This window comes from Mobula birostris, chromosome 8 (assembly GCF_030028105.1).
Source record: "Mobula birostris isolate sMobBir1 chromosome 8, sMobBir1.hap1, whole genome shotgun sequence".
In the NCBI taxonomy this organism is placed as follows: Eukaryota; Metazoa; Chordata; class Chondrichthyes; order Myliobatiformes; family Myliobatidae; genus Mobula; species Mobula birostris.
Genome location: NC_092377.1, coordinates 163,798,051 through 163,870,139, shown reverse-complemented (window position 1 = coordinate 163,870,139; position 72,089 = coordinate 163,798,051). Strand labels below are relative to the sequence as shown.

At 45.3% G+C, this 72,089-nt stretch overlaps 1 protein-coding gene and 1 non-coding gene across 7 annotated transcripts; both read right to left on the bottom strand.

Annotated features, from left to right (window-relative positions):
• Positions 1-12,339: 12,339 nt before the first annotated feature.
• LOC140201913 (BTB/POZ domain-containing protein KCTD9-like) lies at positions 12,340-59,038 on the bottom strand. 6 transcript variants are annotated; one of them, XM_072266707.1, is made up of 13 exons: positions 58,877-58,964; positions 57,599-57,996; positions 48,312-48,433; positions 46,910-46,953; positions 43,262-43,358; positions 40,421-40,479; positions 38,613-38,741; positions 32,401-32,468; positions 31,309-31,404; positions 22,193-22,345; positions 19,886-19,991; positions 18,837-18,970; positions 12,340-15,012 (listed from the first exon to the last, which is right to left on the bottom strand). In XM_072266707.1, the coding sequence occupies exons 2-13, from the start codon at positions 57,686-57,688 to the stop codon at positions 14,896-14,898; spliced, it is 1,215 nt and encodes a 404-aa protein (XP_072122808.1). In that variant the 5' UTR covers positions 57,689-57,996; positions 58,877-58,964; the 3' UTR covers positions 12,340-14,895. The 6 variants fall into 6 exon arrangements, with proteins under 6 accessions (XP_072122808.1, XP_072122809.1, XP_072122812.1 ...); XM_072266708.1 differs by having other exon boundaries at positions 22,193-22,342; positions 58,877-58,961; XM_072266705.1 differs by lacking the exon at positions 12,340-15,012 and adding an exon at positions 15,941-16,479 and having other exon boundaries at positions 22,193-22,342; positions 58,877-58,969.
• Positions 39,640-39,712, bottom strand: trnaf-gaa (transfer RNA phenylalanine (anticodon GAA)). The gene has a single exon. It is a non-coding gene; the product is annotated as a tRNA-Phe (tRNA).
• Positions 59,039-72,089: the final 13,051 nt, after the last annotated feature.

Here is a 72,089-nt window from a genome sequence, read left to right as displayed (position 1 = left end):
ATGCTGTCCCAAATAAAGGAAGGGAATTCCTCAATGTTTTATTCTTTAAGAGCTGTCCTGAATAAACAGCTGCCCCAATTAACCAATGGCCCAGTCAACAGGCATCCACTGTACATGTATAGCACCAAACGAAACGATGTTCCTCTGGAACAAGATGCACAACACAGTACATATAACTCATACACATAACACATAAACTCATATTACCACAAATAAATTAAACCTCCACAAGGACAAAAAATTAGTCATTGCGTTTGGAGGCTTGTGTGGAGAGCTCTGTTGGCTGGAAGTAGGGCTTCATGCTTTGGCTCTTGGTAGGGTCACCCATGCCAAACCAGTTGAAGGGTAGAGGCCAGACTAAGAGTGGTCCACCGGTCTTTCAGGTTGGGGGGTTCAGCTCAGGGATAGTAACCCTGACTGGTAAAACAAAATTGTTACAGAAACAGCATTGAAGAATCCTTCTACATCTGAATGTGACGTTATGATGTGACATCTGGCTAACAACGGATGGTGCAATCCGGGGTATATTACAATCGAGGAACGTGTTTGCAGGCCGGATATTGAATTTTTTACTGTTGGACTTCGGCCACATTCCACCGTGATACAACACTGGGCGGCACGGGAGGTTGTTCCTGCCTGCGGCCATCGAACGTGCAGCTCCTCCCGTGGAGGGTCAGACACCCTGAGTCAATAGACTGGTCCTGGACTTATTTTCCATCTGGTATAGTTTTGTATTTTGCTGTTTGATTGTTGGGGTTTTTTGTATTGCTATATTTACACTCTGTTCTTGGTTGGTGCGGCTGTAACAAAACCAAATTTCCCTCGGGATTAATAAAGTATATCTATCTATCTATTCCTGAGTCTCCACCTGGGACTTGCATGCATGACAGTAGGGAAAACCGAGGGGAAGCTACTGATATGATGAAGGAAGCGCTGAACACTGCCAGAAATGGAGGAGCTTCATTGCTGCCCTGACCTCAGTGGTTGGGAAGATGTTAGAGTCATTTGCTAAGGATGAGGCAATGGAGTACTTGGAGACACAGGACAGGATAGTACAAAGTCAGCATAGTTTCCTTCAGGGGAAATCCTGCCTGATGAACCTGTTGGAATTCTTCGAGGAGATAACAAGTAGAATAGATAAAGGGGATTCAGTGGATGTCGTATATTTGGACTTTCAGAAGGCCTTTGACAAGGTGCTACACGTGAGGCTGCTTGCCAAGTTAAGAGCCATTACAGGAAAGTTACTAAGATGGTTAGAGCATTGGCTGATTGGTAGGAGGCAGTGAGTGGGAATAAAAGGATCCTTTTCTGGTTGGCTGCCAGTGACCAGTGGTGTTCTGCAGGGATCAGTGTTGGGACCACTTCTTTTTATGCTGTATAAAAATGATTTAGATGATGGAATAGAAGGCTTGGCTTTGTTGCCAAGTTTGCAGATGATACGAAGATTGGTGGAAGGGCAGGTAGTGTTGAGGAAATAGGTAGGATGCAGAAGGACTTAGACAGATTAGGAGAATGGGCAAGAAAGTGGCAAATGAAATACAATGTTGGAAAATGCATGGTATGCACTTTGGTAGTAGAAATAAATGTGCGGACTATTTTCTAAACGGGAAGAAAGTCCAAAAATCAGAGATTCAAAGGGGCTTGGGAGTTCTTGTGCGGTACACCCGAAACGTTAACTTGCAGGTTGAGTCGGTGGTGAGGAAGGGAAATGCCATGTTAGCATTCATTTCAAGAGTCTAGAATACAAGAGAAAGGATGTAATGCCGAGGCTTTATAAAGCACTGGTGAGGACTCACCTTGAGTATTGTGAACAGTTTTGGGCCTCTCATCATAAAAAAGATGTGCTGGCATTGGAGAGGGTCCAGAGGAGGTTCACAAGGATGATTCCAGGAATGAAAGGGTTATCAAACAAGGAACTTTTGATTGGTCTGGGTCTGTACTTGCTGGAATTCAGAAGGATGAAGGGGGGATCTCATTGAAACCTTTCAAATGTTGAAAGGCCTGGACAGAGTAGATGTGGAAAGAATGTTTTCCATGGTGGGAGAGTCTAGGACAAGAGGGCACAGCCTCAGGATAGAGGGGCACCCTTTCAAAACAGAGATGCGGAAAAATTTCTTTAGCCAAAGGGTGGTGAATTTGTGGAATTTATTGTCACATGCAGCTGTGGAGGCCAGGTCGTTGGATGTATTTAAGGCAGAGATTGATAGGTTCTTGATTTGGACATGGCATCAAAGGTTACAGGGAGAAGGCCAGGAGCTGGGGTTGAGGAGGAGAAAAGAGAAGGATCAGCCACGATTTAATGACGGAGCAGACTCGATGGGCCAGATGGTCTAATTCTACTCCTACGTCTTATGGTCTAAATGCCAGTGGCGTAGTGGGTAGTAAGTAAGTAAGTAAATTCATACCTATAAAAAGTATTCACCCCCTTGGAAGTTTTCATGTTTTATTGTTTTACAATATTGAATCACAGCAGATTTAATTTGGCTTTTTTGACACTGATCAACAGAAAATACACTTTCATGTCAAAGTGAAAACAAATTTCTGCAAATTAATCTATATTTATGACAATTATTAAACACAAATAATTGATCGTATAATTACTCACCCCCTTCAAGTCAGTATTTAGTAGATGCGCCTTTGGCAGCAATTGCAGCCTTGAGTCTATGTGGGTAGATCTCTATCAGCTTTGCACATCTGGACTCTGCTATTTTTCCCCATTCTTCTTTACAAAACTGCTCAAGCTCTGTCAGATTGCATGGGGATTGTGAGTGAACAGCCCTTTTCAAGTCCACTCCAGGACATTAACTTTGCTGTTTTTAAGCCATTCCTGTGGTTTTATGCTTGGGGTCATTGTCTTGCTGGAAAACAAATCCTTTCCCAAGTCACAGTTCTCTTGCAGACTGCGTCAGGTTTTCCTCCAGGATTTCCCTGTATTTTGCTGCATTCATTTTACCCTCTACCTTCACAATCCTTCCAGGGCCTGCTTCAGTGAAGCATCCCCACAGCATGATGCAGACACCACCTTGCCTCATGGTACGGATGGTGTGTTTTTGATGATGTGCAGTGTTCAGCTTACGCCAGACAGTGTTTAGTCTGATGGCTAAAAAATGCTCAATTTTGGTTTCATCAGACCACAGAACCTTCTTTCAGCTGACTTCAGAGTCACAAGCCTTCTGACAAACTCCAGCTGAGATTTCAGCTTTCTTTGCCACTCTCCCATAAAGCTGCCACTGGTGAGGCACAGTTGTACGTGAAGTCTCTCCCATCTCAACCACTGAACCTTGTAATTCATCCAGAGTTGTCATGGGTCTCTTGGTGGCCTCCCTCACTAGACCCCTCCTTGCACGGTCACTCAGTTTTTGAGGACAGCCTGCTCTGGACAGATTTACAGCTGTGTCATATTCTTTCCATTTCTTGATGACTGGCTTAACTGTACTCCAAAGGATATTCAGTGACTTAGAAATTTTCTTGTATCTATCTCCTGACTTGAGCTTTTCAATAACCTTTTTACAGAGTTGCTTGGAGTGTTCTTTTGGCTTCATGGTGTAGTTTTTGCCAGGATACTGACTCACCAGCAGTTGGACCTTCCAGATACAGGTGTAGTTTCACTACAATCAATTGAAACACTTAGACTACACATGGAGAACTTCTAAAACCAATTGGTTGCATCAGTGATGATTTGGTGCATCATATTAAAGGGGCTGAATATTTATGCAATCGATTATTTTGTGTTTTATATTTGTAATTAACTTAGATCATTTTGTAGAGATCTGTTTTCACTTTGACATGAAAGGGGGGGTGTGAATACTTTTTATAGGCACTGAATATTAATAAATAATAAAATATATTCCAGAAGATTGACGTTTAGCATAAGGTGTGGAATGCCCTGGGAAAGGTTTCACTGTTAACGTACTGTAATGGTTTTCCTGTAGCAGCAGTGTTTGGGTCATGGAGTGTGTGCCATCCAATGAAGGGGGTGTTTTTTTCTTGTTGTCTGCCTGAGACCAAGGTGATCTGGGTCTTTGGTTCGGTGGAAGGTGGAGAGAGAAGATGCCAGAAAAGAGAGGTCGTAGACACCAGAAAGGAGTGGACTTGGAGTGGGGCCGGGAGTTGATGAAGCTTGGGGAAATCGATGGAGGATCGGAGAAAGGGAAACCGTGAGCTCCAACTTGTGCACGTTATACTGTTTTATTAAAATGAGCCCTTTTCTTTTTGTTTTTCTTTACTAACCCTCGAGACAAATTAAGAATTATACAGCCAGATCGTTTAAGTGCATATGGTGTATTGTCTGTCATTTCATGGTACTGATTTGTAACGGGAACACATCACACAGCATCTACTCAAACTGGAGGCTTTGCACCTCAGATTTCACACATTTGGCAGGGCCAGAGACCGTCTTCCCGAGACTAACACTCTGGCCAAACCTGAGGGTTGCAGAAGCATTTAGACTCAGGTCAAAAAGTAAACTGTTTAAGTGATGTGACACTGGTTGCAGCAGGGAGTTTAGTGGTATCAAAGCTTGAGGGGAAGTAGTTGTTTCTCCACCTAACAGCCCTTGTCCTAATTCTACATTACCTCCTGGCTGATGGTAGGGGGTGGGGTGAGATTCTGGGATGGATGAAAGGGATCCTTGACAATGCTAAGAGGTCTGTGTACACAACACTCCTGATAAATATCTGAAATAGGTGGAAGAGATACAATCAATTTACCAATATTGTAACCTCTCCAGCCCTCCCTCCAATCACAAACCACTGTTTCTCTCCCCTCCCACCTCACCTCAAAGCTCTCCCTAACTTTGACGAGAGATCTTCCGTCTCTAACATTAACCCCTGTTTCTCTCCACAGACACCACCCAATATGCTGATCATTTGCAGCTTTTCCTACTTCACACTTAGTGACCACTCTGTTAGGCACAGGAGAGGAACCTGGCATGGTCTTCCGCTGCTGTCGCCCGCCCACCTCAAGATTCAATGTGTTGTTTATTCAGAGATGCTCTTCTGCACACCACTATTGTAACACATGGTTATTTGAGTTGCTGTCCCCTTCCTGTCAGCATGAACCAGTCTGGCCATTCTCCTCTGACCTCTCTCATTAACAAGGTGTTTTCACCCACAGAACTGCCACTCAAGGATTGTGGTTTTTTTGCTCCATTCTCTGTAAACTCAAGAGATCATGTGAAAATTCCAGTTTCTGAGATACTCAAACCACCCCATCTGGCACCAACAATCATTCCAGGGTCAAAGTCACTTAGATCGCTTTTCTTCCTCAATCTGAACAACAACTGAACCTCTTGACCACGTCTGTATGCTTTTATGCATTGTGTTGCTGCTCCATGATTGGCTGATTAGATATTTGCATTAACGAGCAGGTGTACAGGTGTATCTGATAAAGAGGCCTCTGAGTGTATTTCAGATTTTCTGCATTTGTAGCAGTTTGCTTTGGCTGATACCAAAATCCAGTCAGAGAACCAAACCCAAGCAAGAGTCTGTCTTTTCGGGGAAGGTGGTGGGGGGGTACTGGAGAAAATATATTAAGGAAGCAGACAACTTTTTAAATTTCACTTGGAGCTGTTGCAGTTCGAGATACAGTTACACAACTTTGGGAATTAAGAGTTCAGAATTGAATCACTGCTGTTTGACGAGTGTGGGAAGTGCTAAAAATTGGTGATTAACAGGAGGATTAATGTGATAATTGGACTTCAGAAGTCTACCTCCTCCAGTGTTCAATTACTGGATTATGACTGCAAATCCCACTGAGATGTTTCCCTTTACCCACTATTTAGACAAGATTAATTCTGTTTTGCACATTGTAGATGTTTTAAAGGGTTTAGGAAAATGTGACGAATTGTTCACTTCATATTCCATTGCTACAACTTCCTGCCCTTTTTTTTGGGACTTGCTTCAAAATTCTCTTGAAATCAGATCCTTTGGGGTCTTGATCACAGACAAGAGAAAATCTGCAGATGCTGGAAATCCAAGCAACACACATAAAATACTGGAGGAACTCAGCAGGCCAGGCAGCATCTTTGGAAAAGGGTATAGTCGACGTTTCGGGCCAAAACCCTTCAGCAGACTTCAGGTCCTCCAAAATGTTCTTGATTTATTTTGAAGATTCCAAAATTAATTGAAGTCCAATTCTTTTCCTTTACTGTTGTGTGTGATATTTGAAAGATCATTAATTACCCACCTTGCCCTGAGAAGGTGCACTGGCTTGGGATCTGTCATGAGCAGCCGAGAGAGTAAATGAACCAACATGAGGAGACGAAGACAGTTTGGGGTTGAGAGGGAAAACAAAGCATTGTCAAAGTTGTAGAGTACAGGTGGTGGGAGATGGATGGAGGGAAGAGGTCCAGGGAGACTACACAAAGGGCAGAAAGCTCCACTTTAAGCTGCAGAAGGTGAAGGGGGGTGGACAAGACAAAGTTCAAACCACATTTATTATCAAAATATGTATACATTATACAACCTTGAGATTAGTCTCCTTACAGGCAGCTGTGAAACAAGGAAACCCAAAAAAAACATTAAAAAAAAGACCTCAGACATTCAATGTGCAGAGAAAAAAAGAACTCATGCAAATAATAAATGCAAGCAAATGCATACTGGAGTCCACACAGACCGTCTGTCCATTGACCCTTAGTTCAGTGCAGAGCAGCGAGCTGAACCAGTCCTTCCCTCGCCTCAGGCCCCGACACCCTGACCTTTTCAATCCAGCCTGGTGGCTAAATCATCGTCCAGACGTCTGCTTCAGCCTGGTGCTTGAATCGATCGGTCTTCCTCGCTCTCAGCGACAAAGGGTGTACATCCAACAGGGCGAGACCAGATTCGCCCTGGCTCATCAGCAGTTTACCACCATGACAAATCCGAACTCAGATTTAGCTTCCTTATCATTTGTATATGTTGTGAAACTTATTTTGTGCCAGCAGTACAGTACAAGACGATAAAAAAAATAAGCCACATATAGGAGTGGAATTGGGGCTATTTGGCCCATCATTATAAGTTAGAATAAAGAATAAACAGTGTAAAACAGGAATACTGAGGACATAGTGTTCATGGAGTATTCAGAAATCTGATGACAGAGGGGAAGAAGCTGTTTCTAAAATGCTGAATATGGGTCTTCAGTCTCCTACACTTCCTCCCTGATGGTACTAATGAGAAAAGATCACCTCCTGGGTGATGAAGGTGCTTCATCATGGATGCTGCCTTCCTGAGGCTTCCCCTTTCGAAAACATTTTTGATGCTGGGGAGAGGTGTGCCCACGATGGAGCCAGGGGAAACTACAAACCTCTACAGCAGGGGTTCCCAACCTTGGTTATGCCACGGAGCCCTACCATTAACCAAGAGGTCCATGGACCCCAGGTTGGGAAGCCCTGCTCCGCAGCTTCTTTCAGTCCTGTGCATTGGGAGGTCCCATACCAGATGGTGATGCAACTAGGTAGAATGCTCTCCATGGTACATCTGTAGAAATTTGTTCAGAGCCTTTAGTGACATACCAATTCTCATCAAACTCTTAATGAAACATAGCTGCTGTTGTGCCTTCTTCATAATTGCATCAATATGTTGGGCCCAGGAAAGATCCTCAGCGAAGTTGACACCCTGGAACTTGAAGCTCATCCTTTCAACTGCTGAACCCTCGATGAGTACGGGTGTGTGTTCTCCCAACTTCCCCTTCCTGAAGTCCACAATCAGTTCCTTGGTCTTGCTGACGTTGGCTGCAAGGATGTTGTAGTGACACCACTCAGCTAGCCTTTCTGACATTCTCTTTGTCCTGATCATTTCTCCCCCACCCTCTTCGCAACTTAAAAAACTGTTTTTAAAATATAAAATTAAAACAAAAATACTGGAATGAGAAATAATCAACATTCCAAGACAAAGACCCTTTGTTCAAACTGGGAATCTTCCTGGTTTAGGTGAAGTGCCTTCAACCAGAAACTGTTGATTCTCCTTACCACGGCGTAGGGACAGAATTATGCCATTCAGCCAATGAAGTCTACTTCACCATTCCATCACAGCTGATTTATTATCCCTCTCAACTTCATTCTTCTGCCTTCTCCCTGTAACCTTTGACACTCTTACTAATCAAGAACCCATCAACCTCCATTTTAAATACACCCAAAGAGCTGGCTTCCACAGCCACCTGTGGCAATGAATTCCATAGATTCACAACCCTCTGGCTAAAGAAATTCATCCTCATCTCTATTCTAAAGGGACATCTTCTATTCTGAGGATGTGCTCTCTGGTCCGAGACTCCCTCACCATAAGAAACATCATCTCAATGTCCACTCTATCTGGGCCTTTCAATATTTGATAGGTTTCAGTGAGATCCCCCCAATTCTTCTAAATTCTGAGTACAGGCTCAGAGCGATCAAACACCCCTCATAATTAACCCTTTCATTCCTGATATCATTCTCGTGAACCTCCTCTGTTCTCCAAAGCTAGCACATCTTTTCTTAGATAAGGGGTCCAAAACTGCTGACAACATTCCAAGTGGGGTCTGACCAATTCTCACACACACCCTCCAATCCCCATTTTATAAAAGACTCATTGCTCTAGTCCAGCAGAGAACATGGAACAGTGCAGCAAGGGCCCGGCTCTGCAGGCCACCATATTGTGCTGTACCAATGCTATCACAGTTGGGAGTAAGAGGGTAGCTGTGTTAAATTCCCAGTACCTAATAAATGCTCCCAATGGCATGCACCTCAAATAGCCTCTGACAACCAAGTCCAGCTCCTAGCTTTCACCTGTGCCTTACCCAGTTTCAACCGATTCAAGTATTCTAAAAGCAGGCTGTCGTACACTTGGAATTTTCAGAAGGCCTGTGGCAAAAGCTCATGGTATTGCAGGAAAGGTTCTAGCATGAATAAAGCCTTTGCTGATTGGCAGGAGGCGAAGACTGGGAATAAAGTGAGCCTCTGGTTGGCTGCCAGTAACTAGTGGTGTTCCACAAGGGTCTAGGTTGGGACCACTTCTTTTTACATTGTACGTCAATGACTTGGACAATGGACTTGAGGGCCTTGTGGTGCTTGTGGACAATACAAGGATAGTTGGAGGGGCAGTGTTGAGGAAGTGGGGAGACTACAGAGGGATTTGGACAGATTAGGAGAATGAGCAAAGAAGTGGGAGATAGAATACAGTGTCGGGAAGTGTATGAACATGCACTTTGATAGAATAAGTGAAAGTGTAGACTATTTTCTAATTGAGAGAAAATTCAAAAATCTGAAGTGCAAAGGGATTCGGCAGGATTCCCTAAATGTTAATTTGCAGATTGAGTTGGTGGCATGGAAAGCAAATACAATGTTAGCATTCATTTTGAGAGGACAAGGATATAAAAGCAAAGACATAATGCTGAAGCCTCATTTGGAGTACCGGGACCAGTTTTGGGCCCCTTATCTAAGAAAGGATGTGTTGACACTGGAGAGGGTTTAAAGGAGTTTCACAAAAATGATTATGGGATTGAAAGCGTTTGATGACTCTGGGCCTGTACTCATTGGAATTCGGAAGAATGAGTGGGGATCTCATTGAAACCTATCGAATGGTGAAAGGCCTAAATAGAGTGGATGTGGAGAGGATGTTTCCTATGGTGGGAGAGTCCAAGACCAGAGAACACAGCTTCAGAATAGAGGGTTGTCCATTTAGAATGGAGATGAGGAGGAATTTCTTCAGAGTAGTGAATATGTGGAATTCATTGCCTCAAGTAGCTGTGGAGGCCAAGTCATTAAGTATATTTAAGGCAGAGGTTGATAGATTCTTGATTAGTCAGCGCATGAAGGCAGGAGATTGGGGCTGAGAGTGAAATTGATCAGCCATGATGAAATGGCTGAGTAGATTTGATGGGACAAATGGCCTAATTCTGCTCTTAGATTTTATAGTCTTATGGAGAAGTGGCAAAGTGGGGGTTACAGTTGCCTTAAAACCAGTTCCTTCGGGCAAATGAAACTCATCGGCCATGGTTGGCAGCTCATCTAAGAGCAGGAAAACTCTGATCTCAAAACTCCATTGTCCTGTAGCTATAGCCATTCATGGGGAAGGCTTCAGGAGTGAACCCAAAGGCAAAAGCCAGCACTGAAGTCCCTAAGGAAGTCCTATTCTGAGTTCAACACTGACCAGCAACTCCAACACCACTGTATTGGTCTCTGTTGTTCCTTTGGATTCATCAGCTCCATGGAGAGAGGGAGTCTACTGCACGGGCAACAGCTTGCTCTCCATCGCGTACAGCCCTGGTTTGTGTATCAACACAGCTAGGATGCAACATCCATGGTCGACCCCGACCAATGAGAAACCCCAACGGCACCTAATTGCTTCTGCCTACACATGGTCATCTTCCTCCACTCTCTGTCCATTCATCAGCCCAACAGCCTCTTAAACATAAACACTAGAGATCCTGCAGAAACAGGAAATTCAAAACGCTGCAGGAACTCAGCAGGTCAGACAGCGTCCATGGAGAGGAATAAATAGTCGACGTTTCAGACTGACACCTGAAAAATAGACTCTTTATTTGTCCCCATAGATGCTGACTAATCTTCAGCCTCTTAAACACCTCTATCATATTTCCCTGCATCACCAACCCTAGCTGCACATTCCAGCCAGCCACCCACCACTGTGTAAAAAAAACCTGCTCCTCTACACACGTATCTATGAATTTACTCCTCTCTCATCTTAAATGTATGCCCTCCAGTATTGGACAGTTCAACCCAAAGATACTATCTGTTTATTCTATCATAAGACCATAAGATCTAAGAGCAGAATTAGACCATTTTGCCCATTGAGTCTGCTCTGCCATTTCATTATGGCTGATCCATTTCCCTCTCAGTCCCAATCTCCTGACTTCTCCCGGTATCCCTTCATGCCCTGGCCAGTCAAAAATCTATCAACCTCTGCCTTAAACATACCTAATAACTTGGCCTCTATACCCACCTGTGGCAATGAATTCCAAAGATTCACTGTTCTGTCTAAAAAAATTCCTCAACTCCATTCTAAAAGGTCACGTCTTTCTTTTGAGGCTGTATCCTGTGGTCTTAAGACTCCCCTATGACAGGAAACATCCTCTCCACATCCACTCTATTGAGACCTTTCAACGTTCGATAGGGTTCAAAATTAGAATCAAATGTAATATCATCAGCATATGTTGTAAAATTTAACTTTGCTGCAGCAGTACAATGCAATATATAATATAGAAAAAATTTGAATTGATTATATATATTAGTTTAAAATGTAGTGGAAAGACAGAAATAAAAAAGTAGTGAGGGAGTGTTGATGGGTCCATTGTCCATTCAGAAATCGGATGACGGAGGGGAAACACTCTTCCTGAATCACTGAGTGTGTGTCTTCAGGCTCCTGTACCTCCTCCCTGATGGTAGCAGTGAGAAGAGGGCATGTCCTGCATGGTGTGGGTCATTAATAATGGATGCCACTTTTTTGAAGCACTGCTCCTTGAAGATATCTTGGATTAACATCTGCCGGACGATGCTGAGGATGTTCTACGAGTCTGTGGTGGCCAGTGCTACCATGTTTGCTGTTGTGTGCTGGGGCAGCAGGCTGAGGGTAGCAGACACCAATAGAATCAACAAACTCATTCGGAAGGCCAGTGATGCTGAGGGGATGGAACTGGACTCCCTCACAGGAGTGTCTGAAAAGAGGATGCTGTCCAAGTTGCATGCCATCTTGGACAATGTCTCCCATCCACTACATAATGTACTGGTTGGGCACAGGAGTACATTCAGCCGGAGACTCATTCCACCGAGATGCAACACAGAGCGTCATAGGAAGTCATTCCTGCCTGTGGCCATCAAACTTTGCAACTCCTTCCTTGGAGGGTCAGACACCCTGAGCCAATAGGCTGGTCCTGGACATTTCCTGGCATAATTTACATATTAATATTTATGGTTTTATTATTACTAATTAATTATTTACGGTGCAACTGTAACGAAAACCAATTTCCCCTCGGGATCAATAAAGTACGACTATGACTATATTACGGAGGTCAGTGCCCATGATGGAGCAGACTAAGTAAACAACTCTCTGCAGCTTATTTCGGTCCTGTGCCACAGCAGGTCCACACCCCCAATCCAGACAGTGATGCAGCCTGTCAGAATGCTCTCCATGGTACATCTGCAGAAATTTTTCAAGTGTTTTAGGTGACATACAAAATCTCAAATTCCTAATGAAGTATAGTCGCTGTCTTGCCTTCTTTATGCAGTCCGCCCTTATCCTTCTGAATTCCAATGAGTACAGGATCAGCGCCATCAAACGCTCCTCATCTGACAAGTCTTTGTCAATGGCTCTCAAATTCTATTACCTTCTGAATATTTGTCCACAAGTGATCAATAAGCAAGGCGACACAGAATTAAGGAGTAACATTATTTTAATATAAATTAAGCTGTCTTTGAAGTATTTGCCTAAACAAACAAATACATTAAAATGAATAATGAAGAATAACGATGCTCACAGGTTCAAGATCCCGACAGATTCTTTAATGAACAAAGTGTAATGGTTAACTGAAACCGAATGGGGAGTACAGAACAGCAACAGTACGGTTGTGTTCGTTCTTAGTGTTGTGAGTGACTACTGTTCACCTTTCTCTCCCCCACTCTACAGCAGGGGTTCCCAACCTTGCTCATGCCATGGACCCAAGAGACGCCTGTGGACCCCAGGCTGGGAACTTCCCTGCCCTACAGGATGGCGTTGATGCTTTAGACCTCGGCCGGAACAGTCTCCTTGCGGTGCCAAAAGTTCACGAAGGCATTGAGCAAACGGGACCAGCTCGATGCTTTGTGCGCGGAGCTGCACGAAGGCCGGCTTACTTTAATGTGCAGGGTGCTGCCACGCCAAGCTATGCCCAGAGCAACCAACCTGGGAGGTGGCAGGAGGTGAAGGGATCGGCCGGTAGTTACTGTAAGGCATTAGCTTCCACAGCCACTGTATTGTAAATGCATCACTCCATCCTGTGGACCTTCTTATTAGAGTTTATGGCAAAGTGAGTGAGCACTGCTTGCTATCTGTGGGATCTCACTTTCACACAGAGCTGGAACATAAATAATGCATGACCTGTGTTTTCCTGTACACAACACAGGTCAAAACTCAAACACATCCACCTTCATAGAGTCTCCAAAGGTCACCTCAAATCGAAGTCTTCACTGTCAGTTTAAACAACACTTTGAGGAATAAGGTGCTATGTAAATACAGGTATTTCAACTGTTTTGATTGGGTTGAGGAGGAATGCAAATGTGTTTATGGTAGCAGCCCTGGACCGAACAACACCGGCCCGGTTCATCAGCCAGTCAACAGGCCACTGCCTTCAGCCCGTAGTGAACCCATTGCCTTGTATACAAAAGCCACAAGCTGAAAGGAGATCTAAGACAGGATTATAGCGCTATGAGAGGCATAGACAAGCTAGACAGACAGTACCTTTTCCCAGAGTTGAAATGCCTAAAACCAGAGAGAATGCATTTAAGGTGAGAGGGGTTAACTTTTTTTGAACACAATGAGTGGTGGGTGTCTGGAATACACTGCCTGGACTGGTAGTAGGCAGATACATGTGGGACTTTTAGGAGACCTTTAGATAGGCACTTAAATGTGAAAGGATATGGACATGCAGAAGGGATCAATTTAGTTGGCCACTTGATTACTAATTTAATTTGCTCAGTACAACACTGTGGGTCGAAGGACCGTTCCGGGTCCTCTAAAGTTGTCCACTCAGTGGCCACTTTACTGGGTACACCTGCACACACAAAAAGCTACACAGCCAATCACGTGGCAGCAACTCAATGCATAAAAGCATGCAGGCACGGTCAAGAGGTTCAGTTGTTTGTTCAGACCAAACATCAGATCTAAGTGATTTGACCATGTTGGTGCCTGACGGGGTGGTTTGTCTCTAGAGGTTACAGGGAATGGTGTGAAAAACAAAAAACATCCAATGAGCAGAAGTTCTAGGACATTATTAATGAGAGGGGTCAGAGGAGAATGGCCAGACTGGTTCAAGCTGACAGGAAGGTGACAGTAACTCAAATAATCACACATTACAACAGAAGAGTATCTCTGAACGCACAACACGTGGATGGGCTACAGCAGCAGACCACAAACATACACTCAGTGGCCACTTTATTAGATACAGGAGGTATAGTGGCCACCGAGTGTTTGTGCCCAAAACAAAAACGAGCAGCAATGGAGCTAGAACCAGAACACAATACCTCGTTAACACTGATAAAAGTAAATTCTTATCTATATATTACAAAGGTTCATACCACTGTATGCAGAGAGCAAAGCTGCTAGAAGAGAACTTCTTGATATGATCCACACTGGAGTTCAACTAATTTTCTGACACTGTGTTCCTGCAGCATGCAGACTGTGCAAAATATCTCCTACCTTACATCGGTGATGTGGTGTGATGGGAGCCAGACAGGAAAGTGCTGGGTCATCCCTGCACGTTCCTGCTACACTCCCTTATCCTGCAAGTACCATTCATGTGTGTATTACAGAGAATAAGGTAGAAGCAGGCTCAAACATGTATATATCTCGCCCTTGGGTTCCATGCTTAACAAACTGACAGCATACAAACTTCTAACTTGACACCCCCCCCCCCACGTGTGTGTGTGTGTGTGTGTGTGTGTGTGTGTGTGTGTGTGTGTGTGTAAACATTTAAAAAATTTTCTCCACAAACCAGTATGGAAGTCCTACTGGTTAAACGCAAAAGTAACTTGGTTCCCGGGTGTGCGACGTGATGACAGAAACATTCTTGTCAAAATCGGGAGTCCGGACAAAGGGGTCACCTCTGGAGGGAAAGGCGGCGGGTAAAAGCAATACTTCGGCATTTAGATAGATTCCGAATCAGACTGCTGAACACTGCACCGGAGGTGATCTGCGCTCTTGTCTGGGGGAGGTACCTCGCTCCCCACGTCTCCTCTTATCTCACACTCTGGGACATGTGTAACGGTGTCAGCATCTCTTCGAAGATGGCACCCTTTACGTTGGACCCTCGTAGGTTGGCCTCCTGCAGGTCACAGCCAGAGAGATCGCAATTCTGAAATGGGCAAGGTTATACTGATTACAGACAGTTCATAACACAAAACTAAACTTCATTTGTAAGAAACATCTATTTCCAGGAATGGAGCACACAATGCCATTTCATTTCTACATTCATAGTCAATTCAACAGACAAGGGGTTTTCACTGGTTACAATTTGCTCATGTTAGGGTTAGGGTCTTGAGGCCTGTTTCCGTGCTGTAATTGTTATATGGTTTACTACATCCGTGCCTCCAGGACAAGCACTGCCTTAAAATGGCTGTGTACAAGGGACGATTTCCCTCTTCAAAGACCATAAGACAGGAGCAGAATTAGGCTTTTCAGTCCACCAAGTCTACTCCATCATGGCCCATTTATTATCCCTTTAAACCCCATTCCCCTGCCTTCACCCCGTGACCTGTGATGTCCTTACTAATTAAGAACCTTTCAATCTCCACTTTAAACATTCACAATGACTTGACCTCTGCAGCCATCTGTGGCAATGAATTTTAGAGACTCACCACCCCCTGGCTAAAGAAATTCCTCTTCATCTCTGTTGTGAAGATATGTCTTCTACTCTGAGATGGGAGTGTACTCATGATAATGGGAGGAATCCCACACCGTTGACCCAGTGAGGTGACGGACCGCAAGACATTCATACCATCACAGACACTTTCCAAAGACGGTGCCTCAAGAAGATGGCATCCATCATTAAGGACCCTCCCCACCCAGGATACTCCCTCTTCTCATTTCTGCCAGAAGGGAGGAAGTACCGGAGCCTGAGAGATATACTCAACATTTTAGAAACAGCTTCTTCCCTCTGCCATTATGTAGAGGTAGATGCAGCATGTAGAGAGACCATGAGGAAGGACAGGCAGTTGATTAGATTAAATTAGATTATGAGGACACGCAGTCCTCTTTTATTGTCATTTAGTAATGCATGCATTAAAGAATGATACAATGTTCCTCCAGTGTAATATCACAGAAACACAAGACAGACCAAGACTGAAAAACTGACAAAAACCAGATAATTATAACATATAGTTACAACAGTGCAAGCAATACCGTAATTTGATGAAGAACAGACCATGGGCATGGTAAAAAAGTCTCAAAGTCTCTCGAAAGTCCCATCATCTCACACAGACAGTAGAAAGAAGAAAAACTTTTCCTGCCATGAGTTTCCAGCACCGGAAACTTGCGAATGCAGCATCCTGGAAGCACCCGACCACAGTCTGACTCTGAGTCCATCCAAAAACTTTGAGCTTCCAACCAGCCCTCTGACACCGAGCACCATCTCTGCCGAGTGCTTCAACCCCAGCCCCGGCCGCCAGCAACAGGCAAAGCCGAGGATTTGGGGCCTTCCCCTCTGGAGATTCTCGATCGCACAGTAGCAGAGGCAGCGAACCAGGCATTTCAGAAGTTTCTCCAGATGTTCCTCTGTGCTTCTCACGTCTGTCTCCATCCAATCAGAATTGTGCACGGCATCCTACTTACAAATACGATATCATTCACCGGACAGGCCGCGCGCCAAAATTGCAGTGGGGTGGGTTGAAGTGTGTCCATTTTAATGAAAGAGGGAGCGTAATTTTAAGATGATTGGAGGGAAATATAGGAAGGGGAGGATCTCAGAGTTAAGTTCTTTACACAGAGAGTGGTGGGGACTGAAACACACTCCAAGGGTGGTGGTAGATACAGATAAATTAAGGGCATTTAAGAGACTTTTAGGCAGACATAGATGACAGAAAAAGAGGATTATGTGCAGGGAAGAGTTAGATTGATCGTAGAGTAGGTTAATATGGACTGAAGCATCCGTTCTCTGCCATAATGTTTTATGTTCTGAACAGATCACGAACACTACCTTCCAACTTTGCTGTCTTTTTGCATTATTTATTTTTTTATACATTTCTTATTGTAACTGTTGGAAATCATTATTTTGCTAATACTTTTTATAAGATATTAAAGTTGTAGTTTAATCATTTGTATTTTAAACAAACTCCAAGTACTTTTCAGTGTGTGGTCATTCATCCCCACTCACTGGCAGAAAGCGGTATAGCAGCTAAACTAATTCTGGTCTCATTTTCATTGGCTAACTATTGGTAAATTATCCACATAATTGTGCAACCAGTGATTGGTTTAATTCACAACACCATTAGATCTAGGAGCAGAATTAAGCCATATGATCCATCACGTCTGCTCCACCATTTCATCATGTTCCCTCTCAGCCCCAATCTCCCGCCTTCTCCCCAAATCCTTTCATGCCTTGACCAATCAAGAATCGACTAATCTCTGCCTTAAATATAAAGACTTGGTCTCCATAGCTGCCTGTGGCACTGAATTCCACATATTCACTGCTCTCTGGCTAAATAAATTCTTTCTCATCTCCATTCATATTCCAATCATATTCTGGTCATATTCCACCGAGATACAACACTGGGCGTCACGGGAGGCTGTTCCTGCCTGTGGCCATCGAACTTTGCAGCTCCTCCCGTGGAGGGTCAGACACCCTGAGTCAATAGGCTGGTCCTGGACTTATTTCCATCTGGCATAGTTTGCATATTGTTGTTTGATTGTTTGTGGTTTTTGTATTGCTATATTTATGCTCTATTCTTGGTTGGTGCGGCTGTAACGAAACTCAAATTCCCTCAGGATCAATAAAGTATATCCATCTATCTATCTATTCTAAAAGGACACCCCTCTACTCTGAGGCTGTGTCCTCTGGTCCCAGACTCTCCCATCATAGGAAACATCCTCTCCACATCCACTCTATCGACGCCCTTCCACATTCGATTGGTCACTCCTCATTCTTCTGAATTCCAGTGAAACAAGCCCAGAGCCATAAAACGCTCTTCATATGACAAACCGTTCAACCTTAGAATCATTTTTGTGAACCTCCTTTGAACCCCCTCCAGTGTCAGCACATCCTTTCTAAGGGACCAAAACTGCTCACAATACAAGTGAGGCCTCACTAGTGCTTTATAAAGCTTCAACATTATATCTTATATATTTATATTTATTGTTTTTTTAAAAATATTGTGTTCTTTATCTTATCGCATTTTTTTGCGCCATATTGGATCTGGAGTAACAATTGTTTCATTCTCCTTTACACTTGTGTACAGGAAATGACATTAAACAATCTTGACATCTGCATAACCATATACAGTGGGTCTAAATTTAAAATAAACAAAGTAAAAGTTTAAATTTTTAAAATTTGCTTTTAAAAATGTCACTGGTTTTGTGAACCATTTTTAGATAAAATAGGTAAGAAATCTGAATATCAGTTTCGCCATGAGCAGGACAAGACTGTATTCTATCTGCCACTTCTTTGCCCATTCTCCTAATCTGTCCAAGTCCTTCTGCGGATTCCCTGATACCGTAAGACATAGGAGCAGTTTGCTTCCTCAACACAACCTGCTCCCTCCATCTACCTTTGTACCATCTGCAAACTTGGCCACAAAGCCATCAATTCTGTCATCCAGATTAACAACACAAAGTGAAAAGTAGTGGTCCCAACACAGAAGGAGGGTTGGACATGGGGCTGGTAACCCCATCCTGTAAAGACCCAGCACTACAGAAATGCCACTAACAACTCCAAAGACTTCATCCTAGGGAGAGGAAGGATCTTCAATGGGCTACACCTTGAAAGACTGGCCCAGGAAAGAGGGTGCTGGCAAGCTGCTGTCAACAGCCTATGCCCCAGGAGATCTGATGGGCTTTAAGAAGAAAAGGAAAATTAATTAAAGCCCCACTCTTTTCCTTTATCTTTGTGCATTGCCTTTTGGAAGATGGTCAATTACTCTCTGGGTTAACTCTGAACTAACAAAGACAATATTACCAGACCCTCACCTCCAGGTCTGTTCCTGCCAGCGTGGCCCCTCGAAGGTTGCAGTTCTTCAGCTTGGCATTCTTCAGGGTGGCCACTCTGAGGTTAATCCCAGTCATCTGGCTTCCTTCCATGTCCACTCCTTTCAGGTTTGCACCTGGGGCACACAACAGTAATTACTTCCTCCCTATCCACTTCTTCGATCACTTTCCATTGCTCCTCTCCCCAACCTCAACCTCCCCAATTCTCTGAACACCCCCTCCCCACACACAACCCCAAAACTGTTCCTGAACCTGGTGATGTGGGACCCCTTTTCCAACAGCAGAAGTGAGAAGACAGCATGGTATGAATGGTGGGAATCCTTGACAGTTCTTAATGTTCTGTTAAAACTATTGGCCAAAACAATGGGGGAGCTCCCCACTTCACTTCCAATATATCACAAGAACTTTTAACCACACCTAAGAGGGGAGCGGGGGCTTCCTGATTAAAAGACGACACCTCCGGGCAGCGCAGTCCTGAAGTAGCCTGGCGTGGGGAGGGATTGAACTCACAGCCAGCATCTTTCAAGTTAGATACCCATGCCTGAATGTTTGTTGAATCCGTACCACGGATTAGTGGAGCAGTAGGCAGAGCTGCTCCTCCTCCAAGTCATTGGGTAGATTTAAATTGGAGGTTGACAGGTTCTCAATTAGTAAGGCATGAGAACGTGGAATGCAGTTGAAGGGGGAGATAAATCTGCCATGATAGAATGGCAAAGCAGATCGATGGGTTGAAGGGGCTAATTCTGCTCCTATGTCTTATATTCCTCTATCCCCTGCCTGTATAAGTGCCACGATGGTATCAGCACCCACCACCTCCCATGCCAATGCAGTTTAGTCACCAACTGTGTAAATTAAAGAAACTTACCCCATGTATCTCTTCTAAACTTTCCCCTTCTCACTTTGAAGTTCTGCCCACTAGTATTTGACACCTGGGAAAAAGAGCCTACCTTGTGCCTCTTTTTATAACAGGGGGTGAAAGTGGAAACGCACAAAGAATATACTGCCAGTGGTTCCAAAGTGTTTGAACTCACCTTCCAAATTAGCCTTGAGACCTGAAGGATCCTCAAAGTTGCACCCTCTCAGCGACGCCCCCTCCGCATTGGAGCACAGCATTTTCACCCCTTGGAGATTGGCACCCTGGCAGAACACAGGACTCCTCAGTGAAAACCATAATCAATAGCTCTCTGTTGTACCATCTCATACACATCGAGCCAAAGGCTGATCCACAGAAAGTAACAGTTATCAATATCAATTCATAATTAATAAATATTTCATTTGTTAATTTAAACATTTAAGATTGCTGGTTACATTTAACGCTTTGGATGTGAAAATAGGCACAGAGGGCAAGATTGTAGATGACCTAAAGCTTGTTGGTGCTGCTGATAATGAGGAGGATTGTCTTCAGCTATACTGCATGGATTAACTGGTGAGATGGGCAGGGCGGTGGCAGATGCTTTTTAATCCTCAAAAATACGAGGTGGTGCAGATTAGTAACACACTGAATGGCGGAAACGGAGGAAGCACTGAGAAGCATAACAGACTTTGTGCACTTGTTCGCGGACTCCTACAGGCAGCAGCATAGGTAAATAAGATGGGAAAATGGAACAGTAAAACTCAGCAACAGGTAAATTTGATTATCAAAGTGATTGTGTTGGAGTGGATGCAGATGATGTGACGTGGGATAGAGAGTTCCAGTTATGAAGAAACTCTGGACAGGCTGGGTTTATTTCCCTTGGAACAGAGAAAACCTATAGAGCCCTGATTTGAGGCAGTGAAGGGCAGAGGTAGGTTAGATAATGAGAAATATTTCCTCTTAAGATACCTATATAATTCTTATATTTACAGTATATAATTCTTTCTTCTTTTTTTGTTGGATGTCGCATCAACACAGCATAGCAAATTCCTGATAGCTGTAAATATATATGGCGAATACAGTCGATTCTTGATAAAGCCACAGGGCATTGGTTTAAGGGATAAGGGATTCTGATTCACCTCAGCCCAGAAGGCAGGTGACATCTAGAACATATTAGCTGGGGCAATAGTGGAAACAGATATGCTCACAACATTTAAGCAGCTGTGAGACTACCCATTTACAATGTATGAACTATTCCTGGCATCCCATAAGTACGTACCTGATTACCTGTGATACGACATTTTAAAATACCTTTGGACAGGTGCATGGAGGGATATGAGACAACCATGGGCAGATGGGACTGGAAAGAGTCAAGAGATTTACTAAGACGTTACCAGAACTCTAGGGACTGAGTTAAGGGGCAGGATTGGGTAGGGGAGGACTTCATTGCTTGGAGTAGAGGAAACAGAGATGGCATTATGAAGATGTACAATATCTTGAGATAATATGAATGCACACAAGGAAGGAGAACATAAGTTTCAAAGTGAAGTACATGTATATCACCACATACTACCTTGAGATTCATTTTCTTGCAGGCACTTACAGGAAAATAAAGAAATACAATGGAGTTTATGGAAAAACAAAGATTGACAGACAACCATGTACAAAAGAAGAAAACTGTGCAAATATAAAAAATAAATAAGTAATACTGGGAACATGAGTTGCAGAGTCCTTGAAAGTGAGCCTGTGGGCTGTGGAATCGGTTCAGTGTTGAGGTGAGTGAAGTCACCACAGTGGTTCAGGAGCCAGATGGTTGTGGGGTTACAACTGTTCATAAACCTGGTGGTTTGGGACCCAAGGCTCCTGTACTACTTCCCGATGGAGCAGCAAGAAAAAAATATTGCCACAGGATCATGGGGTTCCTGGATGAAAAAGTGAGGGTGGAAAGATTTAAAAGGGACCTGAGGGACAACTTCTTTGTGCAGAGCTTGGTGTGTGTGTGAGTAACATGCTGCCACAGGTACAGTAACAACACTTAAAAGACACTTAGGACAGGTGCATGAATAGTAGGATATGTGCCAAACGTGAGCAAGTGGAACCAGCTCAGGTGTGTATCTGGGTTAGCACAGAACAGATGGGCCAAATGGCCTGTTTCTGCTCTGTGAGACAAAGCATTTAGATGAGCTCATAAAACAGCACAGCACTGAAGAGAACAGGCAATACTGGAAAATGGGATTGGTTTCATTTGAGGTCAACATGAAGATGGTGGGCTGTGGAGTCTGCTGCCGTCACATCCAACGTTTATTCCCACTCTAGGTATTCCATGCACGCACCATCCCAATTGGCATCACCACCCCACCAGCATTAGGCAAGCCAGCTGATGAAAGCATTCAATTTGTTCTGTCTAGACTCTATTCAGCCAGTTCCTCGAGGGGAGAAGTACACATCAGCGAAGTCTCCGCAGGCCAATGCCGATCACACTTACATCTAGGATGGCACCCGACAGGTCTGCTCGCTCCAGGTTCGAACTGCAGAGGTTTGCGTGGCTGAGGTTGCAGTTACTGAGGTTGGCCATCTTAAAGTTGATGTATCGAAGGTCCAGACGGGATAGGTCGGTCCCTCTGAAGTTCAGACCCTGCTTGAAGTCAAATATCCCAAGTTATATATTGCAAGACATGACTTACAAACAGAATATGAGCATTCAGCCCTTCAAGTCTGCTCCGCTATTCCATCATGGCTGACTTATTATCCCTCTCAGCCCCATTTTCCTGCCTTCTCCCCATAACCTTCAACATCCTTACCAATCAAGAATCTATCAAACTTCAGTTTAAACATACCCAATGACTTCGCCTCCACAGACATCTGTGACAATGAATTCCACAGATTCACCATCCTCTGACTAAAGAAATTCCTCCTCACTTGTTTTCCTTGTGTTCTGAGGCTGTGACTTCAAGTGGTAGACTCCCCCACTATGGGAAACATCCTCCTCACGTCCAAGCCTTTCAACATTCGAAAGGTTTCAATGAGATCCGCCTTTATTCTTCTAAACTCCAACGAGTAGAGTCCAGAGCCACCAAACACTCATACCTTTCATTCCCGGGATCTCATGAACCTTCTCTGGACCCTCTCCAATGCCAGTACATTCTTTCTTAGATAAGGGGCCAAAACTGCTCACAATACTCCAATGCCTTACAAGCCTCAGCATCACATCCTTGTTTTATATTCTAGTCCTCTTGAAATGAATGAATGCTAACATTGCATTTGCCTTTCTTACCACAGACTCAACCTGCAAGTTAACCTTTAAGGAATCCTTTTCTCAGAGTGCAGGAGGGGTGGGGTAGTCATGACGAGGCTTTCCCTCTAAATTCACTTATTCAGATTTATTTATCACACGTACAAGGAAACACAGTCAAATGTATTGTTTGCGTTAACCAAGGATGATCTGGGGGTAGCCCACAAATTTCGCCTCACATCCCAGTCCCAACATAGCATGTTCAGAATGCTCGGCAGAACACGACAAAAAAACAAGACAACAGCAGCAAACAAGCCCCTTTGCCACCCTCCCAACCACTCACACAGGCGTTCAACTCCACGACAGGCCACCCCCGGGTTTCCAGTCCTTGGCCCCGGACTCTCAGACACCTTCCACCTTACGGGCTTTCCACCTCTGGACTCAACGAGCTCTGGTCTCGACCTACAGCCTTGCCCTCCAGACTTCATGGACCTCTGGTATTGACCCCAGGACACACTGATTATGGGTGTGACCTTCAGACCTCAACCCCCGGGGGGGGGGGGGGTCATTTCACACATCAGTCAGCTAGGAGGAACTTGCGAGTCCCACTCCCCTGAACTCACACTACAGCTAAGGGAAATGCTCCCATTTCAAGTGTTTACCAACCCACTTTGAATGTTGATCCTTTCCCACACCATCTTTTTGAACTCGTGGGCCAAAGGAATGGAGGTCTGTCAGTGTGTATGAGTAGATGAGTGGGTGGGAGGGTGGGAAAGGGGCCCGTTTTGCTGTCAATATTGCTGTCTGTGTTGCTCTACTGAAATCTGCGGGCACGCTGTGTTGGCGCCAGTTTGGGTGGCGACATTTGCGGGCTGCCTCCAGCACAAACTCAGGTTGTGTTGGTTGTTAACGCAAATGATGCATTTCACTGCATGTGTCAATGTGCATGTGGTAACTAAATGTGATTCTGCTCTTCACATCCAACCTAGTTACCTGATCACCTTCTGACCTTGAAACTCCAAGCTTTACCTCAGTGGGCAAAGCTCTCTCCTAGACAGGAGGCTTCAGTCAGTAGGGGAATGCTGTTCTGTCCAGAGGCTCTATCCTCAATGTGATGTTAAACTGAACCCCACGTTTTCCCACTCAGATGATCAAAAGGCCCACTGGAATTACTTTGAAGAATGCCGGAGCTATCCCAGGCAATCGATTCTCATTCCTCCATCACGGTCATGGAGTTACAGAGATGCAGAGCAGGCAAACAGGTCCGTCGGCCACACAAGTTTCTGCCAACTATCATAAACGCAAGAGATTCTGCAGATGCTGGAAAACACATGAAATGCTGGAGGAACTCAGGACGTGAAGCAACATCTATGGAGATGAATGAACAATCGATGTTTCGGGCCAAGATCCTTCATCAAAGATCAAGGCACACACTCAAAAATTCAGGAACAGCTTCTTTCCCTCTGCCATCCGATTTCTGAATAGACATTAAACCCATGAACACCACCTCACTACTTTTCTATTTTTGTACTAAATTGAACTTAATTGAACTCTTTTATATGTATATATACAGTAATCCAGTCTTTTTTTCTATTATTATGTATTGTATTGTACTACTGCTGCAAAACAAAAAATTTGACAACAAACATACGACGGTGATACTAAACTTGATTCTGATTCCACACTCTCTCTCTCTCTCACACACACACACGCACGCACACATATATAGAGGACCAAAGGTCAGCGAAGTTTCACCTCTACAGACCGCTAAGCTGTTAACATGTTGTTTGTGGGAACTTGCTGTGCGCAGGTTGGTAGTAGCACACAGTAGACTGCACTACTGACCATATCGTAAGTACTTCAAGAGTCGAAAAGTAATTCAAGTCTGAGTCTGCTCAATGCCGGCGCCACAGTATCGACACTATTACAGCTCAGGGCGTTGGAGTTCAGAGTTCACTCCCAGCATCTTCTGTAAGGATTTTGTACGTCCTGCCTGTGGAATGAGTGGGTTTCTTTTGGTTTCCTCCCACGGTCCAAATACATACGGTTAGTAGGTTAATTGGTCATTGTAAATTGCTCTGCGGTTAGGCTAGTGGTAAATCAGTGTGGCTCAAGGTGCCGAAAAGGTCTATTCTGCACTGTATCTAGAGTTCCCAACCTTTTTTTATGCCATGGACACCTACCATTAACCGAGGAGTCTGCAGATCAGAGGTTGAGAACTCCTGTTCGAAATAAACAAATCCCCCGCCCACTTTACTGGAAATCCTGCAATGTCTCATCCTCCTCCAGCAGCCCAGAGCCTTAAACATTCACAAGCTGTGCTGCTGACTAATCCTTGCTTGCCGATTGACGTCATGCTCTCTCGCCTGGCCTGCAGTACGCCACAAGACACCTCAGCCCTCGCTTGGCTCCTGATTAAAGCTTGCTTTGTCATCCTAGCTGGATGCGGGACTGAAAACGCTGGCAGAATCACAAGAGCAACAACACGTCATGCTCCCTTGAGGCTCCTTCTCCAGATCCACTTTCGAATAAACCCACACAAGAAACATTAATATACACTCATTTTCTCTAAAAATAAGTAAGTTTTATCCAGACTGAACAAACAACCTGAGGGGTTATTGTCACAGCTTAAACAGATCCTGCTCAGTGAGCTTTTGTGTTTTAAATTCACACTTTGCATGTTTTTCCCCGTGACTGCCTAGGTCTCCCCTGGGTGCTCCGGTTTCCTCCCACCAGCAAATACACTTGGGGTGGTCAACTACTTGGCCAAAGTGCACTCAGTGGCCACTTATTAGATACACCAGCATACCTGCTCGTTAATGCAAATATCTAATCATGTGGCAGCAACTCAATGCATAAGAGCATGCACACTTTTCAAGAGATTCAGTTGTTCAGACCAAACATCAGAATGGGGGGTAGAAACGTGATCTAAATAACTTCGACTGTGGAATGATTGTTGGTGCCAGAGGGGGTGGTTTGAGTATCTCAGAAACTTCTGATCTCCTGGGATTTTCACATACAACACTCTCTAGAATTTACAGAGAATGGTGCAAAAAATAAAAAATGTATATATCTTGTGAGCAGCAGTCCTGTAGGTAAAAAAGGCCTTGTTACTGAGAGAGGTCAGAGGAGAATGGCCAGAGTGGTTGAAGCTGACAGGAAGGTGAGAGTAATAACCACACATTACAACACTGATGCGCAGAAGAACATCTCTGAACGCACTACACATCGAAACTTGAAGTGGATGGGCTACAAAAGCAGAAGACCATGGAGAGACACCCAGTGGCCACTTTATAAAGTACAGGAGGTTCCTAATAAAGTGGCTACTGAGTGTATATTGCCTACAACACAAAGGTAAGAGGTATGGGTGGGGGGGAGGGGGTTGGTTGATGGGAGAGTAAAAATGGTTAACGCAGGATTAGGGTAAATGGGTGGTCAAGGGCAAGTGACTATTAACCCATTGGTGGACCAGGGTGGTGGCCCCTATGTTGTAGGACACCATGGTGCAACAATTAAACACACCAGAAACACAACAGATTCTGCAAATGCTGTAATGATGCTGGAGTTGTAATAAAGGGGGACAAAGAAATGGAAGATGAACTAAAAAAGTATTTTGCATCAGTCTTCAAGGTGGAAGACACAAGCAGTATGGTGGAAGTTTCAGGTGTCAGGGGTCGTGAAGTTACCATATCTAGAGAGAAGGTTCTTGGAAAACTGAAAGGTCTGAAGATAGATTAGTAACCTGGACCAGGTGATGTACACACCAGAGTTCTGAAAGAGATGGCTGAAGAGATTGTGGAAGCGTCAGTAATGCTCTTTCAAGAATCACTAGATTCTGGAATGATTCTGGAAGACTGGAAAATTGCAAATGTTACTCCACTCTTCAAGGGAGAGAGGCAGAAGAAAGGAAACTATAGGCCAGTTAGTCTGACCTCAGTAGTTGGGAAGAGTTGATTATTAAAGGTGAGATCTCAAGGTATTTGGAGGTACATCATAAAATAGGCCCTAGTCAGCATGTTTCCCCAAGAAAACATCTTACCTGTTGGAATTCTTTGAAGAATATCAAGCAGGATAGACAAAGGAGAATCGGATGATGTTGTATACTTGAATTTTCAGAAAGCCTTTGACAAGGTGTCACACATGAGGCTGCTTAACAAGCTACGAGCCCATGGTATTACAGGAAAGATTCTAGCATGGATAATGCAGTGGCTGACTGGCAGAAGGCAAAGAGTTGAAATAAAGGGAGCCTTTTCTGGCTGGCTGTTGGTGACTAGTGATGTTCCACAGGAGCCTGTGTTGGGACCAATTCCTTTTACCTTATATGTCAATAATTTCAATGATGAAATTGATGGCTTTGTTGCTAAGTTTGCAGACAGTATGAAGATAGGCGGAGGACAGGTAGTTTTGAGGAAGTAGAGAGGCTACAGAAGGTCTTAGACAGATTAGGAAAATGGGCAAAGAAGTGGCAGATGAAATACAGTCGAGAAATGTATGGCCATGCACTTTGACAGTAGAAATGAAAGGGTTGACTATTTTCTAAATGGAGAGAAAATACAAAAAACTGAGGTGCAAAGGGACTTGGGAGTCCTTGTGCAGGATTCCCCAAGGGTTAATTTGCAGGTGGAGTCTGTGGTGAGGAAGGCAAATGTGATGTTAGCATTTATTTCAAGAGGACTAGAATATAAAAGCAAGGATGTAATGTTGAGTCTTTATAAACCATTGGTCAGGCCTCACTAGGAATATTGTGAGCAGTTTAGGGACCCTTATCTTAGAAGGGATGTGCTGAAACTGGAGAGGGTTCAAAGAAGGTTCACAAACATGATTCCAGGATTGAATGGCTTGTCATACGAAGAGCATTTGGTGGTTTTGGGCCTGTATTTACTAGACTTCAGAAGAGTGAGGTGTGACCTCATTGAACGGTGAAAGGCCTTGATAGAGTGGATGTGGAGAGAATGTTCCCTAATGTGGGAGGATCTAAGACCTGAGGACACATCCTCAGAATAGAGGGACGTCCTTTTAGAATGGAGATGAGGAGGAATTTCTTTAGCCAGAGAGTGGTGAGTCTGTGGAATTCCTTGCCACGGGCAGCTGTGGAGATCAAGTCTTTATGTATGTTTAAAGCAGAGATCGATAGATTCTTGACTGGTCAGGGCATGAAGGGATACAGAAAGTAGGCAGTGTATTGGGCCGAGAGGAAAAATGGATCAGCCACGATGAAATGGCCAAATGGCCTAATTCAGCTCCTATATTTTATGGTCTTAAATACAGAGCAATACATACTAAGTGCTGGAGGAACTGAGCCAGTCAGGCAGGATCTATGGAGAGGAATGAAAAATTGACTGTACAGCCCCCTCCACAGATGCTGCCTGACCTGCCGAGTTGCTCCAGCATTTTACGTGTTCCTCAGACACAGCACTCTGTGCTATGGAGCCAAGTCTCAGGCTGGCTGTGCAGAGGGGGCAGCACCACTCAGCAGAAGAGGACATGCCTTGTCACTATGCTCTCCCCGCCACCCAATCCTGCACTGCACCCCCTGACCACAGCAGTGTGGCTACACCGCACTGACGATCCTGGCTGCTACTCAACGCCTCTAGCTGCAAAGTCACTGAAGATAGCTGGAGTGGGTTTACCTGCAGTGGATAGGTGAACAAAAGAAATGGAGCGGGTTTACCTGCAAGAGAACTGAACCAAGGCCACTGACGCACACCCCACCAACCAGCTAACAAGTGTAGAATGGCGTACAGAGATGACATTAGCACCTAGGAAATGAGCACAAGAAACTAGGAGTAGACCACTCGATTCCTCCATTAATATGATCATGGCTGATCTATGTTGGCCCCAACTCCTCTTCTGTGTCAGTTCCTCAGAACCCTCAATTCCTCCACCTTATAAATATTTATCCACCACTGATTTAAGTAGATCTATGATAATTTGGCCTCTAACATTCTCAGGGAACGACAATTCCAGAGTTTGCCACCCTTAGAGAGGTGGTGTTTTCACACTTAACTTTAAATGACAAACCACTTATTTCAGAGTCATAGTCATAGAGCACCACAGCACAGAAGCAGACCTTCAGCCCATCTAGTCCTTGCCAAGCTAGCATTCTGCCTTGTCCCATTGGGTGGAGGGGTGGAGATGCATCTCCACCAAAGAAGAGGTGCGTCACCACCTTCCCTCCGCTAGCCTGCAAGTCACCCTTGGACAAGGAGTAGCACCTGCTTAGCCCCCGATCAGGGTCATGTGAAGCCATGGGAGCAGGTGGTGGATGGTCATATGAGCAGCCGGTGCATATCACAAGTCCTGGTTATGTGACCACTGACGCCAGGCAGACAATCTCTGAAGAGTATTGATTATGGCTGGGGTCACTCATCTTGTAAAGGCACTGCCCAGAAAAAGGCAATGGCAAACCACTTGAGTAGAGAAATTTGCCAAGAACAATTTATGGTCAAAGACCACCATCGCCCACTTTATACGACATGGCAAATAATGATGATGTCCATTGACTTGCACTCGGATCACAGCACCCCACACCCCTCCCATAGGTGTATCCATCCAATTTCTCTTAAATGTTTAAAAACTGAATTTGCATCCACCACTTCCACAGGCAGCAAATTCCACACTGAGTGAAGCTCCCCCTCATGTTTCCCTTAAAACATTTCACCTTTCACCCTTAACCATGACCTCTAGCTCTCATCTCTCCAAACCTCAGTGGAAAAAGTGCATTTACCCTAACTATACCCCTCATAATTTTGAATAACTCTATCAAATCTCTACTCATTCTCCTACGCTCCAAAGAATAAAGTCCTAACCCATTAAATCTTTCCCCATAACTCAGATCCTCAAGTCCTACAATATCCTTATAAATTTTCTCAGCTCTCTTTTGATCTCATTGATATATTTTCTGTGGGTGAGTGACTAGAAAGGCACATAACAACTTTATAATTTTCTCTTGTTCACAACTCTTCTATTCGTGAAAACATCTCAACATCTACTCTGTCAAGCATTCTTGGGACCTGGTATATTTGAACAAGGTTACCCTCATTCTTCTAAATCCAGAGAATACAGAGCCAAACTGTCCAGCCTCCCTCAACAGGACAGCCCATCTATCCGAGGAATTACCCTGGTGAGCCTCCTTTGGAATGCCTCCTATTCTGTTAATATTCAGCAGTATGCACACAATGCTGGAGGAGCTCGACATCAGGCAGCATCTGTGGAGGGGAATAAACAGTCGTTGTTTCGGGCCAAGACCATTCATGAGGGGCAGCACGGTAGCTTGGTGATTAGCACAACGCTTTACACTACCAGCAACTCAGGTTCAATTCCCACTAGTGCCTGTATGGAGTTTGTATGTTCTCCCCACAACCATGTAGGTTTCCTCTGGGTGCTCTGGTTTCCTCCCACAGTCCAAAGACGTACCAGTTGGATTGATCATTGTAGCTGTCCTATGATTAGGCTAGAGTTAAATCAGGGTTTAGTGGGAGGCACGGCTTGAAGGGCCGGAAGAGCCTATTCCGAACTGCATCCCAATAAATAGATACATAGATAGATAGATAGCAAATCAGAAAGTGACTGTTTATTCTCCTCTAGGTGCTGCCTGATTTGCTGAGTTCCTCCAGCATCTTGTGTGTGTGTTGCACAAAGTTTCTTACTATTTTCATTATTTTAGATAAGGGGACCAAATCTGTGCATAGTATTCCACGTGTGACCTCACCAGTATTATACAGAACGGTGACAAAACTCATTATTAAACTCCATCCCTTTTGCAATAAAGACCAAGATAAATGCATTTTGATTCACCTCACTAAAGTGTATGATGTCGTATTTCTTCACATAGAGTAGTCAGTGGGTCAAAGGAGAAATGGAAAAGGAAAGATTTCCTATTCTTCTAACAGGTCTCAAAGTGTCACCCCTGTCTGGAAGATCTCAAGTTCAAGTTGTCATTCAACCGTGCACAGTACATGTATACTGCCAAACGAGACCATGTTCCTCTGGACCAAGGTGCAAAATACAGAACATATAACTCACACACATACATGAAGTAATATTACCACAAATAAATTAATAATACGGAGCATTTACAAAACAAGTTAAAAAGTAAACAGCAAAGTGCTATTGGCACTTCACAGGTGATGAGACCAACTCCTGCCTGATGTAAGGGGCCAAACAGATTGTTGGACTGATGGGAGGAATCATGGCGACACTAAGAGCCCTGTGCTTGGACTGTATTGGATCTTTGCTTGCCCACGCCACTGACTCTGGTGTAGGGGATATATCCAAGCCAGCAACAAACCAACACGGCTGTAGCTGTATGCCTGACAGCCATCACTTTCCAAATCTGACACCCAAAGACACCTTCTGTTCACAATCACCTGACATCGAAGCTCTGATTTTGTTGGCGTCGCTAACAGAAACCGGACAAACTCCTTCCGGGAAATGGGAGAATGGTCTTCAGCCGGTAGCGAATTCTGAAAGAGAAAGAATGATAGTTCGTGACACACTCCTGCTGCTTGGTTAAGTTTTCCATCTGATTAGATGTGAAAGTTTACTGTCTGAAGAGAATGACTGATAATATAGTGCCAAGTGGTACAGAGGGCGCACTCATCTCAGTAACACTCTCACCCTACGTTCAAGCCTCGGGATAAAGCCTCTCATCGTCATACAGCACAGAAACTATCCCTTCAGCCCATCTAATCTGTGTCGAACTATCATTCTGCCTTGTTCCTTCAACATGCAATTGGACCAGAGCCCTCCGTACCCCTCATTGTTGGAGGCAACGGAGTGAATGTTTCTTCAACGCAGTCTTTGAAAGCCATATGTAAAAGGAATAGCCTCAGTGAAGGCAGAGACGATACAATTCAGATTCACGCAAACTACGAGTCTTTGATACCCATACATGGGTAAGCACGTAGGCAGGAAAAGAACACATCCATGAACCATCAGGTTACGTACGTGTGCACAACCTCACATACAATCATTCATTCCCACAACCAATGATCTTACTTTTAAGGACTCTTTATCTCATTATTCCATTCCTGTTATTTATTGCTATTTATTTATATTTGCATTTGCACACGTTTGCTGTCTTCTGCACTCTGGTTGATCTTTCACTGATCTTGTTATAGTTACTGTTCTATAGATTTGCTGAGTATGCCTAGGGTTGTGTGTGGTGACATATATGTACCTTGATAAAATTTACTTTGAACATGTCAATGGATTTGCTTAATCAGGCTCACACAGGCAGAAGTCCTTAAGGCCACAAGATTTAGGAGCAGAATCAGGCCATTCAGCCCATCGAGTCTGCTCCACTATTCCATAATGACTGATTTATTATCCCTCTCAAACCCGTTCTCCTGCCTTCTCCCTGTACCATTTGACACCCTTACTATTCATCTTTAATCCCATACCTAACAGAAACTATAGCTATTATTTATCAAGATCAAAACAATTAGCAGAATTATTACCTTAATTAGTTGCTCCAACTGTTCAATTAGAGAGTCTATGCCAAAGAATTTTGCCTCCTCAAGTACTCCTGGAAGAGGTGAGCAAAGTTCACATTAATTTCCACACGCCCTCTAGCAAGCCACAAGAGCTAACCTTATACCTTATCAAGTGTTCAGGGAGTGCATGGTTCACAACTCTTTAAGCCCAAGTGCGATGGCCGGATGTCTGGGAATGTAATCAGCGTCAGGGTATCAGGTAACGGTCCAGAGGGACTTGGTTTGAGGGGAAAGAGATTAACATGAAGACTTGGACAAGCTGCAACAGGGCTTTGAGACCTTAGAAGTGTGAACCCTGCAAAATGGTATGAACAACCTGAAGAGTTGCCCAATTACTATCCTATCGGCAACGGGAAGGATTCTTAAAATTAATTCTGCCCACTGCAGCAGTTTGCCTAGGGTGCTTTTTATTGGCGGAGATTGGCCCTAGATTGTTTTGTTAAACACAAGAACATCTTCAAGTATTTTGGCCTTGGAAAGTCTACCTGAGTAACTGCTGGTGAGCGATTAGAGAAAACCATTTTAGCCATGAACCTTGTCAAGTGCATGGGCACTGCACTGGGACAAATCAGTTTTGACGGAACAAAAGTTGCTCCTACATAATAGCATTCAGGGCAACTTATCGGCTGGCAACTGAAGAGCTGAGCTGATCCGAGTTCCCAGTTCTAACTTGAGTTTTCCATACAAGGTCACGTGTAATAGGATTAATAAGTTTTAGTTTAGAGGGATAAATATATGTATGCTAGGGTTAGCAAGTTTAACTGCATTATCAGAAGTGACTTGTAATTACTTTAAATCAGAAAATGTTATACAATATTCATATAATTTTCTAAGGGATTTTAAGTGAGGCAAATTTCCCCTCCTTCCACATTCCCTGCCTCCCTTATTTAGTTCCCTGCTCCACCTTCCTATCCTGTCAGATTCCACCAGCTACAGCCCTTTGAAACCTTCCAGCCTCTGTCACTGTTCCCACTCTCCCCTCCTCCATCTGCCTATCACCCCTCCTCATCCGGATCCACCTATCACCTCCCAGCCTCTGTCACTATCCCCACTCTCCCCTCCTCCATCTGCCTATCACCCCTCCTCACCCGGATCCACCTATCACCTGCCAGCCTCTGTCACTATCCCCACTCTTCCCTCCTCCATCTGCCTATCGCCCCTCCTCACCCGGCCCACCCATCACCTCCCAGCCTCTGTCACTGTTCCCAATCTCCCCTCCTCCATCTACCTATCACCTCCTCAGCCGGCCCACCCATCACCTCCCAGCCTCTGTCACTATCCCCACTCTCCCCTCCTCCATCTGCCTATCGCCCCTCCTCACCCGGCCCACCCATCACCTGCCAGCCTCTGTCACTGTCCCCACTCTCCCCTCCTCCATCTGCCTATCACTCCTCCTCACCCGGATCCACCTATCACCTCCCAGCCTCTGTCACTATCCCCACTCTCCCCTCCTCCATCTGCCTATCGCCCCTCCTCACCCGGCCCACCTATCACCCGCCAGCCTCTGTCACTATCCCCACTCTCCCTCCTCACCCGGATCCACTCATCACCTGCCAGCCCTTGCTCCAGCCTTTCCCGTCACCTCTTTATGTTGGCTATTTCCTCTCTATCTCTCAGTCCAGATGTGGGGCCCTGACCTGAAACGTCGACTATCACACAACAGTCTCTAGAGTTTACAGAGAATGGTGCGAAGATCAAAAAAACATCCAATAAACATCAGCACTGTGGGCAAAAACCTATTAGTGAGAGAGGACAGAGGGGGACAGCTAGACTGGTTCAAGCTGACAGAAAGATGGCTGTGTCTTAAATAACCACGTGTTACACAGTGGTGTGCAGCAGAGCGTCTCTGAATGCACAACACATCAAACCTTGAAGTGGAGGGGCTACAGCTGCAGAAGGCAGCGCCGGGTTCCAGGCCTGTATGTAATAAAGTGGCCACTGATTGCAAACGTCAGAGAAAGGAGGCTTTCTCATTGAAGGCAATGTACCTTCAGTGATTTGGTAGAATGGAGAATACAGGATCAGTTATGATACTGAATTACAGCTTAATCCTGGTTCAAATTAACATACTCCTGGTGCTTAACATAGAACACTACAGCACAGTATAGGCACCTTAGCCCACAATATTGTGTCAACCTTATAGCCTACTCTAAGACCAATCTAACCTCTCCTTCCTACATAACCCTCCATTTTTCTATCATCCATGTGCCTGTAGAAACATAGAAACATAGAAAATAGGTGCAGGAGTAGGCCATTCGGCCCTTCGAGCCTGCACCGCCATTTATTATGATCATGGCTGATCATCCAACTCAGAACCCCACCCCAGCCTTCCCTCCATACCCCCTGACCCCCGTAGCCACAAGGGCCATATCTAACTCCCTCTTAAATATAGCCAATGAACTGGCCTCAACTGTTTCCTGTGGCAGAGAATTCCACAGATTCACCACTCTCTGTGTGAAGAAGTTTTTCCTAATCTCGGTCCTAAAAGGCTTCCCCTCTATCCTCAAACTGTGGCCCCTCGTTCTGGACTTCCCCAACATCGGGAACAATCTTCCTGCATCTAGCCTGTCCAATCCCTTTAGGATCTTATACGTTTCAATCAGATCCCCCCTCAATCTTCTAAATTCCAACGAGTACAAGCCCAGTTCATCCAGAATTTCTTCATATGAAAGTCCTGCCATCCCAGGAATCAATCTGGTGAACCTTCTTTGTACTCCCTCTATGGCAAGGATGTCTTTCCTCAGATTAGGGGACCAAAACTGCACACAATACTCCAGGTGTGGTCTCACCAAGGCCTTGTACAACTGCAGTAGTACCTCCCTGCTCCTGTACTCAAATCCTCTCGCTATAAATGCCAGCATACCATTCGCCTTTTTCACCGCCTGCTGTACCTGCATGCTCACTTTCAATGACTGGTGTATAATGACACCCAGGTCTCGTTGCACCTCCCCTTTTCCTAATCGGCCACCATTCAGATAATAATCTGTTTTCCTATTTTTGCCACCAAAGTGGATAACTTCACATTTATCCACATTAAATTGCATCTGCCATGAATTTGCCCACTCACCCAACCTATCCAAGTCACTCTGCATTCTCTTAGCATCCTCCTCACAGCTAACACTGCCACCCAGCTTCGTGTCATCCGCAAACTTGGAGACGCTGCATTTAATTCCCTCATCCAAGTCATTAATATATATTGTAAACAACTGAGGTCCCAGCACTGAGCCTTGCGGTACCGCACTAGTCACCACCTGCCATTCTGAAAAGGTCCTGTTTATTCCCACTCTTTGCTTCCTGTCTGCTAACCAACTCTCCACCCACACCAATACCTTACCCGCAATACCGTGTGCTTTAAGTTTGCACACTAATCTCCTGTGTGGGACCTTGTCAAAAGCCTTCTGAAAATCCAAATATACCACATCCACTGGTTCTCCCCTATCCACTCTACTAGTTACATCCTCAAAAAATTCTATGAGATTCGTCAGACATGATTTTCCTTTCACAAATCCATGCTGACTTTGTCCGATCATTTCACCGCTTTCCAAATGTGCTGTTATCACATCCTTGATAACTGACTCCAGCAGTTTCCCCACCACCGATGTTAGGCTAACCAGTCTATAATTCCCCGGTTTCTCTCTCCCTCCTTTTTTAAAAAGTGGAGTTACATTAGCCACCCTCCAATCCTCAGGAACTAGTCCAGAATCTAACGAGTTTTGAAAAATTATCACTAATGCATCCATTATTTCTTGGGCTACTTCCTTAAGCACCCTGGGATGCAGACCATCTGGCCCTGGGGATTTATCTGCCTTCAATCCCTTCAATTTACCTAACACCACTTCCCTACTAACATGTATTTCGCTCAGTTCCTCCATCTCACTGGACCCTCTGTCCCCTACTATTTCTGGAAGATTATTTATGTCCTCCTTAGTGAAGACAGAACCAAAGTAATTATTCAATTGGTCTGCCATGTCCTTGCTCCCCATAATCAATTCACCTGTTTCTGTCTGCAGGGGACCTACATTTGTCTTTACCAGTCTTTTCCTTTTTACATATCTATAAAAGCTTTTACAGTCTGTTTTTATGTTTCCTGCCAGTTTTTTCTCATAATCTTTTTTCCCCTTCCTAATTAAGCCCTTTGTCCTCCTCTGCTGAACTCTGAATTTCTCCCAGTTCTCAGGTGAGCCACTTTCTCTGGCTAATTTGTATGCTTCTTCTTTGGAATTGATACTATCCCTAATTTCTCTTGTCAGCCACAGGTGCACTACCTTCCTTGATTTATTCTTTTGCCAAACTGGGATGAACAATTGTTGTAGTTCATCCATGCAACCTTTAAATGCTTGCCATTGCATATCCACCGTCAATCCTTTAAGTGTCATTTGCCAGTCTATCTTAGCTAATTCACGTCTCATACCTTCAAAGTTACCCCTCTTTAAGTTCAGAACCTTTGTTTCTGAATTAACTATGTCACTCTCCATCTTAATGAAGAATTCCAACCATATTATGGTCACTCTCACCCAAGGGGCCTCTCACGACAAGATCGCTAATTAACCCTTCCTCATTGCTCAAAACCCAGTCCAGAATAGCCTGCTCTCTAGTTGGTTCCTCAACATGTTGGTTCAAAAAACCATCCCGCATACATTCCAAGAAATCCTCTTCCTCAGCACCTTTACCAATTTGGTTCACCCAATCTACATGTAGATTGAAGTCACCCATTATAACTGCTGTTCCTTTATTGCACACATTTCTAATTTCCTGTTTAGTACCATCTCCGACCTCACTACTACTGGTAGGTGGCCTGTACACAACTCCCACCAGCGTCTTCTGCCCCTTAGTGTTACGCAGCTCTACCCATATTGATTCCACATCTTCCCGGCTTATGTCCTTCCTTTCTATTGCGTTAATCTCTTCTTTAACCAGCAACGCCACCCCACCTCCCCTTCCTTCATGTCTATCCCTCCTGAATATTGAATATCCCTGAACGTTGAGCTCCCATCCCTGGTCACCCTGGAGCCATGTCTCTGTGATCCCAACTATATCATAATCATTAATAACAATCTGCACTTTCAATTCATCCACCTTATTACGAATGTTCCTTGCATTGACACACAAAGCCTTCAGGCGCTCTTTTACAACTCTCTTAGCCCTTATACAATTATGCTGAAAAGTGGCCCTTTTTAATGCTTGCCCTGGATTTGTCGGCCTGCCACTTTTACTTTTCTCCATAGTACTTTTTGCTTCTACCCTCACTTTACACCCCTCTGTCTCTCTGCACTGGTTCCCATCCCCCTGTAGTGAACTAACCTCCTCACGCCTAGCCTCTTTAATTTGATTCCCACCCCCCAACCATTCTAGTTTAAAGTCACCTCAGTAGCCCCCGCTAATCTCCCTACCAGGATATTGGTCCCCCAAGGATTCAAGTGCAACCCGTCCTTTTTGTACAGGTCACGCCTGCGCCAAAAGTCTAAGAGTTTCTTAAATGCCCCTAATGTATCTGTTTCTACCACCACACTGGGCAGCATGTTGCACAAACCCACCATCCTCTGTGTAAAGAACTTGCCTCTGACCTAGATACCCCTATACTTTCCTCTAATCACCCCAAAACTATAACCCCTCACATTAGCCACTTCCGCCCTGGGAAAAAGTGTCTAGCTATCCTCTCGAACTATGCCTCTTATCTTGAATACAGTACTCTCCAAAAGTCTTAGGCACATATAAATATAAGAAAAGCAAATATCATGACATAAGTGAGTGATGATAAACCTGATTCTGATATGGGTCTCTGTTGTGGACTGAGAGTGGGAAGAGGGCAGGGAGAGGGGAATCATGGTTGGGAAAGGGGGAAGGGAGAGGGGAGGGAGCAGGAAGCACCAGAGAGACATTTTGTAATGATCAATAAACCAATTGTTTGGAATGAAATGACCTTGCCTGGTGTCTCGGGGTTGGGTGTGTCGTAATCTGCGCCACCCGCCACCCTCCTCCCCTGCCCGGCATTCCTTCTCTGCCACATGTTCCACACCACTCCCGCTGCACTCCACCCTCGCCATTCCTCCCGCCAAATTTACAAACTCACTCTCTGCTCCACGCTGACAAATACAGTACTGTGCAAGAGTCTTAAGCACCTCATATCTATCTATCTATCTATATATATATAAAAACATGATATTATCAGAACCTACCTAGTAAGTTGAGGCCTTTGTTCACAATGAGTTGTCCATGGCGCAGGTAGTTTAAGATGGGCATGAAGTACTCAGGGCTACGATCAATGAGGAAGCCTCCCTGATGATCTTTCTTGTTACCCCACGCACCTGCTCCGGAAGAGGTAATGCCGAAGAGGAAAGAGGGAAAAGATCAGATCACTAGCAATGCATTCAGATTCCTCATTTGAACAACCTCACCATGAGCCATATCATCTGGTGTACTGTGGACCATGAATAGCTGGGAAGCCGCCCACAGCAAACCAGCTCGCAGTTTCAACATAAACTAAGGTCAGAACTGGAAAATTACGGTAGTATATTCATCCAGACAGACAGGCTGATGCTTCAGTTCCCATAAAGAATCCCACAGACACGCTAAATGCCTTTCTCACTTCTGCATACTTTACAACATTTACACATTTTATTGCAGTAGAAATGAGTTTTACAGTACAGAAACTGCTCACATCACAGCCGGGTAAAGCTGTTGCTTTGGCTCCTCAAGCCGCTTCCCACCTCACTTCATCTTTGTATTGGACAGCCAATCAGCACAGAAACAGAGTGCTGGCCACATCTCCTATGGGCTGAGGCAGGCGTTTGGTGTAATTGAAAGTCGGGATAACTCATGTATGTTCCATTCGTTTTTACTTTGAGCGAGGCACGCACATATGATGTGGTGGCATGATGACGTATGCCATTTACATACTTTTACGTATAACTTACAATGAATTATTTAAATGAACAAGAATGCTTAATCAAATGACAAATTGATAATATCACTCAATAATTGCTGAAATATTAAATACACAACACTTGGTATGTCTTATGGCCAAATGGCCACAAGGCCATTAGGCTCATCAAGTCTGCTCTGCCATTCCATCATGGCTGATTTATTTTCCCTCTCAACTCCATTCTCCTGCCTTCTCCCTGTAACCTTCAATTCCCTTATTAATAACAACACAAGGCATAGAAGCAGAATTAGGCCACTCAGCCCAAAATTAACAAGTCACAGTGTTGAAACCCGGGAATGAACCATGGACCTTTAGATCTTCAGTCTAACACTCTCCCAACTGAGCCATTTCAGCCAGCGCCCATTAACCTAATCCTGACCTAAACACACTTCATTCTCTGAACATTCCCTATCAATTACCCTGCCCTCAGATTCTACTCCTCACTCGGGAGTTTTTAGGGGCCAATTAACCCATGTTGGGATGTGGGCGGGGCAGGGGAGGGGTGGAAGAATCAGAGCACCTGGAGGAAACCCAGACAGTCACAGGGAGAACGTGCAAACTCCTCGAAGACAGCACTCAAGGACAGAACTAACTCAGGCTCACTGCAGTGGAAAGGTAGCAGCACGACCTGCTGCTCATATAACTTGCCTTCCGTCGGAAGTCAAACAGAATGTGCCAGCAGCCACTGCATCTTACTACCTGGTTTCATTAACTTTATAAATTGTAATCAGTGCACAGGAGCCCTGCATGTAAATCCTCCCACCCCTTGTTTCATCGGGGTGGTTCTAGCACCAACTTGGGAGTGTGGGCTCACCGTTCGGGTCACTCACCACTACAGTCACCTTCACAGACCCTTTCTCTACGGTCACTTAATTCCTCCTGCTTCACCAGGTCTATTTAACAGGAACCAGCACGGTGTCAGCAAACGGCTGCACAAGCTGACCAGAGGACGTTGTCATTGACAGGGCACAGCCTCCTGTCAGGCGGCAGCTGCCCACCCTCCGCCCGGTTTTGCGTTCGACATCGTCAGTTAGCTGGTGACACAGCAGTGGGGATACTCACTTTTGTCTCGGAACATGTGGGCAAGCATACTCTCCGGCTCCTTGTTCACTAGAGTGCTCCTGGGGCAGAGAGGGAATGAAATTCACAGTTAGATTCAAGTGAATTAATTACTTCGCAGTCTTTGCGAGCAAAAAATTACTTAAGTGAACAGCAGTGATGGAAATAATTTGGAAGATATGTAGCTCGGGTGGTTGACCGTTTGGGTTGAGTTGTTCTCCGATCTTAGCAAATTACTTGCAACCCGTTTGGTTGCTTCTTGATTGGTGCGATGTTGACCTGGCAGACATCTTCATCTGAAGTTTCCTTCCGTGAACAGACACGTAGACCTCGATCCTATTCATGTGCCAATGCTGGCAAAATTCCAGACAACGCACAAAGTTCGTCACACAACAACCAGTGACGAGATTTCCTCCCCACTTCACAATTGAGTTTCTGTAATGATGACCAATCAGCTGATTAATAAATTTATAAAGGCCAAGAATTTGGAGGACATAACAGTGCACTGATGATGCCTCCTTGTATAGGGATGAAACATTAGCAAGTAAATTGAGAGAGATCAGCAAACAACTCAACCCAAACACCAGTGAACAAACACAAATGAGCATGAGAATCAAAAACTAACCAGCAAACTCTCTCAAGGACTTGGGTTAGGTACAGTGCCAAGCTCCCTCCCAAACATTCCCAAGTCCAAGCCAAGTTTATTGTCATGCGCACAATTACATTTACTTAGTTATTTAGGGATACAGCACAGAACAGGCCCTTCCAGCCCAATGAGCCGCACCACCCAGCAATCCACCGATTTAACCCCAGCCTCACCACAGGACAATTTACACTGACCAATTAACTACTAACCCGTACGTCTTTGGAATGTGGGAGGAAGCCGGCACACCCGGAGGAAAGCCACACATTCACGGGGAGAATGTACAAACTTTCTTTCAGAGAACACCAGGTTTCAACTCCAAATTCTAAAACCCTGGGCTGTAATAGCATCGAGCTAACTGCTATTCTACTGTGGCGCCCAATCCATAATTCTGAACATGAAAAAAAAATTAATCATAAATTATATATAATTTTTACAAAAAAACACAATTAGAACAAAAACATAAAACATTGTCCATTTTAGTGCGAGGTGGTCACTATAATGTCCTGACGAAGGGTCTCGGCCTGAAACGTCGACTGCACCTCTTCCTAGAGATGCTGCCTGGCCTGCTGTGTTCACCAGCAACTTTGATGTGTGTCACTATAATGATTATGGTTTTTGCCAGTTGGTTTGAGGACCATCCCCCTCCCACACTGCCTCAGCGCATGCCCTCTCAGGATAGGTATAACATGAGCACAGAGTAAGCCAGAAAGCACGGCTGGAGAGGACTGGATTATTTTCCTTTCAGCATCTGAAGAGAGACCTGATGAAGATTTATAACATAGATAGGGTAGAAACCCAGAGTCTATTTCCCAGGGTAGAAATGTCAAATACTAAAGGACAGAGCTTTAAGGGGAGAGAGGGAATGTTTACAGGAGATGTGAAGGGCAAGTTTTTGGCAGCAATACATAAAATACTGGAGGAACTCAGCAGGTCAGGCAGCATCTATGGAGATGAATAGACCGTTGAAGTTTTGGGCCGAGACCCCTCATCTCCTGGTGCTGAGTTGATGGTTGTTGCTGTTTGAGTGGCACAGTAGCACAGTGGTTAGCACAACACTTTACAGTACCAGTAACTCAGGTTCAATTCCCGCCTCTGCTTGCAAGGGGTTTGTACGTTCTCCCCGTGACTGCATGGGTTTCCTCCCACAGTCCAAAGACATACCAGTTAGTAGGTTAGTTGGTCATTGTAAGTTGTCCCGTGATTAGGAGTAGCTCAAAGGGCCGGAAGGGCCTAGTCCACGCTGTATCTCAATAAATAAAAAAAAACCAGGACTGGAAATGAGGATGCCAGAATAAGAAGGTAATGGGTGAAACCAGGTGGCTGAGGGAGGGGGAGAAGAACAAAGAAATTGGGAGGTGAGAAGTGGAAAAGGTAAAGGTAAAGGAGAAGAAAGAATCTGATGGGAGAGTAGAATGAACAATGGGAGGGTTTAAACTTTCCCTAGGCAGCGATAACATGAATTGGACCCAGTGAACTCCCGATGATATCTTGTCTGCAATCTGCAGAAAGGCAGCTACTAATTTTGCCGACATTAAGGTTAGTCTTGGTGAGAACCTTCAAGAGCAGGTGTGTGAAATGCGTGAAAAGAATTTACTTCATATCTTGGTGTTGAAGATTGGAGAAGAGTTACTGGAATGAAGTAGAGGAAAGTTTACTGCATCTAACTCAGATTGTCCCTGCTCAAGGAAGGTTTGGTAGGAGATTAACTGAGAAAAACCACTAACTGTTGCAGGTATTTTCATTTACATTGATTGGGCTCCATTTTCATGTCACCCAGAGATTTTTAAATACTAGCTTTATTTGACACAAGTACGTTGAAATATAATAAGTCATTTGCACCAAATAAAATCAGCAAGGATTGTGCTGGGGGAGCAGCTCGCAAGAGTCGCCACACTTCCAACCCCAACATAGACTGCACAGAACTTACTAACCCTCACCCATACATGCTTGGAATACGAGAGAAAACTGCAGCAGCTGAGGAAATCCGTTCAGTACAAACTCCTTACAGACAGTGGTGGGAATCGAACCCCAATCTTGCAGATGGCTTGCTGCAAAGCATTGTGCTAACAGCTATGTTACTATGTTGTCCTAACTGGCAACAAACATCAACTCAGCTGGTTGAGAACAGAGAACTCAGTACAAAGGGATGCAGAAACACCATCGACACCACCACATCCAAGCCCCGCTAATCGTCTTACCGCGTCGTGGTGAAGTACTGACCACCGACGTTTAGTGTTATCCAGTCAGTACACATCACTGATTGGTCATCAACGTCCTTCCTGTCTGCCTCAGGGTCTGTGCAGAAAAAGAAAAGGATCAACTTTATTCACCGTGTATTCGGAACTTGCTGTGGTGTCTTGGTCAGGGTGCAACACACAACAGCAAAACAACAAGTCACTAATTATAAAGTACAAAGAATAGCATAAAGAAGTAGTTAAAATATATATATGGAATACGGTGGGCGGAGAAGATGGCAGCGCGACGCAGCTCTCTGGTGAAATGAAATTGTTTCTGTTAAATAGGGGCTGTGGACAATTCTGATTTGATGGAGACAGACATGAGAAGTAGAGGAACATCTGGAGAAATTTCTGAAACGCCGGTTCGCTGCCGCTGTTACTGGGCGATCGAGAATCTTCCGGAGGGAAGGCCCCAAAATCCCCGGCTTTGCCTGCTGCTGGCGACTGAGGCTGAGGTCAAATCGTTCGGATACAGATGGTGCTCGGTACTCGGTGTCAGAGGGCTGAGCGGAGGCTCAAAGTTTTCGGATGACTCAGAGCCGGACTGTGGTCAGCATGGCAGGGAGAGTTTTCTTCCTTCTCCCGTCTGTGTGAGATGTGGGACTTTCGAGAGACTTTGAACTTTTTTACCGTGCCCATGGCCTGTTCTTCATCAAGTTATGGTATTGTTGCACTGTTGTAACTATATGTTATAATTATATGGTTTGTGTTAGTTTTTCCAGTCTTGGTCTGTCCTGTGTTTTTGTGATATCACACCGGAGGAATATTGTATCATTGCTTAATGCATGCATTACTAAATGACAATAAAAGAGGACTGCGTGTCCTCATAATCTAATCTAATCTAAAAGTGCGTAAGTGCATAAATAACAGCATGTATTTACAATGCAAGCAGCATTATAAAATTGGTTTCATGTGTTTACAGTGACAGGGGGTAATAAAGGGGGAGGTGGGAGTTGGCTAACGAACATAGTTGATCAGATTAACTGCCTGGGGGAAGAATCTTTTAAAATGTCTTGGAGTTTTTGTATTAACAGCCCTATAGAGCTTTCCAGAAGGGAGCTTTTGGAGAAGGCAATCTGCATGGTGGGTAGTGTCAGCAATGACTTTTATGCCAGGTTCTTTGTCCTGGACACACACAAGCCCTGCAGTGATGGTAGACTGCAGACAATGACCTTTCCTGCTGACCTGGCAGCTTGCTGTTGTTTTTGTAGATTATGAGAGGATTTCTATCTGATTCTCCCTAACCAATGCATCAGCACTTACCAAAACGTCATAGCCGTGGGGAGAGCAAGGAGATAGAGTAAATGTTTCATTCTTGGTACACTTTACTTAAAAGAACATCCCTAACAGCTTAAAGACAGGACGCATGCCCATGAGCATTGCTCTTCTCCTACGTCGCCTTAAACTTCAGCTTTATTAAGTTTTTAAAAACTTCAATCAAAGTTCAGGTCAAATATTTTGATGAGAAAACCAGTGAAGTGAGCCAATTATAGAGACAAGGAACAGTTAAGTATACAGAATTAATACTCTAGTGCAAAGTATTGTACAATAAGATTTATTTGTCACATGGTGTATTGAAACATACAGTGAAATGTTTCATTAGCGTCCAAGGACGTGCTGGGGACAGGCTGCACATGTCACCACATTTCTCGCACCACATAGCATGCCCACAACTTGTTAACCCTAACCTTTACGTCTTTGGAATGCAGGAGGAAACCAGAGCACACGGAGGAAACTCGCACGATCACGGGGTGAACGTACTAAGTCCTTAGAGACACCAGCAGGAACTAAACCCCAATAAGTGATGGTTGTAAGACATTACACTACTGTTCTACCTACTACTACCATGCAAGTTAGCAGATTTCATGGAACAACTGTTTCACAATGGTATGGTACTTATTTTAAACAAATGTTTCAAGAGAGGAGGTTGCCTGGCAAATACTTAATCTTCAACCATTATAAAACACAGCATCCTATTTGTTATCACATCGCCATTTTTGGGAGCTTTACTGTGGAGACTAGGTGGGTGCACCAGTTGCAAAATTTCAGCATAAACTAGATTTTCAAGTACTTCACTGCCTATTCTAGAGGAGCTGTAAACAGGCCATGAATGGAAGCAAAGAAATGGATAAACAGAGATACAAAATATTATAGAAGCCTCACTGCCAATGCAGGGAATTAAAGGGTTAACGTATGAAGAGCATTTGATGGTTCTGGGCCTATACTCGCTGGAGTTTAAAAGAATGAGGGGGGACCTCACAAATGTTGAAACACTTAGGCAACACAGTGGATGTGGAGATGTTTCCAATAGTACGGAGACTTGGACCAGAGTGTACAGCCTCAGAATTCAAGGATGTCCCTTTAGAACAAAGGTGAGGAGGTTGGAATTAAATTAAATAATTTATCTATTTACTTACCTACTATTTAGTTATATAGCATGGAATAGGCCCTCCCGACCCCAATGAGCCGCACCACCCAGTAACCCACCTTTTTAACACTAACCTAATCACAGGACAATTTACAATGGCCAATTAACCTACCAACTGGTACGTCTTTGGACTGTGGCAGGAAACTGGAGAATCTGGAGGAAACTGACGCAGCCATGGTGAGAACGTAGAAGATCCTTAAAGAGGGCACCAGAATTGAACTCCAAACTGCGACGCCCCAAGCTGGAATAGTCTTGCACTAGCCGCTACATTACAGTGGAGCCTGAGGATGGTGAATCTGTGGAATTTCACTGCTACAGGCGGCTGCGGGAGGCCAAGTCACTGGGTATATTTAAAGTGGATTAGTAAGGGCATAAAGGTTACGGGGAGAAGGCAGAAGAATGAGGTTGAGGGAGATAATAAATCAGCCATGATGGAATGGTGGAGCAGACTTGACAGGCCGAATGGTTTAATTCTGTTCCTGTGTCTTTTGGGCTTTGGGACATTCAGTGGCTGTGAAATGCACTGTGCAAGTCCGCGCTGTTCTTTTTTAATGGCTGCAGAACTGGAAGTGCAAACAAAAGACATTAAACCCTCATATGCAATTGGAGAAACAATTTCAATAAATCTGCTAAAGGCTGGAATGATATTTGGAAGACAATGCTGAAAGCTGTTACCCAGCGATAAGAACACCACTGATCATCTCAAGTCCACCAGGGAAGAGACTACTTCGACGAGCCGAATTCCATAATATCTGGTTAGAAGGCCATGAGGGCGACACAGTAGAACAGCCATTAATGTACTGCTTTTACAGCATCAGCGGCCCAGGTTCAATTCCTTCCCTGTGTGCAAGGAGTCTGTACTTTCTTTCTGTGACCATGTGGGTTTCCACCCACAGTCCGAAGATGTATGTGTTAGTACGCTAATTGGTTAGATGGTGTAATTGGGCCGTGCGGGCTCATTGAGCCGGAAGAGCCTGTTACCGTACTGTTAATAAAATAAAATTAAAAATTAAAAGTGTACCCAGAAATTAGCAATAAACATGCCCAGAATAAAGACCCCACGCCCCCCCGCCCAAGAAATCAATCATTAAATTCTTCGAATTTAATTCATGATATGACAGGGTACCAATTTATCGTAACTGTTCACCACTCAGTAGGATGAATCAATCAGTTCCACTTACCTATAAATGGCTCCCCTTCAGACACATACAATACATCGTCATCTCTGATCGAAGAGGAGAAATAGATTAGTGGCATAGCAATTGACAGCTTTAAGACACTGTTAAACAACTTAGCCCACCTTAAATACTTGGCCAGATATTTAACCCCATTCTCCCGCCTTCTTCCCATAACCTTTGAAGCCATAAGACACAGGAGCAGAATTATGCTATTTGGCCATTTGATGGAATATAGTGTAGGGAAGTACATGGTCATGAACTTTGGCAGAAGAAATAAATGTGTGGACTATTTTCTAAATGGGGAGAAAATTTAAAAACTCAGAGGTGATAGGGAAGGCAAATATAATGATAACATTCATTTTGAGAGGACCTGAAGGATGTAATGCAGAGGTCTTATAAGGCATTATTCGTCAGATCACACTTGAAGTATTGAGAGCAGTTTTGGGCCCCTTATCTAAGGTCCAGAGGAGATTCACGAGAATTAACCCAGGAACGAAAGAGTTAACATATGACTAGCATTTGGGCGGGGGGGGGATCTCACTGAAACATATTGAACATCAAAAGGTCTAGATAGAGTGGATATGGAGAGGTGTTTCCTATAGTGGGGGAGTATAGGACCAGAGGGCACTATCTCAGAAGTGAAGGACAGCATCTAGAACAGAGATTATGGTGGTGAATCTGTGGAATTCATCACCACAGACGGTAATGTAGGTCAAGTCATCAGGTATATATTTAAGGTGGAGGTTGATAGGTTCTTGATTAATCAGGGCATCAAAGGTTATGGGGCTTTGGAGAGAAGGCTTACAGGTTAAAACAATAACAATATAAAATAAAGTGCAAAAGCTACCGGAAAAGTACAAAGCAGGTAAAGGATAAAGTGCAAGATCATTAACGAGATAGATTGTGAGGTCAACAGTCCATCTTATTGTGCAAAAGGTCCATTCAGGAGTCTGATAACAGTGTCCTTGAGCCTGGTGGTACGTGCTTTCAGGCTTTTGTAACTTCTGCCGATAGGAAAGGGAAGAAGAGTGATTGTCAGGGGTGGCTGGGGGGCTTTGATTATGCTGGCTGCTTTACTGAGGCAGTGAGAAGGGTAGACAGAGTCCGTGGAGGGGAGGCTGGTTCCTGTGACACACTGAGCTGTGTCTGCAACTTTCTTGTGGTCGCGTGCGAGCTGTTGACATACCAAGCCACGATACATCCAGACAGAATGCTTTCTGTGGTGCATCGATAAAAATTGGTAAGGGTTGACAGGAACATGCCAAATTTCTGTCACCTCCCGAGGAAGCAGAGGTGTTGATCAGCTTTCTTGGCTACGGTGTACATTGTAGTCAGACCCTCATTGGCAACCACTAGGGCAAACTAAGAGAGAACTCTCTTTGGACACAAAGCAATATTGGTTCACCTGATCAGAGCAATATCGTCTATGAGACCACCCTTCCCGTTGTAGAGGTGGGCTGCCTTAATACTCAGCTTGCTACTGGCAACGGACAGCAGGTCAGATAAAGCGCCGTACACAGCCACAACCTGCAAGACAAAAGAAAGGGAAGACCAGTCACAAAAGAATTCTCCTGTTTGCTGTCAAAGGCACTTCAGCCTATACAATGGGTCAACTGTTTCTACGCTGGGGGTCTGCATTCCGAACACATCATTCATATCGAAGGAGGAATTCAGAGGTTGCCAGCAAAATCTGATACTTGAAAAGCTGTTCAAAAGTGGTGACCCAAACCAGACTGCTCAGGAACTGAAGCAAAAGACAAAGAACTTGCACTTGCTTAAAAACGCCCTGTGGCTCTCTACTGACAGTTAATTACTTTCAAGGAGCAGTCTCGAGTGAAAAGGAGACAAGTGCAGCTGCCAATTTGCTCACAGTAATCAGCTTTGAACTTGATCAGCTTTGTTTTCGGTCGTGGCTGCTGGGGGTGGGGGGGGGGGAGAATAATTGCCCAGCTGATCTTTCACATTTGCACTGAAGGTTGGCACCTCATGAGGCCAGCAGGATTTCACACTCATTGTTTCTGAAATGGCTGCTCTGAAGCAACAGTCAGCAAACTCCCGAGGAGACCACGTCACAGTTGGCACGTTTCTGTGTATATTCAGTAATCCGCCTTAGTTGGATCAAAACAAAATTTTAAAGAGCTCCAAACAGTCTAATATCAAGATAATTTACCAATAATTAGCAGAAAATTAAGGCATGAAAATGCCAGACGCAGGCCTCTCATGGTCTGAGCCAACGTTCCCCTCCCCTAGCAGATAATTGATGACATTCTTCCACTGCAATTAACTAGCTTGTGACCAACAGCTCAAAAGGCAGAACCCCAACAAGGTTTATACTGGTGAAAGCTCCAAACTGGGGGTCTGGGGGGTGGTGTAGAGAGCAATGAACTGAATGCAGGTACCTGGGATCCTCAAAGGGAAGCTCCAAACTACTGTGATATCAAAGAATAGCCAGTTTTTTGGCACAGGAGGGAAGCTTGAACAATCTGGTATTAATTACATCCGACAATTACAGGCAGGGCTCTTCATCACTTCAAGGGAATTTCAACTCAAAGATATGGGGCATCAAAAATGCAAAGTTAGACTAGGAACCATGGGCATCTGTGGAATTCTCTGCCCAATGAAGCAGTGGAGGCTACCTCAGTAAATATATTTAAGACACGGTTGGATAGATTTTTGCAGAGTAGGGGAATTAAGGTTTATGGGGAAAAGGCAGACAGGTGGAGATGAGTCCATGGCCAGATCAGCCATGATCTTATTGAATGGTGGAGCAGGCTCGACGGGCCAGATGGCCGACTCCTGCTCCTATTCCTTATGTTCTTATGACGTAGAATCCATGAAAGTGAGATCATTTGTAGAATCAGTTCAAAATTGAGGCGAGTGAAATTATCCACGCAGGTTCAGGGAGCCTGATGGTTGGAGGGTAACAAATGTTCCTGAACCTGGTGGTGTGGCACCCAAGGCTCCTGCACCTCCCGTCTGATGGCAGCTGGGAAACGAGAGGATAAAGCTCAGCACTGAACTGAGACGCGTTTCGGATGCCAAACAGCAGCCAGAGCCGCTGATGCAAAGGCATATCCCCTTTCCCACTGACTGAAGCGGAAACCACTCACTAAAATGGAAACCACAGCCCAGTCTCTAACTCTTACTTCTCACCATTTATACTTTGTCTTAATCACAGAGAATACAGCACAGAAACAGGCCCTTCTGCCCATCAGTTCACACTGATCATTAACTATCCATTTACATTATTCCCATTCTTCAAAGTTCAAAGTAAATTTATCAAACTTACTTAGAGCAAGACCTTCGTCTTGTTTAAATTCTTTTCCTCCAGTTTTATTTCAATGGCTTCCTTCACCAGGCAGTTCCAAAAGCCATAGGCGTGGCACAGTAGCTTTGTGCCGAAGTCAATCCTATGGCCATTGTGAAGGTCTCACTCCAAGTAAGAACTGGAATTCGATTGTAAACAAGGGGTGAGAGAGCGGAAACCTGATTCGACAAGGACTAACCAACCAGGACAGAAGGACAACGGGCGTATAAATAACACCGGGCTGGACGTGCCGTGGCATCATCCCTGATGGCAGAGTTTGTCATCGAAACATCAGTTAAATTGATAACATACTCGAGATGAATTTATTCAAAATGCAATAGAATTTATGAAAACCAATAAACAACAAAGACTGACAATCAAACAATGTGCAAAACACAAATAATAAAGTATATAATTCTGAGAAACTCACTTGAAAGTGACTCTGTAGGTTATGGAATAAATTCAGAGCTGAGGTGAGTGAAGTTATCCACACCAGTTCAGGAGCCTGATGGTTGTGGGGTAATAACTGTTCCTGAACCTGGTGGTGTGGGACCTGATGGTTGAGGGGTAATAACTGTTCCTGAACCTGGTGGTGTGGGACCTGATGGTTGAGGGGTAATAACTGTTCCTGAACCTGGTGGTGTGGGACCTGATGGTTGAGGGTAATAACTGTTCCTGACCTGGTGGTGTGGGACCTGATGGTTGAGGGGTAATAACTGTTCCTGAACCTGGTGGTGTGCGACCTGATGGTTGAGGGGTAATAACTGTTCCTGAACCTGGTGGTGTGGGACCTGATGGTTGAGGGGTAATAACTGTTCCTGAACCTGGTGTGGAGCCTGATGGTTGAGGGGTAATAACTGTTCCAGAACCTGGTGGTGTGGGACCTGATGGTTGAGGGGTAATAACTGTTCCTGAACCTGGTGGTGTGGGACCTGATGGTTGAGGGGTAATAACTGTTTCTGAACCTGGTGGTGTGGGACCTGATGGTTGAGGGGTAATAACTGTTCCTGAACCTGGTGGTGTGGGACCTGATGGTTGAGGGGTAATAACTGTTCCAGAACCTGGTCGTGTGCGACCTGATGGTTGAGGGGTAATAACTGTTCCTGAACATGGTGGTGTGGGACCTGATGGTTATAGGGTAATAACTGTTCCTGAACCTGGTGGTGTGGGACCTGATGGTTGAGGGGTAATAACTGTTCCTGAAATTGGTGGTGTGGAGCCTGATGGTTAAGGGGTAATAACTGTTCCTGAACCTGGTGGTGTGGGACCTGATGGTTGAGGGATAATAACTGTTCCTGAACCTGGTGGTGTGGGACCTGATGGTTGAGGGGTAATAACTGTTCCTGAACCTGGTGGTGTGGGACCTGATGGTTGAGGGGTAATAACTGTTCCTGAACCTGGTGGTGTGGGACCTGATGGTTGTGGGCTAATAACTGTTCCTGAACCTGGTGGTGTGGGACCTGATGGTTGAGGGATAATAACTGTTCCAGAACCTGGTGGTGTGGGACCTGATGGTTGAGGGGTAATAACTGTTCCTGAACCTGGTGGTGCGGGATCTGATGGTTGAGGGGTAATAACTGTTCCTGAACCTGGTGGTGCGGGACCTGATGGTTGAGGGGTAATAACTGTTCCTGAACCTGGTGGTGTGGGACCTGATGGTTGAGGGGTAATAACTGTTCCTGAACCTGGTGGTGTGGGACCTGATGGTTGAGGGGTAATAACTGTTCCTGAACCTGGTGGTGTGGAGCCTGATGGTTAAGGGGTAATAACTGTTCCTGAACCTGGTGGTGTGGGACCTGATGGTTCAGGGATAATAACTGTTCCTCAACCTGGTGGTGTGGGACCTGATGGTTGAGGGGTAATAACTGTTCCTGAACCTGGTGGTGTGGGACCTGATGGTTGAGGGGTAATAACTGTTCCAGAACCTGGTGGTGTGCGACCTGATGGTTGAGGGGTAATAACTGTTCCTGAACATGGTGGTGTGGGACCTGATGGTTATAGGGTAATAACTGTTCCTGAACCTGGTGGTGTGGGACCTGATGGTTGAGGGGTAATAACTGTTCCTGAACCTGGTGGTGTGGAGCCTGATGGTTAAGGGGTAATAACTGTTCCTGAACCTGGTGGTGTGGGACCTGATGGTTGAGGGATAATAACTGTTCCTGAACCTGGTGGTGTGGGACCTGATGGTTGAGGGGTAATAACTGTTCCTGAACCTGGTGGTGTGGGACCTGATGGTTGAGGGGTAATAACTGTTCCTGAACCTGGTGGTGTGGGACCTGATGATTGTAGGGTAATAACTGTTCCTGAACCTGGTGGTGTGGGACCTGATGGTTGTGGGCTAATAACTGTTCCTGAACCTGGTGGTGTGGGACCTGATGGTTGAGGGGTAATAACTGTTCCTGAACCTGGTGGTGTGCGAACTGATGGTTGAGGGGTAATAACTGTTCCTGAACCTGGTGGTGTGGGACATGATGGTTATAGGGTAATAACTGTTCCTGAACATGGTGGTGTGGGACCTGATGGTTGAGGGGTAATAACTGTTCCTGAACCTGGTGGTGCGGGACCTGATGGTTGAGGGGTAATAACTGTTCCTGAACCTGGTGGTGCGGGACCTGATGGTTGAGGGGTAATAACTGTTCCTGAACCTGGTGGTGTGGGACCTGATGGTTGAGGGGTAATAACTGTTCCTGAACCTGGTGGTGTGGAGCCTGATGGTTAAGGGGTAATAACTGTTCCTGAACCTGGTGGTGTGGGACCTGATGGTTGAGGGGTAATAACTGTTCCTGAACCTGGTGGTGTGGGACCTGATGGTTGTAGGGTAATAAGTGTTCCTGAACCTGGTGGTGTGGGATCTGATGGATGAGGGGTAATAACTGTTCCTGAACCTGGTGGTGCAGGACCTGATGGTTGTAGGGTAATAACTGTTCCTGACCCTGGTGGCGTGGGACCTGATGGTTGAGGGGTAATAACTGTTCCTGAACCTGGTGGTGTGGGTCCTGATGGTTGAGGGGTAATAACTGTTCCTGAACCTGGTGGTGTGAGACCTGATGGTTGAGGGGTAATAACTGTTCCTGAACCTGGTGGTGTGGGACCTGATGGTTGAGGGGTAATAACTGTTCCTGAACCTGGTGGTGTGGGACCTGATGGTTGAGGGGTAATATCTGTTCCTGGACCTGGTGGTGTGGGACCTGATGGTTGAGGGGTAATAACTGTTCCTGAACCTGGTGGTGCGGGACCTGATGGTTGAGGGGTAATAACTGTTCCTGAACCTGGTGGTGCGGGACCTGATGGTTGAGGGGTAATAACTGTTCCTGAACCTGGTGGTGTGGGACCTGATGGTTGAGGGGTAATAACTGTTCCTGAACCTGGTGGTGTGGAGCCTGATGGTTAAGGGGTAATAACTGTTCCTGAACCTGGTGGTGTGGGACCTGATGGTTGAGGGGTAATAACTGTTCCTGAACCTGGTGGTGTGGGACCTGATGGTTGTAGGGTAATAAGTGTTCCTGAACCTGGTGGTGTGGGATCTGATGGATGAGGGGTAATAACTGTTCCTGAACCTGGTGGTGCAGGACCTGATGGTTGTAGGGTAATAACTGTTCCTGACCCTGGTGGCGTGGGACCTGATGGTTGAGGGGTAATAACTGTTCCTGAACCTGGTGGTGTGGGTCCTGATGGTTGAGGGGTAATAACTGTTCCTGAACCTGGTGGTGTGAGACCTGATGGTTGAGGGGTAATAACTGTTCCTGAACCTGGTGGTGTGGGACCTGATGGTTGAGGGGTAATAACTGTTCCTGAACCTGGTGGTGTGGGACCTGATGGTTGAGGGGTAATATCTGTTCCTGGACCTGGTGGTGCGGGACCTGATGGCTGAGGGGTAATAACTGTTCCTGAACCTGGTGGTGCGGGATCCAAGGCTCCTGTAGCTCCTGCCCAATGGTAGTAACGAGATGAGAGCATGAGCTGGGTGATGGGGGCCCATGATGATGGATGCTGCTTTCTTGTGGCAGCACTCCTTATACAGGTGTTTATTTGTGGGGAGGCTTTGCTGTGATGGTCTGAGCTGTGTCCACCTCTTTATGTACATTTAATTTTTGTTATATATTCTTCCCACATTCCTAACATCTCCGCCTAGATTCCACAAACCCTTCACCCTGACTCTAAGTCCTTCGCCCCCAGCTTTGGATTCTGCCCTTGACACAGAGGTACATCCTTTGCCTCGGTTGGCAGAGTAACCCTTCCTCGCAGACAGCTGTGCTATTGCTCCTAGCCCTGGCCCTCCAGTTCCTCCATTGTTGCTTCTGCAGTGAGCATGTCACTCGCCAGTGACATGGAGGTCGAGTAGAGTGTGGGAAAATACACCGATTTGAAAAAAACAGAAGTAGCAGGGAGGGCCAATGCATCACTTCATCAAACAAAACCTCAACAACACCATAAACTATTCTAACCCTCAGACAGCTAATCTAATCAACCTCCCCAACCCATCTCTATTACAACAATGGAACGCAAATACTTTAAACTACTTTTTGTTGTTTACATAGTAAATACATGATTGTATCTATGCACACCTTATTCCATGTCCGTACTTTAACTGAGTTTATATTTTAATATAATTCTTTATTCGTACATGTCTTTTGGTGTGTGTCAGGTTAAAACTCCACAGCAAATTCCTAATACAATATGGCAAACAAAGTACTGATCCAAAGTTAGGGGAATTTCAGAGACTTAGATAGGCGCATGGATGATAGAAAAATAGAGAGCTATTTTTTATTATTATTTAAGTGCGGAACAGACCCATCCAGCCCACTGACTGTGCAGCCCAACAACCCACCAATTTTAACCCCTAGTCTAATCACAGGACAACTTACAATGGCCAGTTAGTGTACTAACCGGTACGTATTTGGACTGTGGGAGGAAACCAGAGCACCCAGAGGAAACCCACACACAAATGGTTCAATTTAATATCAGAGAACATGGACCGTACACAGTCTGAAATTCTTACTCTTCACAGACATCCATGAAACAAGAAATCCCAAAGAATGAATGATAGTAACATCAGAACACAGAAGCCCCCCTCCCCCTCACAAGCAGCAGAACCAACCCTCCCCCCACTTGCACCAGCAAAAGCACCGCCCCCAGACCCTGCCACCACCACGCAAGCAATAGCAAAAGCCCCCCCCAAGAGACCTTAAGCTGGAGTCCATCAGAAACTAGAGTCCATAACCCAGCAGCTCAGACAAGCTCTCCCTCACCAGCGATCACTCCTGCAACGAGGGCAGAGACCAGCAGCTCGCTGTTCTGATGTTACACACTTTCTTACAGAGGGTGTTGGAATTGATCTCTGAACTGTGACACCGTCAGCTGGAACAACATGGCGCTAACCGCTACCCTACCGTTTCGCTGTGTGGGAGGGCAGGGCTGGATCCTCAGGTAGGTTAAGAGTTCGGTACAACATCGTGGGCCAACAAGCCTGTACTGTGCTGTAATGTGTGATGGAGGGGAATTATCAACATTTAAACCAGCCCAAGTGTCGCAATAGAGTCTGTTCGGACCACGCCTGAGTGTTATGCAGAGTTTGCACACTCTGAACTAACAAAGGATATACACTCAGTGGTTTGTTTATTAGTCCACTCATTCCTTACTGCAAGTGTTCAGTCAGCTACCACCCTCTGCCTTCTCTGGGCAAGCTAAATCTGATTCCATGTGGCCAAATTTCCCGGATCCCATACATCCCGACTTCCAAAGTGAATTTATCAAAATACGTATTTCACCATATACAACTCTGAGATTCAGTTACTTGTGGGCATTCACAAGAAACACAATGAGAGACTGCACCCAACATGACAGACAAACAACCAGTGTGCAAAAGACAACAAACTGTGTAAATCCAAAAATAAGTAATAAATAAATAAGCAATATTGTATTTTCTTCCTGATGTCAGCAGCAAGACGACAGTATGGCTTGCATGGTGGAGTCTTGACGATGGACGCTGCTTTCCTACGACAGCACTCCACACAGCTGTGCTGAATGGTGGGGAGGGCTTCATCTGTGATGGACTGGGTTGTGTCCACTACTTCTTGTAGGATTTTCCACTCAAGGGCGTTGGCATTTCCATACGAGGCCATAAAGCAACCTGTCAATGTACTCTCCATCACACATCTATAGAATTTTGTCAAAGTTTTGGATGTCATGCCAAATCTTCACAAACAACTAAAGTAGTAGAGGTGCTGTCGTGCTTTCTTCGCAATGACATTTATGTGCTGGACCCTGGAGAGATCTTTTGAATGAGCCTACCATGGGGAACCTTGTTGAATAGCTTACTAAAATCCACATACACCACATCCACCCCTCTACCTTCATCAATTTCCTTCGTCACCTGCTCGAACAATTCAGCCAGGTTTGTGAAGCGCACGCTGCCCGGACAAAGACCTGGGATACAACCCACAATTACTGGATTTGTGGATGACCTAAAGCTTATGAACAGCCAAAAGGAGAGCCATGGATTGCACTGGAATTTCAACAGATGAAGCTCAACATAAACACAAGAAACTCTGCGGATGCAGGAGATCCAAAGCAACACACACAAAATGCCGGAGGAACTCAGCGGGCCAGGCAGCATCTATGGAAATGAATGAACAGTCAACGTTTTCAGCCAAGACCCTTCATCAAGACTGAGAAGGATGGGGGAAGATGCCAGAATAAAAAGGTGGGGGAAGAGGGGAAGGAGATTAGCTAGGTGATAGGTGAAGCCAAGTGTAGGAAAGATAAAGGGCTGGAAAGGAAGGAATCTGATAGGAGAATGGACCATAGGAGAAAGAGGAGGAGGAGGGGACCCAGGGGGAGGTGATAGGCAGGTGAAAAGAGTGAAGAGGCCAGAGTGGGGAATAGAAGAGGAGAGGGGAAGAAAATAATATTTTTACCGGAAGGAGAAATCCACATTCACGCTATCTGGTTGGAAACTACCCAGGAGAATACAAGATGTTACTTGTCCGCTCTGAGTGTGGACTCATCTTGATACATCTTTAACCTCCCGCTTCAGCAGTCTGAGGTATCCACCTGTTTCAAGCAGGCTTCAATGATACTGGTGCAAAGCAGAAAGTGGTAACCTGCCTCACTGACGATCGTCCAGTAGCACTTACACCCACTGTGCTGAAGTGCTTTGAGAGGTTGGTCAAGAAACATATCAACTCCTGCCTGAGGAGAGACTTAAATCTGTTCCAATTTGCCTACCGAAGCAACAGGTCATCCATAGACGACATTTCGTTAGCTCTTCACTCAACCCTGGAACATTTGGACAGCAAAGACACAAACATCAACTACAGTTCGGCATTTAATACCGTCATCCCCTCATAACTAATCAATACGCTTCAAGATATTGGCCTCATTACCTCCTTGTGCAACTGGATCCTCAATTTCCTCAGTTGCAGACCCCAGTCAGTTCTGATTGGTAACATCTCCTCCACGATCTCCATCAGCATTGGTGCATCACAAGGCTTCTTAGCCTCCTGCTTTACTCACTTCACACTTGCACAGCTCCAATGCTGTGCTGAAGTTTGTTGACGACACCACTGTCGTAGGCCAAATCAAAGTTGATGATGAATCAGCACGTAGGAGGGAGACGAAAATCTGGCTGAGTCGTGCCACAACAACCACCTCTTGCTCAATGTCAACAAGACCAAGGAGCTGATTACCGACCAGGAGGAAAGCAGAGGTCCACATAGGGGATCAGAGGTGCAGAGGGCCAGCAACTTTAAATTCCTGGTGTTATCATTTCAGAGAATCTGTCCTGGGCCCAACATGTAAATGTCATTATAAAGAAGGCATGACAGCTCCTCTACTCTCTTTGAAGCTTGTGAATATTCTGCATGACATCTAAACATCTGACAAACTTCTGTAGCTATGTGGTGGCGATTATACTGACTGTTTGCATCACAGCCTGATATGGAAACACTTATGCCCATGAAAAGTAGTGGATCCTGCCCAGTCCATCACAGGTAAAGCCCTCCCCCACCACTGAGCACATCCACATGGAGTACTGGGGCAGGAAAGCAGCCTCCCACATTAGGAACCCGCATCACCCAGGCCATGCTCTCTTCTCGCTGCTGCCATCGGGAAGAAGTTACAGGAACCTCGGGACCCACATTACCAGATTCAGGAACAGTTATTACCCCCAACCATCAGACACTTGAACCAGGGGAGATAATTTCACTCGCCCCATCATTGAATTGTTCCCACAACCCATGGATACACTTCCAGGGACTCTTCATCTGATGTTCTCGGTATTTATTGTCTATTTATTTATTATTGTTTCTTTCTCTATGTATTTGCATAGGTTGTCGTCTTTTGCACGCTGTTTGTCCGTATTGGGTGTGGTTTTTCATTGATTCTGTTACGTCTCATTGTACTTACTGTGAACGCCCATAACAAAATGCATCTAGGGAAGTACATAGTGACACATATGTACTTTGATGATAAATGTAGCTTGAAGCCCCTCATCCCCTCAATCCCTCCTCTCCACTCCACCTCCTTTCCCTCCTTTATCCCTCCGCCCCCACACCACCCCTCGTCCCCTCCGCCTTGTCGACCTTATCATCCCCCTCCACACCCCTCATCCCCTCCACACCCTCATTCCCTCCACACCCCTCGTCCCCTCCGCCCTCCGCTACCTTGCCGTGTCGATGGTTCCCGTTAACGAACAACGTCACCCGCCGCATCGCCACCGCCGCCGAACAAACCACCGAGACGCTCACCGGAACCGGAAGTCGCGGACGGGAGCCGACACCTGTCGTAACTGACAGGAGCCAATCAGAGCACGAGTTCGAGAGCTCGCCAGGCGCACCCGCCAATCGGAGAAAGGACAGATCCGAAGGACGGATATTGCGGAGGACCGCTGAAAGCGGGTACGTCCTTTAAAATGTTCCTGACGCAACATAGGAAGCAATTGGAACTGTCCCCGTGCTTCGTTACTGTCAATTCGTAACGGAGCCGCCTTCTCTACAAAGCAACTCCGGCGCCGCCTTGATTACCGGCGGCAAGGAGTAGGAGTTTTATCCACCCTGTTGTGTTTTGTTTCCCCATTCTAATTGGCCCGGCTTCCATTGATGGAGAGTTTATGCCCTCCGCCTGATCACGGTGGCGGGTCGATTTGAGCCCCTAGCGGCCGGGAAGTCGTATTGCACTCTGCACTGAAATCCCCGGCGGCCGGGAAGTCATTACCGCCCCCCTGCTCTGCCCTCACCAGAGAGGGAGCCCTGCAAACCCCCTCCGCAAAGCCTCCGACCGGCCGGCAGGTCATACCGCCCCTGCACTGCCCTCACCGGCCAGGAGGTAGCACTGCAGACCCACTCTCTACAGCGCCCGGCCGGCCGGGCGGTCACACTGCCCTCACCGGCTAGGAGGTAATACTGCAAGCCCACTCTGTATAGCGCCCGGCCGGCCGGGAGGTCACACTGCCCTCACCGGCTAGGAGGTAGTACTGCAAGTCCACTCTACAGCGCCCGGCCGGCCGGGAGGTCACACTGCCCTCACCGGCCAGGAGGTAGCACTGCAGGCCCACTCTGTACAGCGCCCGGCCGACCGGGAGGTCACACTGCCCTCACCGGCTAGGAGGTCGCACTGCTAAGGTGCTCCACACAACGCCCCCTGCCGGCCAGGGGCAGTGCGACTATCTGGCCGAGTACTGAAGACCTGAGCTGACCAACTGGCTGGAGAGTTCACCAAGATCTTTAACCTCTCTCTTTGGCAGAGTGTGGTACCCACCTGCTTCAAGCAGGCCTCAATTGTACTGGTGACTAAGAAGAATGTAGTAGCCTGACTCAATGACGATTGTCCAGTTGCACGGATACAGGCTATTCAGCCCAATAGTCCATGCTGACCACTGTGCCCACCCAGCTAAGACCAATCTCCTGCTTTTGGCCCCATCCCTCTAAGCACCACCCATTCACCCTTCTTAAATGACACTGTGAGGGGATCCAGGAGTGCCCCTATTAACTGTTTGAAGAGAGACAGAGAGAGACATTCATCATTGATGGTTTGTTTAGAAAGGAGAGAGAGAGAGAGACGAAGATTAACGGTTGGACTGTCACTTTAAGGCATTGGAAGTAATTTTGGATTTCTACTGAGTTTGTAGTTGGAGACAGCACTGAGCAGCTCGTAAATTGCTATGGTGACTGAAGGCGGTGTTATTTAATGGACACTCGATGTTGTGATTTTCAGCAGGTTGTTGATATTTCTTCAAGGACGTGTTGCCTGCTTGTGCATTTCTTCACAGACAAAGGAAGGAAGGACTCTTTGAATGACAGGTGATGCTCAGCCTGGTGAAATAAACGGGAGGTCAGATGATACAGACCTCAGACACATGATCTGGACACTGAAGGAGCATTGCTGTGCCCGCAGAGAAAGTGGGTTTTGGAGGATCGATCAGGTGGATCGATCCAAAGTGCTATTCCAGTGGTGAAGAAGGGGTTGACTGGTGGGGAGTTGTCTATGTGTCCACCCTTGCTGGGGTGATAGCTCCACCACAGGAAAACCGGTCCCCCCCGTTAAAGTCACAGTCGGTGACTTGTAAAGGATTTCGGAGGACGACGAGAAAATCGACAGCATCAGCTCAGCTGAAGACTCAACTCTCTCTCTCTCTCTCCATCACTACTCAACTCAATACCACGAACTGAACTGAACTGAACTTTACTCAACATCGTAAGTCTGTATCTTTTTACCCCTAGACTTAAGGAAGCTTGGTTTTCATACATATATATTCCACACTTACTTTTATATATAATCATTGCTAACCTGTTTGATTTATCTTCATTGATATTACTGTATTGTGTAGTTACTAATAAATATTAGTAGTTTATAGCAATACGAGATTCCAAAGTGGTTTCCATCTCTGCCGGTTTCTTAACCCCCGTCACGGGGTCCGTGACAACACTAATATACCTGCCTCAGCTGCTTCCATATAGTCGCCACCTTCTGCAGGAAGACATTTCCCCTCTCTCCTTAAACTTATGCCCTGTAGTTGTGGACCCCCCCCCAGCACCAACAACCCTGGGAAGAGACTGTTACCCTCGACCTTATCTGTGCCTCTCATAATTTTAAGCACCTCTGCGAGGCAGCCTCTCCTTCTCCCACTGTTAGAATCAGGCCACTGTTTGAGAAGGCAACTTTGCTTCTTCAGCATATCACCCTGGCACCAGAACCTCAATCATATTTATAGAATTTCTTCAAAGAGATGTCCCCAATGATGTTCCATTTCTGCTTTCAGGATGATTTCATTGAATTGCGCACCCCCCCCCCCCACCCTTTGAAAAAACTTTACCACACACCAACACCAGTACTCCAGGCCAACAGCCCCAAAAACTGATGGTCAAAACCTGAGTTCTTTCCTCCCTCTGAGTATTAAGGTTCTGGGGTGGACCTTGTTGCACCCTAATGGGTTGTGCATTAGACCGTAGAGAATGATACAAGTACCTCGGGTCAAGAATGATGAGTTCGGAGATACGGAAGGCGCTGGCGTGGAGGGCTATGATCGACATGAAGGAAATCTGGAAGTCGAACCTGACCAGAGGGCTTAAAAAGAGGATTTTCATAGCAGTCATGGAGTCCATTCTCACGTACGGATGCGAGACGTGGACACTCACCAAGACTATGCGAAAGTCTCTAGACGGTTGCTATACACGAATGCTCCGGATGGCTCTTGACGTGAGTCGGCAACAGCACATGTCGAACGTCGAACTCTATGACAACCTACCGATGCTCACCACTAAATTCGAGGCGAGAAGACTGCAACTAGCGGGGCACTGTCTACGCCACCCCGAGCTACCTGCCAGCCTAGTCATCATATGGGAGCCCAAGCACGGGAGGATGGACCCTGGGCGCCCTCCCAAGACTATGGTCAACACGCTCCTAGAAGACAGCGGCGCAGCTAATGTAGATGAACTGAACACACCGATGAGGGAGAGGGAGAAGTGGAGAGTCCGACATCGTGCCCGACGCCGGCCCCCTAGGCCTGAGTCGACGCAGTAATAGTACTAATGAGCTGTTGATGCAGCTCAGCCCATCACAGGAACAGCCTCCCCTCCCATGGACTCTATCTACACTTCTCGCTGCCTCGGTAAAGCAGCCAGCACAATCAGACCCCACCCACCCCGGACATTCTCTCCACCCCCCCCATGGGCAAAAGCTTGAAAGCACGTACCACAGGCTCAAGGCCAGCGTCTACCCCACTGTTACAATTAATTTTATTATGTAAGAACATGAGCCTGTGCTGCCTGTGTGACCAAATAGGTAGGACGCTTTAGAGTGTGGGGAGTGTGGGGGGGGGGTGCTCCTTGATGAAACCCACGTGCTCACTGGGAGAACATACAAACTCCTTCTGGCACATCGGGTGTTTCTTTAACATTTTCCCGTTTCTTTAACATTTTTGTCTGTTTAAAATAGGAATGCTTTGTCTGTGTATGCACTACTATTCATTTGATTAGTGGAGGGGAGAGGGATGGGGGGAGAGAGGGGCGGAGGGGGGAGGGGTGGAGGGGGCTGGTGATGAAGGTTGGGGGGTGACTGGGTTAAACAGTCAAAATGTAATTGGCAACTGGTTGTATAGAATGTAATTAGTTGGCGTTGCAATAAAAAATAAGTAAAAAAAATAAAATTAGATTAAATTAAATTCAACTTTATTGTCATTGTGCTGAGTACAGATACAAAGCCAATGAAATGCATTTAGCATCTGACTAGAAATGCAAAGAATAACTGCGAATAAAAAGGTGCTACAGTACACAAATATAAAAGTACTGAGACAGTACAATACAGATGCAATACTGCTAAGCGCTGTGATGTGAGGTTCAAAATAAAAATAAAATAATTTTTTTTTTAAATTAAAGAAAACATTTTTTCTGTTTTTTTTTTAACCCAGCACGGATGGAAAGCGTGCAAGGCCCTGGCCAGATTCGAACCTGGAGCCACTCCCCTCAAAGGCTGGTGTGGATGCCACTGGCCGGCCCAACTGGCCACAGTCAGCAGTGGAACTGAACCCAAGTAACTGGCACTGTACTAGCATTACATTAACTGTTACACTAACGTGCCCCGCTATAAGGTTATTGAATGTTTCCCTCGTTCAATAGACTCTTGACCTCACAGTCTACTTTGCACCTTCTCGTCTGCCTGCACTGCACTCTTTCTGTAACCGTAACACTTTATTCTGCAATCTGTTATGTTGTCCCTTGAAGTATTAGTGTAATGAAATGATCTGTGTGCAGGTGGAATGCAACACCTAGGTTCCCCCTACCTCGCTACATGTTAACGATAATGTACGCAGTTTACAGTCTTGGGTTGAGTTGTTCTCTGATCTTGGCAAATTAATTGCAGGCGTTTCATCACCATGCAAGGAGACATTGTCAGTGCATTGTTGGGTATGGTGTGTCCTCCCAGCGCTCGACCTTCATATACTTTTCAATCCTTTTCGAAACTCAGCTGTGATGCGAGGAGGAGATCTCATTGCTGACTGGCTGCGTGGCAAACCTTGTGCGTGACGGTCTGGAATTTTGCCCGTGTCCACTCATAAATAGGATACAGGTCTACCAGTTTGTTTAGGGAACTGTTGGCAGCAAGCCAGATTTCTCGGAATTCTCTTGCATGCCGAATGTTCACTTAGGGCGTGACTTTCGCTGATGCCCAGTCGAAGTTGTCAAATTTGCCCCATCTTAGGGCATTTTACAGGAGCACCCTTGACAGCGTCCTGACAAGTTGCATCTCCATCTGGTCTGGGAGCAGTCGAGCATCAGACCAGACGTCTCTACAAAGGGCTGTGAGAATAGCAGAGTCTCCCTGACATCCATCAGGGACATTTATCAGAAGCACAGTGTACACAGGGCCCTTGGTATTATTGAGGATCCCACCCATCCGTCCAGCATCCTCTTTGACTTTCTACCATCAGGCAGGAGACTCAGTTGCTTAAAAACAATATTGGTCAGGATGAGAAACAGCTTTTTCTCCCCAAGCTATTAGGCTTTTGAACCCCCTACTGCACTGCATTCGAAGTGTCACTAGATAATTTGTACTGTATCCTACAATATTTAATTTATGCACTTTATTTATGCATAATTCATTTGTAGATTTAATTCTTACTTTCAAAGTTGTTATGTGTTATATGTGTGTTATGTATACTACACTGCTTTACACACTGGTTCGGAGAAACATTGTCTCATTTGACAGTATACATGTATGTAGTTAAATGACAATAAACTTGACTTGACTCGACTCTCGATCTTTGAAAGTACAATCTTCTTTAAGAGAAATGAGCTCCCTCAAACTGCTGTCTCTTGTTATGTTTCTGAATACCCTTACTAAACTTCCTGCTGTCTTTGTTCCAAGGTTAGCCCACGCAGGAGTGAGGTAGATTCCAACATTAGCCCACTCGTGTGAGGTGGGTTCCAAGGTTAGCCCACGCAGGAGTGAGGTAGATTCCAACATTAGCCCACTCGTGTGAGGTGGGTTCCAAGGTTAGCCCAGTCAGGAGTGAGGTAGGTCAGCTAGATGAGTAGTATCGCAACAACAACCTTGCGCTCACCGTCAGAAAGACAAGGATTTAACTGTGGAACACACAAAATGCTGGAGGAACTCAGCAGGCCAGGCAGCATCTATGGAACAGAGAGAGTACAGTCAACATTTCGGGTCATTGGTCCTGATGAAGGGTCTCGGCCTGAAACGTGGACTGTACTCTTTTCCATAGATGCTGTCTGGCCTGCTGAGTTCCTCCAGCATTTTGTGTGTGCTGTTTGGATTTCCAGCATCTGCAGATTTTCTCTTGTGCAGAATTGATTGTGGACTTCAGGAAGGAAAGTCAGGAGAACTCACATCAGTCCTCATCATGGGATCAGAAGTGGGAAAGATGGTCAGTTTCAAGTTCCTGATGATCTCTCCTGGGCCCAACATATTGACGCGGTCATGAATTCAGGCAATAGTTCAACCGTGGCTGACTAGGGAAGTCAAAGCTAATGTAAAAGCAAAAGAGAGGGCACACAACAAAGCAAAAATTAGTGGGAAGACAGAGGATGGGGAAGCTTTTAAAACCCTACAGAGAGCAACTAAAAGAATCAATAGGAGGGGGAAAGATGAAATACGAAAGCAAGCTAGCAAATAATATCAAAGTGGATAGTAAGAGCTTTTTCAAGTATGTAAAAAATAGAAGAGAGATGAGAGTGGATATCGGACCTCTAGAAAATGAGGCCAGAGAAATAATAACGGGGGAAACGGAGATGGCAGATGAACTAAATGAGTATTTTGCATCAGTATTCACTGTGGAAGACACTAGCAGTGTGCCTGATGGTTAAGAGTGCGAGGGAAGAGAAGTGAGTGCAGTTACTATTACAAGCAAGAACGTGCTCAAAACTCTGAAAGACCTATGGGTACATAAGTCACTCGGAGCAGATGAACTGCCCCCTAGGTGGCGGTAGAGATTGTGGTGGCATTAGAAATGATCCTTTAAAAATCATTGGACTCGGACATGACGCCAGAGGACTGGAAAATTGAAAATGTCACTCCACTCCACTCTTTAAGAAAGGAGGAAGGCAGCAGAAAGGAAATTACAGACCAGTTAGCCTGACCTCAGTGGTTGGGAAGATGTCGGAGTCAATTGTTAAGGATGAGGTTATGGAGTACTTGGTGACACAGGACAAGATAGGACAAAGTCAGCATGGTTTCCTTCAGGGAAAATCCTGCCTGACGAACCTGTTGGAATTCTTTGAGGAGATAGCACATGAGGTAGATAAAGGGGATGTAGTGGATGTTGTATATTTGGACTTTCAGAAGGCCTTTGACAAGGTGCCACACATGAGGCTGCTTACCAAGTAAAGAGCCCATGGTATTACAGGACAGTTACTGGCATGGTTAGATTACTGGCTGATTGGTAGGAGGCAGCAAGTGGGAATAAAAGAATCCTTTTCTGATTGGCTGCAGTAACTAGTGGTGTTCCGCAGGGGTCAGTGTTGGGACTGCTTCTTGTTATGCTGTATATCAATGATTTAGATGATGGAATAGAAGGCTTGGCTTTGTTGCCAAGTTCGCAGTTGATACAAAGATTGGTGGAGGGGCAGGTAGTGTTGAGGAAACAGGTAGGTTGCAGAAGGACTTGGGAGTCCTTGTGCTAAACACCCTAAAAGTTAACTTGTAGGTAGAGTCAGTGGTGAGGAAGGCAAGTGCCACGTTAGCATTCATTTCAAGAGGTCTAGAATACAAGAGCAGGGACGAGATGCTGAGGCTTTATAAGGCACTGGTGAGGCCTCACCTTGAGGATTGTGAACGGTTTTGGGCTCCTCATCTGAGAAAAGATGTGCTGGCGTTGGTGGGGTTTCAGAGGAGGTTCACAAGGATGATGCCAGGAATGAAAGGGTTATCATACGAGGAACGTTTGATGGCTCTGGGTCTGTACTCGCTGGAATTCAGAAGGATGAGGGGGGAATCTTATTGAAACCTTTCAAATGTTGAAAGGTCTAGACAGAGTAGATGTGGAAAGGATGTTTCCCATGGTGGGAGAGTCTAGGACAAGAGGGCACAGCCTCAGGATGGAGGGGTAACCATTTAAAACAGAGGTGCGGAGGAATTTCTTTCGCCAGAGGATGGTGAATTTCTGGAGTTCATAGCCGCAGGCAGCTGTGGAGGCCAGGTCATTGGGTGTATTTAAGGCGGAGCTTGGGAGGTTCTTGATTGGACACGGCATCAAAGGTTACAGGGAGAAAAGGTCAGGGGGTGGGGCTGCAGAGGGGAAATAGGGTCAGCCATGATGGAATGGCGGAGCAGACTCGATGGGCCAAATGGCCTAATTCTGCTGCTATGTCTTATGGTCTTACTTGTTTTTTTATATATTTCGTTAACTGTATTTTGATTGGTTTCTTTTGTAATCCCATATCTTTTATTTTATATATTTAAACACATTATTCTAAGAAGGGTCCATAGTCTTCACCAGACTGCCAAAGGAGTCCATGGCCCTGGTCTAACCTATCTGCACCCTTCACAATTTTATAAACTTCTGTCAGGCCTCCCCTCAGCCTCTGATGCCCAAGTTTGTTCAACCAGTCAGTGTTTGGTTTGTTGAAATCCCCATCTAAAATCAGCTTGCTATTTTTGTCCTTGCTGGTAATGTGACCAAATATCCGCACTTCTCCCTCGCACTGACTGTCTTAGAGCTTTCTGTTTATTCCCAGCCACTGGGTTCACTAGTCAACCCAGTTTCCGATCATTCTGGTCTGTGACTTCCCCCTCAGCGTCCACAGACACTGGGTGAGGAGGAGAATCCCCTCGACGAAAAAGAAGCCAACTTGTGCCTGGAACTGCAGAGAGAGACAGGTGTAAGGGCTCACCTCAGCCGACCGGGAAAGGTGGTCCCTGTATCTCTTACGAGATGGTGGTAGGGGAGAGGGTTAACCCCATCCAACAAGGAAAGATGTTCCCTTGCTTGTAATGAAGCAGTGGTGGTTGAAAGGATGAATCCCTCAAACAGGGAATGGCGTTCCCTGTGTCTGTAATGAGGCACTGGTGGGAAAGGGTTAATACCCTCCGACAGGGAATGGCGTTCCCTGTGTCTGTAACGAGGCACTGGTGGGAAAGGGTTAATACCCTCCGACAGGGAATGGCGTTCCCTGTGTCTGTAACGAGGCACTGGTGGGAAAGGGTTAATACCCTCTGGTAGAAAATGGGAGCCTTGTGTCTGTTCCAAGGAGAGGTGATTTAGGAGTTAATGAACATCCTTTGACTATAACTAGCGATTGATGAAAGAGAGAGTTAACCCATCTAACAAAGGTGGACCAGTTAAAGATGAGAGTAGTGTGTGTCTGGACTCACTGTTCCCACAATTCCTTCTCCTGTGATTTCCAACCCACCAACCGACCACCTCAGCTCCTCAGTTACTACCCAGTGTCAGTTTTGTCCTTCTCGGGAAGATGATGCTGGTAATCCCACTGATACCCCACCATCTCCTGTCCCGGGTAAGTGTGTAGATCGCCAAAGGCAGTCCCACTGATAACCCACCATCTCCTGTCCCGGGTAAGTGTGTAGATCGCCAAAGGCAGTCCCACTGATAACCCACCATCTCCTGTCCCGGGTAAGTGTGTAGATCGCCAAAGGCAGTCCCACTGATAACCCACCATCTCCTGTCCCGGGTAAGTGTGGTGTATGTCACCAAAGGCTTTAGCAAATTTCTATAGATGTACCGTTCAAAGTTCCCAGTAAATTTATTATCGTAGTATGTGTATGTCACCAAATACGACCCTAAAATTCATTTTCCTGCGGGCACTCACAGTAGAACAAAAAAATACAATGGAATCAATGAAAAACTACACACTGAGACGATAAACAACCAATGTTCAAAAGAAGACAAACTGCAAATGCAAAATAATAACAAATAAATAATACTAAGAACATGAGTTGTGGAGTCAGTCCGCAATTTGTAGAATCTATTCAGAGCTGAGGTGAGTGAAGTTATCCCCACTGGTTCAGGAGCCTAATGGATGACAGGTGATAACTGTTCCTGAACCTGTTGGTGTGGGTCCTGAGGCTCCAGTACCTTGTTCCCGATGGCAGCAGTGGGAAGAGAGCACGGCCTGGACGGTGGGGGTCCCTGATGGTGGATACTGCTTTCCTGTGGCAGCACTCCATGTAGATGTGATCAATGGTGGGGTTACCGTGGAGGGCATTCAGATTAGCTGCCATCACTGCCTGGTATGGAGGGGCCACCGCCTGGGATTGGAAAAAGCTGCAGAGGGTTGTAAACTCAGCCATCTCTATCATGCGTACTAGCCTCCCTGGCATCGAGAACGTCTTTGAAAGACAGCACCTCAAGAAGCCACCATCCATCACGAAGGACTTCACCATCCAGGATATGCCCTCTTCTCATTACAGCCATTAGGGAAGAGCTACAGAAGCCTGAAGACCCACATTCGACGATTCAGGAACAGCTTCTTCCCCTCTGCCATCTGATTTCTGAATGGACATTGAACCCATCAATGCTATCTCACTATTTTACTCCCTTTTTGCACATATATCTACTTTTTAATATAAATTGATTGCAATTTATAGCAAATTCTATGTATTGCACTGTACTGTTAGCACAAAACAGCCAATTTCAATCCTAAGCCAATGACATTCAATCTGATTCGATTCTGAGTCATGAAGGATTTTCCCATGCATCACCGCGGCAGATCAGACCCTTGTGGGACTTACCCATTGTTGCTCAGTGCTTGAGGAAAGGAGTAGCTGCTATTTGACTGCACCAGGCAGCACTTGGAGGCCTGAGCAGTTCTCAGGGAGGGGGCCAAGTATTGATTTTTGACCCAATCACCTCGGCCTTCAGTAAATCTTTCTGTTTTAGCAAAGTTCAACTCAATTCAAGTTTAATTGTCATTCAGCCATACAAGAATACTCCCGAATACAGCCAAACGAGACAGCGTTACTCCAGGCTCAAGGTACAAAACACAATACCAACAGTCACACACAGCACAAAGCACACATGGCACGTATGGGATAGAATGATACAGCCACGCAACAAAAGAGTCCAAACTCAAGCCATCCGATGCCACCAAAATCTGCAGACAACCACAACAGAGCTTGTCTTAGGCTGAGTGAACACTGGTGGGCAGCACCGAGTCCAGCCTGGACGCTACGCCACACTGCCCCCAGTGGCACCAGCTCCAATGCCTCTCAGGCAACACCACCGCTTGAGGCCTAGTCTTTGCACATTCAAGTTAGCAAGTGCATATAGGATATCAGTAAAATACAACCCCCCAAAATACAGTGGTGCTAGGAAGTTTGTGAACCCTGTAGAATTTTCTCTATTTCTGCATAAATATGACCTAAAATGTGATCAGATCTTCATGTAAGTCCTAAAACTAGATAAAGAGAACCCAGTTAAATAAATAACACAAAAACATACTTGTTCATTTATTTATTGAGAAAAATGATCCAATATTGCATGTATTTGTTGGAAAGAGTATGTGAACCTCTGGGATAGTGCCTTCTACAAAAGCTATTTGGAGTCGGGTGTTCCAATCAATGAGATGAGACTGGAGGTGTAGGTTGGAGAGGTGCTCTGCCCTATGAGAAAGACACACCAAGTCAGATTACTGACAGAGCCTGCTCTTCTCAAGAAAGCTCTGTTTACATACACCATGCCTCGATCAAAACAACTTTCAGAGGACCTTAGAAGAAGAATTGTAGAAATGTATGAAGCTGGAAAAGGCTACAAAAGCATTTCTAAAGAACCAAGTGTTCTTCAGTCCACAGTAAGCTGAAGGGGCTCTGTCTGAAACATCGACCGTTTACTCTTTTCCATGGCTGTGCCTGACCTGCTGAGTTCCTCCGGCATTTTGTGTGTGTTGCTCTGGGAGGGTGGCGTAAGAGAATCGATCGTGAAATGTACAGGGAGAACTGGGGCTGTAGAACATGTGGGTTGGATTGACCAAGGTCTGCGATATGAGGAGGAACTTCTTTAGCCAGAGGGTGATGAAACTGTGGAATTTGTTCCCACAGATGGCTGCGGAGGCCAAGTCATTGGGTATATATTTAAAGTGGAGGTTGATAGGTTCTTGATTAGTAAAGGCATCAAAGATTACAAACAGAAGGCAGGAGAATGGGGCTGAGAGGGAAAATAAATTAGCCTTGATAGAATGGCAGAGCAGACATGATGGGCCAAATGGCCTAATTCTGCTCCCAATCTTCATCGGTCAGGACAGAGGGAAGAAGAGGCAGGAAGCAGTTCAATTGGAACTTTGCACTATTTATTAATTTTTTCTGTAATTTATTTTTTATTGAAGTTCATCATCAAACAAGCATTTCCATTACATGTATTTCAGACACTGTACATATATATCATATCATCATATTTGTCACAAATCTCCACATAATATTTATCTGAGGTATACGCTTATGGAAAGGAGAGGAAAGAAAGAACAATGGAAAGAAGAAAACTATGTACAGAGTAGGGAGTGATCTTTTTTTTTACAACATATTCCTTGACTTGTGAGAATAAAATCAGGCCTATGAGGTGTTAAGTAGTTAAACCATTTTTCCCAGTATGAATCAAATTGTTCCAACTTATGATTAACAGATGCTGTTATCTTCTCCATTTTGTAAATGTCCATTGTAATTTCCATCCATTCATTTAAAGTTGGGCTCTCCTGTGATAACCATTTCCTGATAAGGGTCTTTTTACCAGCCACCAGCGGTACATTCATTAAATATTTATCTCTTTTCAACCATTCTTGAGGTATATACCCAAAACATATGGTCTTACTCTCTAAGGGTATTTCACATTTAAAGATGTCTTTTAGGGCATTATGTATCCCACTCCAATAGTCTTTGATAACAGGGCATTCCCAGAAAATATGATTATGGTTTGCATTTTGACTTCCACAATTTCTCCAGCAAACAGTGAGGTTACTATCATAATAGGATTTCAGAGGGTGTAATAAAATATTTTATCATGTTTTTTCCACCCAAACTCCCTCCATTTCTGTGAACTGGTACAATTCCATTGATACCTCCATATTATTGTCCAGTCTTCCTCAGATATTATTATCCCTCCTTCCTTCTATTTACTAATTTTTATATATTTATTATTGGAATTTATTCTATATTTTCTGTATTGTACTGCACTGCCGCCCCAAAACAACAAATTTCACGACATGCGTCAGTGATATTCAACTTGATTCAGGTTAGGCTGTTCTTGGAGTTATTGTGTGAGGTTCTGGTCGTCCAATTACAGAAAGGATGCGGAGGCTTTGGAGAGGCTGGGTGCTGCCTGGTTTAAAGGATACGAGCAATGAGGAGAGGAGTGGACAAGTCTGTTAAAATACAAGGGGCATTAATAGAGGTATTTTCTCTGGCTGGAGGGCATGG

Coding starts and splice junctions, on each gene's coding strand:
- LOC140201913 (XM_072266705.1), bottom strand. CDS start 57,688: ATGCTGATGGAGATCGTGGAGGAGATGTTACCAATCAGAACTGACTGG. Junction 43,359..46,909: donor TGAAGGGGAGCCATTTATAG/GTAAGTGGAACT, acceptor TTTTCTGCACAG/ACCCTGAGGCAGACAGGAAG. Junction 19,992..22,192: donor TGTCGGGTGCCATCCTAGAT/GTAAGTGTGATC, acceptor GTGTTCTGCCAG/GGTGCCAATCTCCAAGGGGT.